Source organism: Gallinula chloropus (assembly GCF_964237585.1).
Source record: "Gallinula chloropus genome assembly, chromosome: 1".
NCBI lineage: Eukaryota > Metazoa > Chordata > Aves > Gruiformes > Rallidae > Gallinula > Gallinula chloropus.
In genome coordinates this window covers 154,471,926-154,532,873 of record NC_140085.1, presented here as the reverse complement: position 1 = coordinate 154,532,873, position 60,948 = coordinate 154,471,926, and the positions used below count along the sequence as shown (strand labels likewise).

Below are 60,948 nucleotides of genomic sequence, written 5' to 3'. Positions count from 1 at the left end.
CCACTGACGCTTTGCCGGGGTCCCCGCGCAATTCCCAGAGCCTCAACTCAGCGGGAGCTCTTCCCTGCCCGCGGCCAGGCCTGGGAGGCGCGCAGCCGGCAACAGCGGCAGGCAGGGAAGCCGCCCCGGTCCGGCCCCGAGGCCTCACGGACGGGGGCTGCTGCCGCCGCCCCGCGCCGCCAACCCCGAGCGGCTCCCCCGCCACCCGCGGAACAGCGGCGGACGAGACCACGAGGGCGGAGACAGGGGGGAGCACGGCCAAAGAAGTGCCTCTCCCAGCGCCGGAGTGCACTGGTGGCCCAGCCCGGAGACGCAGCACAGCCGGTTCCTCAGAGACAACGCAAGGGCCCGCAGAGGTGGCGGAGCCGCCGCAGCTGCGCAGCCCTGCGCCACCCCGATCGGCGGCGGGAGTTGGTGCCGCCCGGCGGCGGCGCTGAGGAGGCGGGGGGTGCTGGGGGCGCAGGTGAGCCCGCGCCGCGGCACCCTTCCCCCCGCGCGCCGTGTCTGCTTCCGGCGCGCTCGCGTCCCCGCTCCGCCGCGGCCCGGGGAGGCGACGCAGGCGGGCGCCGCGCAGGTAACAGGCCGGGAGCGTGGGCCGCCGCGCGGGCCGCCCTTCCCCTCTTTCCCCCCCTACACCGCCCGGTGCCCCCGCACCGCCGGCCCTCGCAGAGGCTGGGGAAGGGAGCGGGCCCACCCTCCCGGCGGGTCCCTAGTCCTGCCACCGCTGAACCGCGGCCCCTGCCCCCGAGCCGGGGCTGTTCACTCTGGAACCGACTGGCGGCAGCGCGAGGGGCGGAGCCGCGGCGCCGCGCCGAGGCCCCGATTGGCGGCGCCCCAGCCTTGCCGCCCCTCCCCGGCGCTGAGGCCGGGTGCCCCCCTCGCCCCGTGGGGGAGCTGTGCTGGCGTGTCCGCGGGGTGAGCCCCGCCGAGTCCTGCCGGGGCCGCTGGGCAGGACCGGGGCTGGGCGCCGCTCGGCCGCGGTCCCTGCCGGCGCGGCTGGGTACGTGCGTGCGTTTTGCTGTGTCCTCGTCGCCTCCCGAGTGCCAGAAGCCCCGCTGCCTTCGCTTGCGGGGCACGGTCCCGGTTAGGGGAAGGCTGCGAGTTCAGTTCGGTGTCCAGGAGCCGGTGTAGCAGGAGGAGGCTGCTCTCCTTCAGGCAAGCTCCGGCCTGACGGGTTTCCCACCTGCGGCACGGGTCTTTGCTTCTCAAATGTGTGGACTGCTGACGTGATGGGCAACACGTACTATCAGTCTGTGGGGTTTTTGTTTTTTTGGGGGGGGGGGGTGTTAATCATTAAAAGCAAGCCAGCCTTCTAAATTTGGTTTTGGTAATTCTTTGCTACCATGAATAAAACCTGATGCTTTGCTTTTGCACGTCTTGGAAGAATTGGAGGTGTATGAAAAGAAAAGGGAACCCTTAGCAGCCATACGAGGAAAGCAGTGAAACAGATTGAGGCTAGCGTTGTCAATTTGCAATCAGCAGAGGTAATAGTTACTGTAAGTAACTTTCTGTAAGCTTAAACTTCACTTGCAGCAAATGTATTCAGGATTCTCCAGCGTCAAGTGACCTTAAGTTGCTGTATCTGTGATGTATGAATTTATACAAACAATTTAGTACTCTATCTGTGCAAGATATTGTGACTGTGAGAAACAGAATTGATCAACCACAACTACATAAATGTAGGAAGCTTTTTTTTTAAAACATGGGTTTTATTCATGTGCTTGTTTACAAGTGTAACTGCAGGTGATGTCTTCATCCTGGCATCGTTATGGTGTATGCTGGAGGCACCTCGTAATTACTTAAAAGTACTGGAATTCTAGAGGTGCTTAGGACAGGACGTGGTGAATGTTGTGTTGTATTTGGAAGGGTATTTTGGCTTTTGTTGGATGTGAGTTCAAAGGCAGGCTTTTTGTGTGTGTTTGATGTTGACTGAGACGCCTGCACTTCTCATTTTATTTCAGGTACGTCGTCGACACCGTGCAGAAGCAATGGAGGCGATGATGCCATTGTAATTAAAACATAAAGGAAAAAAACCCTGTTCTTAGCTGTGCGATACTCTTCCCGTATCATTCAATGCCTACCATTTCAGAAGATGAAAAGGAGAATGGTTCTGGAAATAATGGAAGCACTGAAAACAAACCTGGGAAAGAATCCCCAGAAGCTTCTCTTCGTGATCCGGTGAAGCTATGCTGTATGCCCGACGCCTCCGCCGCGCCCTTGGTGTCTAGGGGAGACGGTCATTACCCGTGGGGATGCCCTGTGACTCACACACGGGAGAAATTTTATACCATCTGCTCAGACTATGCTTTTTTAAACAGAGTAACATCTATTTGTAAAAGCCCAAGTGCTTCAGTTAGTGCCTGCCTGTCAGGCGGTGCTGCCTTAAACGTTGGGAGTAACACACCTAGCTTGCTCGGCGTCCCAACTGGTGCTTCAGAGATAATCTACAGCGAAGATGCTGACTTGGAGGGCTTGTCTGGCAGTCTTGGAAAGCTTCCTCTGGCATGGGAAATTGACAAGTCGGAGTTCAATGGCGTGACCACAAACCTGAAAAATAAAGCAGGTGAGGCAGTGAAGGTTTGACACTGTGATAGGAAAAGCCTTCGTGTTTGCAAGCTGGTTCGTGGAGAAGGTTGAGCAATTTTTGAAGTGCTACAGAAGAGCCAGTACGTCATTTCAAACAATTTGCTCATCCTGAAATTCAAGGACAAGTGTAGAGTCCTTCACCCAGGCAGGAATAGCCCCATGCAGCAGTACAGGTTAAGGGTTGATCTGATAGAAAGCAGCTCCACGGAAAAGGACCTTGGAGTCCTGGTGGACAGTAAGTTGACCATGAGCCAGTGGTGTGCCCTCATGGCCAATAAGGCCAGTGTTATTCTGGGGTGCATTAAGAAGAGTGTGACCAGCCGGTCAAGGAAGGTTCTCCTGCCCCTCCACTCTGCCCTAGTGAGGCCTCATCTGGAGTATTGTGTCCAACTCTGGGCTCCCCAGTTCAAGAGAGACAGGGAAATACTGGAAACAGTCCAGTGAAGGGCTGTGACCATGATTGAGGGAATGAAACATCTCTCTTAGGAAGAAAGGGTGAGGGACCTGGGTCTGCTCAGTCTGGAGAAGAGAAGGCTCAGTGGAGATCTTGTCACTGTGTATAAACACCTGAAGGGTGGGTGTCAAGAAGATGGGGCCAGTCCTTTTTTGCTGATGCAGAGTGATAGGACAAAGGGCAACAGACCTAAACTGGAACACAGGAAGTTCCACCTCAACATGAAGACAAATTTCTGTAGTGTGAGGTTTACGGAACACTGGAACTTGTTGCCCAGAGAGGTTGTGGAGTCTCCTCTGGGGACTTGATAACAGCCTGGATGTGTTCCTGTGGGTCTTGCCCTAGGTGAACCTGCTTGGCAGGGGGTTGGACTAGGTGATATCTAGAGGTTCCTTCCAACCCCTAACAATTTGTGATGGTGATTTAGGAGGAGTGCAAGTCACATAGCTGCCTGGGGAGGTGACTGTAATACAAAGCTGGCTTCTACTTAATTGCATGTGGATTTTGGGGGGTACTGTTTGTGTAGACTTTTGCTTAATTTTTTGGCGTTTTTTCCCCTTTGTGTTTTTTGGGTGTTTCCTCTTGGTAGGAGTTAGTGTACTGTGCAGTGGTTAGTTTTACCTGTTAAGTATGGGTTTGTCACTTGCAGAAATGTTTCAAAGTATGTAGAGATGTATTTTGAAATTGAAGGCATGATTTATGTGCCATAAGAAGTAAATTAGATCATTACAGTTATTTAGGAAAGCAGTTGGTTTCTGTAAGTGTATATATTGATTTGTTGTATCTATACAGTGTTAGGGAGCCCGTTCCTTTAAAACTGGCTTCTTTGCTTCCTCCTATGTTCTTTCTTTCCTAGTCACAGATTGCGACTGTGAATCAGGCACTTGCATACAGGCTTGGTTTTCTTTTTCCTGTAATCCCTCTGCTTATCTGGAGCTGGCTGTAGATCACAGAATCACAAGGTTGGAAAAGACCTTTAAGATCATCAAGTCCAACCATTCCCATCTGGTGCTAAACCATATCCCTAAGTACCTCATCTACCCATCTTTTAAACACATCCAGGGAAGGTGACTTAACCCCCTCCCTGGGCAGCCTGTTCCAGGTCCTGACACCTCTTTCAGTGAAGAACTTTTTCCTAACATCTAATCTGACCCTGCCCTGGCACAGCTTTGTGCCATTTCCCCTTGTTCTGTCTCCTGTCTCCTGGCTGAAGAGACCATCGCCCACCTCTCTACAACCTCCCTTCAGGTAGTTGTAGTTGGTGATAAGGTCTCCCCTCAGCCTCCTCATTAAGATGTTTTTCCTTAATGGGTTGGCTAGCTGGGCAAGGGCCTGTTTTGTCCCTTAGTGTGACAACAGTTTAGCAAAACTGAAATACAGCTAGCAAATTGCCGTTGCCTTTCCATATGTACATGTAGTGTCTTTAAAAATAAGAAACAAATGATAATATCTTAGAGTACGGTGAGTCTTGCTAAAATACATGTCATGGCTTCAAAATGGGACAGCACTATTCCTGCTCTAGCACGTGGCCCAACTCTTCATTTTCCACTGTCTCAGGGGCTTACAAAAAGGAGAAGATCCGGAGGGTTGATTGTTCTCACTGCACTTGCATGTAGGTGGCCATCAGAAAGCACAGCAGGTTGGGGAGGGTGCCTGTGAAAGGCAAGTGTTTTGTTATGTTTCCCTGAGCATTTAATGTCAGGGGCTGAAGTCGGGGTTGGCCCCAGAGTCCTGTTTCTGGGATGGCTGACTTAACGCATTAGAATAATCGGATTGAGCGCTTTCTCTAAACAGTTGGGCAGGTCATCCTTAATTCTGCTCAGGAAAACACCAGGGTGTTTACAGAGCTAATGGCAGCTTTACAAACCCGTTGATGATCTTGATTATGCATTTGAGCTTTTTCCTTCAGTTAATGTGTAGTCCCGGTTTGTGCTGACTGAGATGCCCAGCGGCTCTGTTTGAGCTGCATGCTGTTACTAAAAATATTTTAAGAAGGAGGATACAAAAGGTCAACTAAGCATTCATTTGTTTCTGAAATCTGTTTTGCAGGCAACATGAAGAAACAAGCGACAAAGAAAAAATCCCTAGAGAAAAAAAGCAAACAGCACAGGGAATGTCCTCAGCGTTCTGCTCTTGAAGACGTGAAGGAGAGGAAAGTGTTGGACCTCCGGAGATGGTATTATTGGTTAATTTTATTTAAGATCATCCCCATAGAGTTTGTCAGTAAACACTGTTGCAGGTTAGCTGATTTCAGACTTGTTCATAATGCCTTCATAATTTTTTTTTTATATTAGAAGTGGAGATAGGCTTATATATAAATTAAATCTCGTGCTTTCCAGAAGAAGAATGAGAGCTTCCTTCACATCTGTTGAAATTCCAAAATGATTTTTATTTCTAAACAGTTTTTTTCTTTCAGCAAGGTAAAAAATAATCTATGTGGGGATTCTCTGCTCAATCAAAAACCAAGAAAAAAAAAAAGTTCACTAGCATGGTCAGGCCAAAAATGACTGTTCTCAGGGAGCTGTGAGGGAAAGAATCCAGGACAGGTGACCCAAACTGGCTAAAGGGATGTTCCATACCATGACATCATGCTCAGTAAGTGGGGGGAGTGGCTGCTCCAGGGGCAGGTGAGGCTTGGGAGGCTTGTGCTCCAGTGCACATCTCCTGCTTTCTATATTATTTTATTAGTATTGTCGATGGCTTTTTTCTTCTTCCTTTGCTGTCCCAGTAAACTGTCCTTATCTCAGCCCCACGAGTTTTACCCTTTTCTTCTGACTCTCCTACTTGTGACATGAGAGGGGTGAGCAAGTAAACCATGACAGTAACTTTAAACATAATACTGATGTCTTCCTGATGATTTTTCTTTTGACTGGGATATACTTGATCAGAATCTGGCAGTTCTATTTAACATATATCATATGAATATAGGTCACTAAATGTAATTAATGAATCAAACTGTTTCTTACTGTATGTCCATGACATGAGAAAGTTAAAAGCTGGGGGAATCTGTGACCTGGAATGACATTCATTAGTAAATTGGTAGAGATGGAGCTGCTTGCTACAAGTTCATACGTTAGAAGAGGCTGGATTGAATTGTACGTTATAGTAGTACATTATGAGCCAATTTTTTTCCTGCAGGATAATTTGTGCAGAACTATCAAGGATCTGGTAGAAATCAGTCAGATTTGTATGAAATGAAGTACTAGTATCTGACAAGCTTAAAGAAGATGGTTAACATATTTAACCTCTTTTTTTTTTTCTTTTAAATACAGTGAAAATAAATCCATTTGATATGACATGTCACTGAAGTGCCATGGCACATAGAGGGTAGTTCAGGTTGCTCCTGTAGCTAAGTCAAGAACACTTACTAATGTGTTTGGGGTTTTGTTTGTTTCAGGTATTGTATTAGTCGACCTCAATATAAGACCTCCTGTGGAATTTCATCCCTGGTCTCTTGCTGGAATTTTTTATATAGTACACTGGGAGCTGGAAGGTAAGTCACATATAGACTGTTTTGACTCCAGAGAATCTAAAATATACTGCTAATTACTTTATTAAACAATATTTTTTCTCCCTCAGTTTACCACCTATTACTCAAGAAGAAGCTTTGCATATACTGGGCTTTCAGCCCCCATTTGAGGAGATTAGGTTTGGTCCCTTCACTGGAAATACAACTTTAATGAGGTATGCCTTGTTCTTTTTGATGTAGCTAAATTTTAATGTGTGCAAAAATAACATAAAGCTAAGAGACAGAACATTTAAAAATACAACAGAAGTTCATTATAAAAAAAAAAGTTTTTTAAAAAAGTGGCTGACATGTTAGTCCTGTTAAATTTTAGAATAATGAAGCATACCTGGGTACTCTGACAGTGCCCAAAAAAAGCCTTTTACTGAGTTTTTTGCAGTAGCCATTTTGTGCAGTGTGATGTTGCTACACAGATCAGGTGAACCTGAAATTCTATTTGATGTTTGGTTCAGCTTGTTTAATGATGATATAATACTCTAATGAATCCAGTCTCCTTGATTTGAAAAGGAATGTTAAATGCTTGTTAATGTCACTGAAACATCCTGAAAAAGCAATTGATATACTAGTAGCTTTATGTAAAAAATAATTAAAAATTGAAAATGAGGTAGTGAGTGCTGTACCTTTGCTGCAGTGGAGCTATTCAGGAGGAGGAGGGGAAAGACTGGAGGCAGGAAAGACTTGAACTTTCAAGTTCTGTTTCACTCCCTCACTGCTGTTCTTGATGAGTTGGGTTTAAAATCCTTGTCCTTTTTTTTATGTTTTGTTTTACTAAAGTCATAAGGCATTGTGGGATTAAACAGGGCCAGGAGCATATTGTACTTGAGTGTTGAACATCTCAGTGACGCTTTGTTGTGATACCCTTCTGTGAGATTTAAAAATTTTGCAGTGTTCTTGCCTGTTTCATAAGTTGTATTTGATCTAATTAGCATTTTTTGAATTTGTATATAAGGTTTGGCACAGAATGTGGGTGCTGGATTTGAAAACGTGGCAGCAGTCTGTTCTTTAATGATAGCGTGATGGAAGAGTGTCATGAAAACTTCCTTCTCTGCCTTAGGAGAGGCTTGGATCCAGATTTTGTATCTCTTTAGCAGTATGTCAGGATATAGCAACCCTTACAGACCAAGCTGATAAAAAGTTCTGTCTCTTCATGTCAACAGTCTATACAGCCAAAAGTTAAACTTGGAATTCTTTATCCTTTTCCCCTATGAGTGCCCTAAGCACTGTGGAAGAGTTACCCCTCTAAGGGCTTTTGTCTGCCTGGTCAAATAATTTTAAAGTACTTTGCAGACTGGAAAACAGGGGGGCTGAGAGAAACTAGGTCATCTTTGAGGTCCCACCCAAGCCATTCTATGGTTCTGTGGATGTGGGAAAGTAAATATGTGAGGCAAAATCTTCTTGGCAGACCTGTCCTTGCCTGCTGCTGTGAGGAGCTGTGGTTTGGGACCTTTGTAGCACTGGGACAGGGTGAAGTGTATGTGATAGAAGCTCAACATGATACACAAAAAGTCTCACTTGAAGGGTCTGTCCTTCTGATGTCTTCATGAAGCTTACAGAGTATGGTTGAAGCTTGGCTCTTTAGAATTTGAGTGTCTTTCTGAAGGCTGAGTAACTGAAAACAAGAGGTGATTGGACTGAAGGCAGTAAGACCAACTTGTCAGATCCATCCCTTTGGTTATTATGGATCTGTGTCTGGTCTGAAAAAGAAAGGTGGTGGGAAAGGCTTTGAATATTTACTTACCTCTCTAGGATATGTTAAGTTTTGTTTGTGTTAGGGTACCACGGCCATCTGCAATCTAAATACTACTGTGGTAGGTACTTAGTAGCACGCTGAGACCTTTTTTCTAAACTGTTAAGCAGAGGGAAAAATATGAGGAAAGACAATTGCATTTAATAACTCCTGAGTTACTACAATCTTTAAGCTTATTGTTTCAGATGGTTTAGGCAAATAAATGATCACTTCCATATCAAGGGATGCTCATATGTTCTGTATAAACCTCATGGGAAGAACAAGACAGCTGGAGAGACTGGTACGTACCTAATCCTCAAGCATTCATCTTACGGTATATAAACTGAAAAATCCTGTCTAGCATTTGACATTCTGTAAGTAGTACTTCCAGTTTGAGATAAGCTATCAAATAGCACCAGGTTGCCTGTTTTTTCTGGATTTACTTTTTCTTCTATTTTGCTAAAACTTTGATTTGTACTTTTATTTGTATAAAATATATTCTGTGCTATACATTCTGCTGTCACATAGCTGGAGTGTTAAGGTATCCAGGAGGACACTGCACTTCCAGTTCTGTGTCCTGTAAGATGTCATTGCTGCAATACCCTGGGGGAGCAGCAGGTTTTTATTTTGGTGCTTTAGAAATCTGTGTTGTGTAACAACTTAGAACATACAGCACAAAAGTATTAATGCCTTTAACAAATGATTTGTACTTTAAAAAATGTAGTTTTTAAGTTAGTGAACTCATCTGCTCTGCCTGAGTTACACTAACATCTGTCTCCAACAGTTAGGGGATTATTCTTAATTAACTTATGATGCTGCATTTTTTATGTGGTACCTAAAGAACTTTCTGTGCTTTCATGTGCAGTTCATTAGCCTTTGGCCCAGTCTGGATAATTGTCTTTTAACTGGGAGGTTCTTTAAAAGGATAAAACCATGCTGAAAATTTTGGGGGACGATCTTTAAAGTGAGGATCCCCTTTTTTGTTCATGGTGTCCTATCTGAGAGTTCTTTGATGCTTCGATGCCTTCTCTAGTCTTTTCCCAAAACTGAGTTCTGCAGTCACATTACAGAATACTGTACGCCCAAGTGAGGGAGGTGTTCCTGAGACTGGGAAGCTCCAAGAAGCTCAAAATACCAAAATGTTTGAAAGCTTTCCTACATCTGACTCAGGGCAGTGGGGCTGCACTGGGTTGCAGCGTGTGTTTCCTAGGTTAAAAAATACTGTGGGGTTTTTGTTTTGTTTTGTTTTTCCCAGAACAAGTAATTGTTAATATGACTTTGATCTAAATGCCGTGCAGACTTTATATGGCATTCCCCTGGTGCAGACTGTCTGGCAGATGTTTGGGGTGGGTTTTTCGTTATGCAGCAGGCAGGAAATAAGATCCTCAGAAGTTTGAAATCTAAACTGTATTTTGTGCATGCCTGTCAGGTTGTGTCCTCTGATTTAAAAAGCAGCACAACTATGTGGTGTTGCCCAGTGGGTCTTTCTTGCTGAGCGTGTTATGGAGGATCCAAAGTGCTCCAGACTGCAACCTGCTGTTTCCTTGTAGCTGCAGGGGCCCTCGCGAAGCTGACGCGTGGACTGAAAGATGAATCGATGGCCTACATCTACCATTGTCAGAACCATTACTTTTGCCCCATTGGATTTGAAGCAACCCCAGTAAAAGCTAGTAAAGCATACAGGTAAGAGACTGTGTTTATGATTATTTTAGTGGAGGAAGCGTGCAGGAAAACTTACTGCAAGTTGATACCGTTTTTCTCTGTAAAAAAGCATGAGCCTAAGAAGACCCCTGAGGAAATGAGCAGATGCTCGTAACAGGGAGTGCTAAGCAGTGACAGGGGTAGGTCACTGGTGTGAGGTGAGCCTCAGTCTTTGCTTACCAAGCAGTCTGCCTTTGGCTCTGCTGAAGATACAGTCACCTCGAGGAACGGAGAACGCTGGCTCTGCCTTTAGACTTCAGAACAGTAATTGTGTGGAGGTAATAAAGCATAATCATCTGAATCTAATTTGATCCCAGTGCGAGTCTGACCATAGAGTAATGAAAGCTCTTAGTATGTGAACAAAAGAACACAGAAATTTTCTATTAAGACTTCATTCCCTGGCATGCCATGTGAGTGAAAAGAATGCCCCAAATAGAAGTCCAACATGTCAGTCTCCTTAAGTTTATCAAAAGGTTAGTGACTTCCTTGGTCTGTTACTGAGAGTCTGCCCTAGAAAAGCAAACTAAAAAAAAAAAGTTTGCTAGGTTAAAAATGCATTTTGAAAAATAATATGGTCCAGTGTGTGGAGGCTTAACACACCTTGTACCTAGTTTGAATTTATATCATTTAGTAATGAGCAAGAACAACAATTTCAGTACTTTACCTGTGGTTTAAATGGATTCCTGGTCACTAGTGATGTTATTTTTAAGTCAACATTAGATTTTCTTCCTCACAATAGGTTTCTTCTAACAACATAACATGAAGTAATGACTTCAAGGTGTTTTTGTAACTTTATTTTAGGCTGGAGGTCAGACCAGAAGAGCATCCTGTTCTCCTTATGCCTTCTAATATCTTACTGGGGAAAAAACGTGTTTAGGTTCCAAAAGCACTGTCAATAGATTCTGCAGTTCTTGTTTAGTTGTTTTTGCACTCTGGTTACAAAGGAAAGCTTTTCTTTAAAAATCAAGCTAAGAAACTTTTGAGTTTCAAAAGAAATGGGCAGATAGGTTGCTAGGCTGAGCTTAGGAGACAGTTATTAGGTCACCCACAGACTTCCTGTATGATCTTAGGTTGCTGGATTTGGACTCGGGAGACCTGGGTTCAGTTCCCAGTTCAACCACAGACTTCCAGTGTGACCTTAGGTAAGTCAATCAATCTATCCTGTGTCTTGGCTTCCCATCTGTACAATGATGGCATACATTTTTATTTCACAGGGAACTTTTTAGAAGTAAAGAAATCACTGCAAGCATAAGGCTGTGTGCTGTCGATACCCTAGGCAGAGAAACCTCTGGTTTTGTGACAGTTGAAACCGAGGTGGTTATTAATGAGATATTTATATACAGGAAGTCACAGAAAGGTCTTCCCAGGTGTCTTACAATTTTTCCCTGACAAGGTTACTGCAGGCTTTGAGTTTCTTAGTTGTTCACAAACTTGAACGAGTATCAGCTGAAGGTTTTGGTTTTTAATACGTGGTATTGGATGCCTAGGAGGAAGCAAAGTTGCCAGTTGTGTCCATAGAGCTGTTAGTAACAGCAGTCGGCTGGGGTGTAATTTAAAAATTGTGGAAGGGGCTCTTTTATGACTCTCTTCAACATCACAGGTAGGGAGGAAGATGTTTGTTCTGCCTTCATGGGGCTTTACACAACTCTTACTTACGTTGTTATGTATGTATTTATATCTGTACCTTACACTAGACTGCCTTTCATCCAAGTAATGCGATTTTTTATGAAGAGCAATAGCTTCTATCTCACTTCCAGGTCTTGCAAAACAGAAAGTTCCCCTGTATGCAATTGCAAGCACTGTTTATGGCACGGGAGCTGGCTTTTAGTTTGGCTGAGGAAACAGTTTTAAATGTTAGAAAATCCTAGAAAGAACAACAGAGTGTTAATATCTCTCTTTTTGTATGCACAATTAATCTTACTAGGATTTTATCTTCTGTTGAACAGGGCACATGTCTTGCAGCAAGAAGTAGAATACTGGATCTTAATTGGAGAGCCAAGCAGAAAGCATCCGACAATACACTGTAAAAGGTATGTTAGGTGGTAAGAATTTTAAACAATGTATTTCCTTTCAAAACAAATTGTATTTCTCTACTAAGGGTCACCATGTTATTAGTTTTTTTTTTAATGAAACAGAAGCAAGTGCTTTAGTGAGAAATGTAATGTTTTGACACCAAGGCTGAGTCTGCAGTTTTATGTCACGTGGCAGGACATGAGTGGGACTGCTGAAGGCCAATGCCTGTTTCTCTTTGAGTGTGACACAACTCACATTAGTCAGGAACAGACACCTCAGCTGCCTGTGATTGTGCCAGTTGCTGCTTATGGGCTGTAGGAAACCTGGAGGAGTTTATGCTGCAGTGGAGCACGTAGGCAGGCTGTGTTTGGGGTATGCACAGGATATTATGCTGCTAGCAGGATCTCTCAGCTCAGGGACAGGGACAGCCTGTACTCTGCTGTGTTACTAGCTTATCTGTGCATTAAAACACTGTGATGAGCTCTAGCTCATAGGTGTCTAAATTAGGCATACAAACTAGGAGAGCTGGAGAGCTGCACAGATATTTCATTGCTGAGTTGTATTTGTTGTTATAAATTAATAGAACAGCTTTCTCAGCTTTACTTGACATGCTGGTTCATAATGCCTGATATTAAATTCTGAAATGAGATGACAATGGAAAGGAATGGTATTTCTCAAGAAACCAGTTCTGTGACCAAAACATAAGTTCTAGCAGTTAGCTTCTCTGCTACCCCTTGAGTTAACTGTGGAGTGATTTTTATTGAGATATTAACAATAGGGCTGTGGAAAACCAACAAACTCCACCAAAACCCTATACAACCTCTACTTTTTTTCCTATTATTTATTCTCTATTAATTTTGAAAAATTGTTTGGAAGTGCTTATCTAACGGTTTCATAGCCAGTCAGATCTACCCCAGTGCCTAAAACGCAGGTAGCTCTTTTGTTTGTTTGTTTTGTTTTGTTAGTGATATGACAGTCAGTGATATATCAGCTGTAACTAACTGGATATTTTGGACTAATGAGATTAAGCACAACACAATAAAAATCAGGTTATGCCTGTGGTTGCGCTGAGAAATGGTATACTGTACATCCCACTGACAGAGTTTTGCTCTGTGCTACGTGAGCTACAGGTGGCACAGGAAAAGGTTTCTGAGGTAGGAGAGAAACCTTTGTAATACTGTTTTTGATTGCTGAGACATTGTTCCTCCTGCTACAGTCCCAGTGAGAGCTAGCAGAAAGTTATGTGCCTGATGTAAGAGGGCAAAAGGTTGGTATAGAAATGGATTTTCTGAACTTGGAAGGTGGTGTTAGAGAGAAGCAGGCAATTAGACACTGAAAGAAGTGAAAAGGTGACTTGTAGGCTTAAAGAGCTCTCCCTCTCCATGTGGGCATATTTGTTGTGTCATGGCTGGAAGGAGCTGTGAAACTCTGCTGAGCTGAGTGAATGGGGAATGAGTAATTGATAGTTTGTTACAGACGGGAGTGAAATAGACCGGGGGAGTGAGTTATGGTGAGAGCTGTCTGGCAAAACCAGATTTAGTGGGTGAGCAAGACAAGGGTGCAAACTAAATGATGAAAAAGGGTAAGAGAGGTTTAAACAAAGTAAAAGCTTCGTTTCTCCTTGATTAAACCGTACTTTGCTTCTTCCTTTAACTTTGGAAGCTGTTTCCCAAGACAGGAATAATCACTATGAATCCTTGGATTAAAAGTGACACTTTCATACCTACTTTGATGTCTCTAAAACTGAGGCTTTTCAGTTTTTACACATTCATTTATCTTTGTATCACTGGTAAAACTGTTTAAAGCGTACCTGAGTTTTAGTGGTGCTGAGGTTTAATAAATGTTGGCTGAGTAGTAATAACCTCATTCTGTAGGTGGACAGATATTGTCACTGACTTAAACACCCAAAATCCAGAATACCTCGATATTCGACACCTGGAGAGAGGATTGCAGCATCGAAAAACAAAGAAGGTAAGGTCAATTTAAGATGGGAGGACATACCTGGTAGATTTTTGGCAACCTTATTTGTATTTCAGCAGTGCAAGATAACTTTATGAAATTTGTTACAAAGTATTGCTGAAGGCAAAAGTCAAATGTGGGTACCTACATCCCAGAGTCGTTTATATTTACTTGCAGGACAAGATACAAGCCTGGCATATGCTAGGATGAACCAGGGTGTCAGTGTATGCAGTGTATTTGGTCACAGTATTTAAACTTGTTGGCTTAAAATGTAGCTGCAGCAAGTATAGAACTACTCTACAGACAAATTGTGGACAGATCCTTTTGGTGCATGACCTAGCTACTACGTGTAAGCAGAAAAGAAAGCACAGTTGAGCAGGATCAAATATAAAAGAATGCATGCCTCCCTTGAGTGAACTTACTGTCCATGCATATAGCTTTCCTTCCTATACATAGGACTGTATATTGGGAGTGGGGATGTATTTGTGATTTGCAGACTGAAAGTCTGTGTAATAATAGGCTGAAGAGATGACTTTAGATGTGGAGACACTATGGAAAACTGTTTCACAAGGTGAGAAGGTACCAGAAGAGAGAATTTGGGTGAAGGTGGCTGGAGAGTAAAAAGACTAGCAGAGGGGAAGTCATATCAGCCTGTGAAAGTCAGAAAGGATGACTTGAAAAGATGAGAAAGGAGGCTGTATTTGAATCAGGGAAACAACCAAAATTGATTGAACATAGTTGTTTGTGGAGTAGTTTTGTTGTTGTTTGCTTTTGTGTGTTGGTTTTGTTTGGGTTTTTTTAAAAATCTGTTACCTGCCAAGATGTCAATTTCAAATATCTCTGAATGTTACAAAGGTAGCTGTGTGCATTTACCAAAGCACCTTTTCACTTTGATTAGGTTGGAGGAAATCTTCATTGCATCATTGCCTTCCAGAGACTTCACTGGCAAAGATTTGGTCCTTGGAATTTTCCATTTGGAAATGTTAGGCAGGATAAACAATCCCAGACACAAGGACAGGGAATTTCCAAATCAGAGAGTGAAGACAATATCTCTAAGAAACAACATGGACGACTGGGTCGGTCTTTCAGTGCTGGCTTTCATCAAGAATCTACATGGAAGAAATCTAGTCTTCGTGAGAGGAGGAACAGTGGGTATCAGAGTTACAATGATTATGATGGAAACGATTAAAATTAACTTCAGGTAATAGAGCTGATATATTAAAGTTAGTTTTAATCAAGTCATATTAGGGATTATTAGTCCTAGAATACATATGAATAGAAATTATAAGATACAGCTTCATAATTATTAAATAAATCTGATGATACAGTTGCAGTGGATGAGATCTGATGTATCAACTGACAGATAAGCACAGATTATTGTACTTTTTCAATCAAATTAAATATGACAGCAAAATCAATCATTTCTTTTGAAATAATTGTACTATGTCCTGATCCGTGGAAACAAAAGAGCAGATTGAAATTAGTCAATGTATTAAAGAGACTTCATTGAAAATACTTAGTATTGAAAAGCATGACAATTAATTATATGACATATGACTTTATACAAAGGGTTATTCTGCAAATGGTGTAAAGATAAAAGTAAACATTGCCTTCCTTTTTAACACTACATTTTATCAAGGCTGCCCATATCCAGTGAAAAGGAAAAAAATAATCACATAGGGTAGAAAATCTTGTCAGATCTACAAAGTGAATGTACATTCTCTAGCTCCCAGTAGACTTCTATCAGTCAGATGATCATTCTTGTCAAGTAGCTATCGGTTTCTTTTCCCTTAGCTGGATGCTGGTTTAGACTGAGAGGAATCGCCTGTGGTAGGGAAAGTTCAAGGATGGACTTTCCTTACTGCTTTTGCTCTGCATATACATACAGCAGCTGAATACTTATCCTGGAGCCTCTTGAGAGCACGGACTCACTTAAATCAAGCTTGTGAAATTCAGTATTAAAAAGCTGCATTTACAATTAGCCAAATGAGCCAGATGAACGCTGCTGCGTTCGGTTGGCAGTTCTTTTTTCAGTCTTAAAACCTCTGTCATTTCTTTCTGCTGCTCTTTTAATTTTGTATGAGGGAGATGTAAGTGCCGAAATCTGCTGGCAGCCCTGATGATAATAAATACCTCTTGGCCAGCAAACAATTCAAGCTTTTTGTAAGGTGTCCATGTGCCGTTACTTTTTTTCTTTTCTCTGATTTGAAATGTATCCAGTTGTTTGCCCAAACACATCTCAACAGTTGTAATTTCTGCGTACAAATGTTCTTACTTGCTCAAGGATTCATTTTTTGACATAAACAGATTTGTCATGGAATGCAGGGGTTTTGTAGGTAGCTGCTTTTGTTAACCAAAAATCGGGAGACTTTTAGACTTTTGTTCATTCAATAAAGTTCGTTTTCTATTTTGTTGTTTGCTTTTCATTTGTCTTGGGAACAGTGACCCTGTGTTTAGTTAAGATTTTCAGGAATGTAGGGTCAGCAAAGCATTCCTGGAGGTAGGATCTTGCTCAGAAGCCTGTGCAGCCCCTGTGACTTGACCTCTAATATTTAACATCCCAAATGCTGCAGGCTGATGACTGAGCAAAACCCATAGGTTTTGAAAATGGAGGTATTTTCTAGATAACTATTTTCAGGCTTTATTTTTTGCAAGCTGGGTTTGGACTGAGGACCCAAATCTCTTCAGAATACCTGAGGTGTGTTCTTTAGGGGTACTACAGGCTAACGTGATTCCCAGAAATGTCTTTTAAGTTTTGCCTGGTAATAGTTGCCTGCTGTTATTGCTGAACAGATGTGTTGTGCTGGCCTTTCTTTTACACTTTGTTTCATTCTTGCTTTGGAAACTGCAAAAGTTACAAAATAGGCATCTTCAATTGGCCCAGTTAGCAAGAGAGGGAAGATGCGTGGAGGCCAGGGGCCTGCTGCAGGGCCTGAGCAAAGGCTGCCTGCAGCTTTCCCTGTGGGGTGTAGTGAGGGTGTCCTGGGCTCGGCGAGGATAGAGTTAATTTTTTCTAGCAGCGGCTGGAATGCCTATTCGGGAGTTGGGATGGGAGCAGTGCTGATAGCACCCTGATGGTTTTAGTTATTGCCAAGCAGTCAAGGACTGTTTATATTGCCCTGCTAACGAGAAGCGGGGGGGAGCGTGGGGGGTGTGGTGCACCCAGTTAGCTGTGAGGGGACACAGCCACGACAGAGGACTCGGACTGGCCAAAAGAGATATTCCATGCCAGTTACGTTCCCCCGGCTGGTGAGGGGAGGAGCACTCGGCTCCAGGACATGGTTTTGGGGACAGTCCGGTTTCGAGGCGGCTCTGAGCTGTGCGGCTTAGGGTCCCCTGTCACCGGTGCCGTTGGGCGTCCTTCTGGCTCATTTTCCGGGAAGGCAGGTGCCTACGCGCCTGAATGCAACTAAACGAACAAGCAAAAGACAAAAAAAGGGGCTTTTTGTTTGTTTGCTTTTGCGACGCTGAGTTCGATACCTCCCCTCCCGCCCCGGGTAGGCGGGGAGCCGGCGGGCAGCAACCCGCCTCCTGCCTCAGGCGACAGTGCGGGGGTCCCTCAGCCTGGGATGACCCACACGCGGCTACGGCCGCCGGCGTCCCGCGGAGAGGGTCCGGGCGACCCCCACGCCCGTGGCAGCTGGTGCCGGAGGGGGGGGGATGACGCCGCGCCGGGGGCGGGGGGGGCAGGCGGGCGAGCCGGGCCACAGCCCTCGGCTCCGCCCCGCGAACTGCACTTCCCGGCGGGCCCCGCGAGGGAGGCGCATGCGCACCGTGCGCGGAGAAGCCGCGGAGTGGGAACCGGGCTGCGGAGGGGCTTCCCCGCCTGAGGCGGCTCGTCCCGGGTCCCCGCCCCGGGTTCACAGCCCCCACCCGCTCCGCGCTCGCCGCCGCAGGTGAGCCCCGCGCTGACGGGCACCCCGCTCTTCCCCTGCCCTGCCGCGGCCTTCCTCTCCCTCGGACGGGGCCCTCCCGTGCCTCCCCGGCTCGGCTCGGCCCCGCGGAGAGCCTCAGGGCATCCCCGGGCGGGGGGCGGTTGCCGGGGCTGTGGCTCTGGCTCTGGCTCTCTGCAGAGAGGAAAGCCGAGGCTCCTGGGCTGTCTGTTGGCCGGCCGGCGGTCGGTTGCAGCGCTGCGCTTGACCGGCTTTTGACAAGGTTTTTCACGTACTGGAAGCCGGAGGAACGGTCTGGAACGGGCAGCTGGCTGGGCGGCGGGGCTCCCTCCCCAGCCCAGCCCCCGCCGCCGTATTGGTGGCTGCCGTGGTGCATTGATAGAGCACGCGTGGGTCCTGTAACGATCGCTCGAGCGAGTCCAGAGAAGGGCAACCAGGCTGGTGAAGGGGCTGGAGGGAACATCGTGTGAGGAGCGGCAGAGGGAGCTGGGGGTGTTTAGCCTGGAGAAGAGGAGGCTGAGGGGAGACCTTATCACTGCCTGCAACTACCTGAAGGGAGGTTGTAGAGAGGTGGGTGATGGTCTCTTCAGCCAGGTGACAGGAGACAGGACCAGGGGAAATGGCACAAAGCTGTGCCAGGGCAGGGTCAGATTGGATATTAGGAAAAAATTCTTCACTGAAAGAGTTGTGAGGGCCTGGAACAGGCTGCCCAGGGATGTGGTTGAGTCACCATCCCTGGATGTGTTTAAAAGATGGGTAGATGAGGTACTTAGCGATACGGTTTAGCATAGGACAGGAATGGTTGGACTTGATCTTAAGGGTCTTTTCCAACCTAGTGATTCTGTGATTGTTGGGTTTTGTTTTGTTATTTCTTCCAGGTTTTTCTCTCTCTCAAAGCAGCTGAGAAAGGACAATGGGAGTTCAAGGGCTTTGGAAGCTGCTTGAATGCACTGGGAGACCTATAAACCCAGAAACGCTAGAGGGAAAAATTCTTGCTGTTGGTATCCTTTAAAAGTACAGCCAAGGAATCAAGTTTGTGGAGGAGATTATTATAACTGTTTCACTTATTTCTACATGATTATTGTATTTAGTTTCTGGGTTTTTTTTTTTTCCTCCATTTTAAATCCTGAAGATATCTTTATACATAGTTTCTTTATGTTTACAGTGTGTGGAATGCCAAGACTCTTAATAGGATCCTTATGCAAATGTTGAGTCATGGGATTTTGCGCTTTATTAATAAATGTGCTGCTGTCACAGCAGATTAAAAAGTTGTAAATACATTTGCTTCAACTTTCCTATCATACATGCTTGGTTAAACACTTGAAAGATGTGGAAAGGAGTTATCTTTCTCAAGTATTTATAAAAATAACTGGGGAGGTACTACATGCTGCATGGTTGGTTCAACTCTGCTTTTTGTCCAGGGTGTTGGGGTACAAAAATTTATTTTTTTCCTGAAGTTCATAAGTATTTGGAATACCCTTAGCTTTGATAAGCCAAGCCTGGAGCAGTGGGCAAAAGCCACATAGTCCAATATGTGTATTAATACGGTGTATGTGTAAGATAGCACACTGTTTTTCCTCTTAACGGTTCTTTAAGATATCAGCATTTGGCTGAACCAAGCAATAAAGGGAGCCAGGGATCGGGGTGGCAATTCTGTACAGAACGCTCACCTCCTCACTCTGTTTCATCGACTCTGCAAGCTGCTGTTTTTCCGGATTCGGCCTGTCTTTGTTTTTGATGGAGAGGCACCTCTTCTGAAGAGACAGACCTTGGTAAGTACCTTTGCTGAGTCATTTTTACTGAAAGAGTTGTGGGGGCCTGGAACAGGCTGCCCAGGGAGGGGGGGGTTGAATCACCTTCCCTGGATGTGTTTAAAAGATGGGTAGATGAGGTACTTTAGGGATATGGTTTAGCATAGGACGGGTCTTGATGATCTTAAAGGTCTTTTCCAACCTTGTGATTCTGTGATTATGGTGCAAAATGGGATGTATACCTGCCAACAGCAGGTAGCTGTCTTCAGTTTCCTTCTCATTCCGCTTGTGATTCTGAGCTATGAGGATGGAGAGCTTGAAGTACAGGTGTTCTTTGCAGTCAGTCCCAGCCTTGGTTAGCTGTCAGGGCATGCAACTCCCTTTCGATATCTTCATGGTTGAGTTGCATAGAAATCAGATTGCAGAGAGGTAGGTAATAGCAAGAGCCTGAGTCTTGCTTTGGAATTGACCTGAACACAACTCTTGCAAGCATTTGTACCCAGAGGCTGAAAGCTGCTCCTGAGACCCACAGAGGAAACTGGCAGAGATTTAGAGGATGTAAAGGCTGTCCCCCCATTGGTGTAGGATGAGTTAGGAGTTGCTCATAGACTCAGCATACAGAGTTATAACAGTAATTCACTGGATACGTATCTTCAGCATCCAGCAAAATCTCACTGGTTTTAATCTTATTTTCACAGGCTAAGCGAAGGCAAAGGAAGGAAATAGCTGTCACTGATTCCAGGAAGACTACAGAGAAGCTCCTGAAAACGTTTTTGAAGAGACAAGTCATCAAAACTGCGCTTAAGGGCAAAAGGCAAGAATAAAGATTACTTTCCCCTTATTTGTAAGTGGCAGGTTAAGTTTTTATGTGGCTAATAATTAATCACTGATGTATGGGTTTTTTTCTCTCCATAAGCAATGAAGCTTTCCCCAGTATTACACAAGTTCGAAGAGAAGAAATTGATATGTATGTGTTGCCTTCTTTAGAGGAAGAAGAGAAGAACAGGTAAGTAGAATTCAGAAAAATAGCTGACATGGCTATAATGAACTCAGATAAAAGTCAGACCACATTTTTCTTTTATGCTGCTGAAAGGCCTTTGACCCATGAGCCTCCATAATATATAAAGTATATTTCTTTATATTTAATTTTAATTCAGCTTCTTTTTGTAGAGTTTGGTTTATAGCTCTAGATGCAGAAGCATTCTAGTTATTTATGGGAAAGTAACAGAAGCTTTCAGCCCACAGTTAGATTTCTATATTGGATTCATGTTTAAGGATCACAGTGCCGCTTCAGTCTCCGTGGCCATGTGTACATGACTAAATGGAACTGATTTTTCAAGCTTGGGTAGCTGGTGTGTGGCAGCTCCATTACAGTTTGCATCCCCGTCATCCAGCAGCATAGATGTGTTCAGCAGGAGCAGACTTTCTATGTACTTGTCAAACTTGTGACATCTTCCTATATAACACTAAATAGGAATATAGAGCTGTCTGTTAGGTTACTTTTTGCACATCTTTATATATACTTTTATATATTGTAAATGATGACCAGATAAGAATCAGGTAATGGTTTAAACAGCAACAGTTGTCTCAGTTTAGTTTTAACTGAGATAAGGCTGACTTCTTGCACTCTGTTCAGATCTTTGGGACTTGTGAATGTATTTGTATGTGTATTTGTGTGTGTACTTTGATGCTTGTTAGTGAATGTTTGTGCTTACTGATGAAGGGATGACTAATGTCTTTTTGCTTAAAATAGGAACTTTATTTTCTTAGGTAAACACTTCTTTCTCTTTATGATTTTTTTTTTAAGCTCAGAAGAGGAAGATGAAAAAGAATGGGAAGTGAGAATGACCCAAAAACAGATATTGCAGGTAAGTGCATCCTAATTCCCCTGTTACTGTGAACAGTCCTCTCAGGTGCTATGCTAAAAAGACAAACAAAAGGGTTAAAAGAAAGTGAAAGTATAGGTCTTACTATAGCATTACTTATCAGGCAAACAAGTTACCTTTAAGTAGTCTATGATTTCCTACTAATGAGGAAATACAAATGTAACTTTCTCCACTAGCACACAGCTGAATAGGAATGTCTTATGGTATATGTATTTTTTTTTTCATTTTGACTACTTTCTCTGGACATGTGAAGAATAAATCGTTATTTTGTAACAATATAAGTGAAATGTGTGCACTGTGCACATGTTTATGAACATGTAAGACAGTTTATTTAACAAAATTCTGATGTTTCTCCGAATATGAATTCATGTTGAAGCCCTTCAGTCCTTGAGTGTTCTCTTCTGATATGATGGTCTCATGGAAAGAAAAGAAGTATAGAACCTAAGAAAGTGGCACAGTGAATCACCAAATTATCTCTAGTTCCATCAAAGGAAAAAAAAACCCACCCAAAACAACTTCAACAACTCTTGGGAATACTGTTTATTTTTGAAGTAGCTTGCATTTATAAGGAGAACACCTTTGGAAGGATAAAACCAGACTAGCTGAGGCTATAGGACCTGCTTCTGTGATTTATACTAATTTTGCTGTTGGTTTGTTAGGGGTTTTTTTAAAGAATAACCCCAAGATTCTTTGTATTGTGTAGTTACCTTTTTTCATAACTGTTTTCTTCACAGTATAAGGAGTAACAACAAGGATTTCCTGTGGGGGTGTTTTGTTGTTTGGAATGATACCCTAAGTGTTTTATGGTTCTTGCAGTGCTGTAACATCAAATACATGTTTATGCTGTTTTCTATCTTTATAGGAAGAGTTATGTGAAAACCCTCATTCTGTAGATATTGAATCAGAAGATTTCAACAAGCTGCCTCCAGAAATAAAACACGAGATCTTGACTGATATGAAAGAATTTACCAAGCGAAAAAGAACATTATTTGAAGCGATGCCAGAGGTAATATTCGAGTTAATTTTCAGAATGGAGCTATGCCATTAATGCAGACAGTTCTACATAATGGTATCACGTCTGGAAAGCTTTACCCCCAGGTCTATTTAAGAAGAGATTTTAGGTTGGGGTGGAGGGAAAGCCTAATGAGATAACAACTCTTAACAGGACCTTCCCATGTGTCTGTCCAGAGTCCCGTCTCTTGATTTCTACTGAAATTTGCAGAGATACTTCAGTTTGGCAAGAATGCAAAAAAAAAAAAACATGCTGTGTCTTAGGCTTCATCAGCATTAGACCCAAGATCTAGATTGCAGAACATACTGCTGGTGTGGGTACACCAGGCAGAACAAACGCCCCTTGGATTTTATATCTCACATCATTGAGTTTTTGCGTTTAGCCAGCGTTGAGAGCTGCATAATGGTACCTTTTAGAACCCTTGTGGATTACCAGGCTGGTGTTGCTGCTGCTTGGGAGTGTAGCAGTCCGTAAAACATGTTAAATGCTTAAAGGAAACTCCTAAAAGGCTCTTCAGAGAGTGGTAAATGAACCCGCTTAAAAGGTGCTGCTGGTGGCATTTTATTTAAATTGACTTGTTTGTGGGTGTTTTGTTTTGTTTGTTTGTTTTTTTTAAGGAGTCCAACGACTTTTCCCAGTACCAGCTTAGGGGTTTGCTTAAGAAAAGCAACCTCAACCGGTGCATAGAAAACGTGCAAAAAGAACTGAACCAACAGCAGTCGGGTGAAATCCAAACGCAGTATGAAAATGAAGGTGGTTTTGTGAAAGAAGTGGAATCCAGGAAGGTAGTCTCTGAAGATACTTCTCACTATATCCTAATAAAGGGTACGTTGGGTCTTACTTTTGTCAAATCCCTTGTTTGGTGTGTGCAGTCTGCAGCTGTCAGTTTTAAGAAAAGCCAGAGTATTGCTCACAGGTGCGTGTAGGCAGCACTTTGTGTGAGATGTGCATTGCTGTTGAATGTAATTAACTGTGATCTGGACATGCATCAAACAGGTTTATTAATCCTTCACATGATTTTGTTCGTTATGTAAAATGGAATGTTAATGTAAAGACTTCTTTTCTTTTTTAATAACAGAAAAACTTTCTTTCAGGTATTCAAGCAAAAGAAGTGACAGGTAGAGACCTGGAAACTACTGCAGGACCCTCATCAAAAATGCCTGAATTCGCTAAATTGGATAAAAGCAATGAACCTTCCAGTAATGCAAAGCCAGTTGGGTCTGACAAGTTGCAGACAGAGAAAGATGATCATGTGGTGACAGCACCACCCTCTCCTCGGACTTTGCTTGCTATCCAGGCAGCTATGGTGGGAAGCAGCTCGGAAGAGGAGCTGGGTGATGAATATACAGGACGACTGAACGTGGACCGGTCTGTAACAGTGGAAGGCGGGGTGTCTCCAAGAACACTGCGCGCAATAGAGCAAGTTCTGAGTGACGATGATAAAAGGGAGGGTGTTGTTACTGTTAGAGCTGATAGAGTGCTACCAGAAAGATCTGAAGTGAAGGATTTACTGCTTAGTAGCTCAGATGAGGAAGATCAGATTCTTGAAGTTAAGGAGGCCAAAAAGTTACCTGTATCTACAATTCATTCATCAAACCAGGTGATTGTGCACAGTGCTGAATTTAAGCCAAAGAGTCAGGCATTGGAAAAAAATCACATTACATCCAAGGACATTAGTTTATCCAGAGCTGAAAATTATTCTTGTGTTGACAATACTGGAAAAGGCAAAGACGATGTAAGGAAAGAAGAAGATTATTCCAAAATAGAGTTAAATTCTTTGGGAGACAAGGATACGAATTTGTGCGTGCAGAAGCCAAGCTGTTCTCCTGTACAAACTAATATAGGGGCTTTGATTCATGCTGAAAAAACAGACCTTTCTAAAAATGAGGAAAACTTGAACATTGAAAATACAGATGAAATAAATTTGCAAACGGAAGAGAATGAAAATGCAGATGAAATAATTTTGCAAACGGAAGAGAATGTATCTGAGGTACAAAAAGATAATGGATTTTTTCCAGAAACAGAAGGTCCTGAGGAGGAAAGAGAACAGATAGTGCAGTCTGAAGACAGTGATTCTGACGGTATGTGCTTTATGATTGTGTGAAAATATAAGAAAATTTGACCTTAATGTATTTGTCATCACTTAGCATTAACCTTCTGTCTTAGTAAGAAGCTTTTCAAAATGCCTCTGTTCCTGCATGTGTAGGAGATGGGAAGAAAATCTGAGCTATGTTTTCCCCTTAGTGTTGTGTTTTATCATTGAAACCTGAATATAAAACACAGAGTCAGGAAAGTGTGCTGGTTTGTATGTTGAACTTAACTGGAGTATTAATGGTCAACCACTTGGTTTCTGTAGTTACATGATGCTTTATATCTATTTGCTGCATACAGGAAAAAAAAATAAAATTACTGCCCAAGTTAAAAATGTGTAAAAATACTTTTTAAAGAAACAGCATGAAGTTGAAATCTTTATTTTCCTTTAACAGGAAGCTTTGTTGAAGTGGATACTGAAATCAGTAATGAGGCTGAGCTTCCTACTAAAGATGATGAAAAGCTGGGTGGTGAAGCAACGCTTCCAGAAGTGGAGACAGGCAGACGTGATACTGTCACACAGGACTCGCTGAAGGAGTCTGATGAAGAGCAGTTGGAGTCTGATGAAGAGCAGTTGACAAACGATCAGAATGTTGAAAGAGAAGAGGATGGTAAAGAGACTGTGGATGAGTGGCAAGACATCAGTTTGGTAACTCCTTATTACTTGCTTCGGACTGATAATGAGGTGCTCTGTCCCCAGGAAGTTTTTTAAGGAAAACTTTTGGAGGACTTCTCAGAGTTTCATTGCTTTCTCATCTATGTAACTAATTCTATTGTAACTGATTTTTCTTTAAGCATGGTGGTGGACCATAGTCTCTCTGAAATCAGAAGGCAGCTTCAAAGTTTTAGCACTCAGAATAGACCTATCTCTGGTCTTAAAAACTTACTGCATTTAGAAGCTATGACAATTTCCACATGTGAATTAATGGAGCACATACTACTAGAATAATTATAGCTGGAGACTTAGTGCTTTACTTAACTAAGTATACCTGAATTGTTGAAATAATGAAAGCCTTGTTTTATTTCTTAGGAAGAACTAGAAGAATTGGAGAATGACCTTTCTGCTGAGCAGAATATGCTTCAGGCTCAAAAACAGCAACAGGAACGTGTTGCTGCTTCTGTAACAGGACAGATGTTCTTGGAAAGCCAGGTAGGATTTGTTGAATCATTCTGATTTGGTGTAGCCTGATGTGGTCCCCCCATCACCCAGTCAAACATTTTCCCCAAAACTCTTAATTTTCCTTAATTATAAGCCACTTTTTTTCTTAGGAGGTTGTTTTCTTCAGTCTGCTTGATTTACACTATTGAAAGTGTTGATATACTCTTGAATTCCAGCTTTAAAAGTAACTGTTATAACTTCATAAAAGAAAAAAATATTTATACATCAACTTTTTTTAAAGCACCAAATCTTTAAGGTTGGGACAGTTTGATCTTTGCTTGTTGTTGTGAAAACTGCAAATTGGTTGAAAGAAATAATAGGAAGTTACGTTCAGAAGCATGGAATTAATGCAATCTGGGTGTTAGGTAAATTGGGATCTTTTTCTGAGGGATTAAAACTTGAAAGTTTACAAGACGTCCACATGGTAACCCAGGTCTATGCCCCAGGTAACTGATTGTGTAGAATCTCACCAGTAATACCTGCTGAACCGTCTAAGTGCTCCTTCAATTGCTCCTGCATTAACCATTTAAAGGTTAATGCAGCCTGATGCAGGGACTGTTTGCATTACAATGTGTTGGAGTTAAGGTATGCGTAATATAGTAGACAAGTGATAGTGATAGTGTTTACGATGTGATAAACTTACTCTAACAACTTAATTGTGAAAAATATAAATATTTTTTTTCATAAAAGGGATAATTTAGTCTTAAATGCTTGAAATGGTTTCCTTTGTTAAATATTTGCTCATGGTTATTTCTTTAGAGGATTTTTTTCTTTTAAAGGCCAGTTGATACTGCGTGCCATATAATGGCACGTACTCTATTATGGTTGTAAGTCATTTGACCTTGTGCTTTTGCTCTTTACGACAGTAAAAGCTTTAAGTCTTGAGACTGACTTTGTCAGGGTACAAAAGCCAAATGCAGTGAGAAAAAAAACCCCGTGTGTATGTGGGGATACGTGTGTGCACATCAAACCTATATATAATGAATTTTACACCTCAGCTTTTGCAGTGGCTGTTACATCCAACTTGGGACCAGGACAGTAAATGGAAAGCATAGTTTCTGGAGACGATAGAATACAGAACTGTGTAACTAACACAAGCCTGTAAACCTAGTGTGTGTGGGATATTTAACTGAGAGTAAATGCATCAAAACACACACACACATATATATTTTTAACCTCCATTTTTCTTCCATGGAGGCCACATACCTAATTGTAGTGCACAGACTTCTCTCCATGTTATGGAAAGCACAATACTTAGTATACTTGAGTAATTAAGGCACCTTAGTTATGTAACCTGCATAGTAATAGTGTGATCAAGTAGTGCTTGACTTATGGTGGCACTACCTGCCTGAGATGATTAGGTGGGGTTTCCCCCATGACTTGACTGTGCTTGGCGCTGCTCAGCAGAAATTAAGATTTGTTGCCAGTATTAAACACCTTCCCCAGCGTGACTCAAGCCCTTCCGAGCCAAGCAGAAGTATCCGATGGAAGCCCATTCTTTGGGAGGGATATTAACTGTTTCCTCTCCGTCCCACAGGAGCTGCTCCGCCTGTTCGGCGTGCCGTACGTGGAGGCGCCGATGGAGGCGGAGGCGCAGTGTGCTATACTGGACCTTATGGATCAGACCTCCGGGACCATCACTGACGACAGCGACGTTTGGCTGTTTGGCGCTCGACACGTTTACAAAAACTTCTTCAGCCAAAACAAATACGTGGAATATTATCAGTATGTTGATTTTCAGAACCAGCTAGGTAAGCCTCAGGTGCTGGTTTGTTAAAATACGGTCTTTAGTAAGACTTGACTGCCACGTGTCTGTTTTTAAAGCTGTATTTTCTGCAGAATTCTGTGTGCCTGTCATTACAACACCTGATCTTTGGTGAGTCTCTAAAGACGTTCAGTTGGGTTGCTGGTTTTACTGCCAGATGACCCCCCCTGAATTTGCAGGCACCTGCATTTGATGCACTGAGGTAGTGTGACGATCATCAAGGCTAGATCTATGAACTATGGTACCAGTTTCTGGGTAAAGGTCAGCATAACTTTTCTGATATGGTGGGGAAGTTATATACTGATGTTATCAGATTTGTAGTCTTCTGGAAACTAGAGTTAATTTTGGCCATACTGATACATAATGTATTAGAAGAGGATCTGGTATATGTGTATGCTCTGTAAAAGGGTTTTTGTTTAGTTAATACTGACAGCTTTTTTCGCTTTCAGATTGCTCTTGTACCAGCCTGATGAAATTGTTGCTAATTATGTTGAACTCAAACTGGTGCATTAGGGAAAACAGGAGCCAATTCTAACTTTTTCTTATGACTGGTTTTAGGCAAAACTCTTTAAAAATCAATTTTGATGTTTTCAAAGTTGAGAGAGGCTATAGACATTGAAATAATATTTTAATGTCTTCAGCATGTAAAATTTCACAACATTTTTATGTGTGAAAAACACATCTTTGGTTTCTTTTCCCAGCAAATTGTATGAAATATCTGCTTCCACTATGTACCCCTATTCAGGTGCTACTGTAGCTCACTTGGGAAGGATTGCTGTGGAAGCATGTATGTGATTTTTAGCTGGTTTAATAAAAAAGAACTTTGATTTCTTGGGGAAAAATAATCACCATTGGTCTTCATGTCACATTCCTCTGCAGTCTTGTACTCTCACACCTTCTCCATGCATTGCACAATGCTTGTTTCTTAACAGTTGATGGATATCATGACCAGCATGCTGATAGTCTTGCCTTGTGTGCTTAGACACACATCCTTCCTTTTCTCCACTGGGTTTTTTTTGGGTTTCTTGTTTTAATTTTATTTTTTAAAATCTAAACTCCTGAAGCTAGTCAATGAAAATAGGTATGTTTGTCTCAGATCTTATAGTGTACCAGGTAGGAGTGGTCAGCTGAGTTTTTCCTTCTTTCTGGTTGTTTTGTGGATTATTTTTTTTTTTCTCCTTCTTGACTCCAGTAGCACAGAGCAAAAGGCTTCCAGTTTGGGAAGACTTCTAAGAAGCAGAGGAGTTGATATTAGGGTCTAGAATTCAAATTGAATGTTTTTATTCCTGATGTGGGGTTTATTAAACTTGGGTCAACATTAGATGACAACAAGGCAGTATCTGAAGAAATAGGTGTAAAATAATACCTCTTACCTCTTGGAAACCCAGAATTTAGTCTTTACATTGGAACTTTTTTAATTTTGACAAGATGTGTTTTCCAGAGTAGCACAAGTACTGGTGCTTGAGCTAGTGGTAACATATTGGCACTGCTTCAGAATATAATTTAGCGAAGTCTGATGTTGAATTCAATGTAATCTTACAGAGTTAATGCCTTTCTGTTCCCTTTATCACCTGAAAGGGTGAAAAGAACCGTGTGATTGTTTAAATTGTAAGAGAACAGATGCTGAACCCGCTGGGTTTATTTGGTCTGTGCACTTCCTTTCACAGGGCTGGATCGAAACAAGTTAATCAATTTGGCGTACTTGCTGGGAAGTGACTACACGGACGGCATCCCAAACGTGGGCTGTGTGACAGCCATGGAGATTTTAAATGAATTTCCTGGGCATGGCTTGGAACCTCTCTTAAAATTCACGTATGCTTCATCATGTTTTGGGGTGGTTTTTTTTTCTCCATGTTTCTCCATATTATGATTATTAGTGAATATACTTTTCTGTTGCTTAAGCGTACAGTGTGACATCTGGCCATCATCAAAGTTAACTGTAAAATACGTGGCTCTGTTATCTCACTGTTTGAAATGGCAGGTAAATAAGGTGGCACGTGGATACAGCAATTGCAGTGAGGCTAAAGAAGACAGTAGAACAGCTGTAGAACTGTGTGACTGCTGCTGAGTTCATTGCAGAGCTGGAGAGAGGAGGTTGTTTCCCCCTGAGCTTGTGAGAAGGTGCTGTAGCTTGCTCGTAGAGAAAGAGAGACTTGATGAGTTGAGAAATGGATGACCTGGAGAGAGACAGACAGGTAGGCTGTGGGGAAGAGCAAGGCTTGAAGAGGGCTGAGCCAGTTGTATTAGCAATGGCAAGAATGGTTAGTTTTGTTTTGGTGTGTGGGTTAGTTTTGGGTTTGGATTTTTTTGACCAAAAGTTGATCATTATGCGTGGAACATCTTTCCCATGTCAGGCTGGATTTAGGGCTTTCCAGATTCAGGAACTTCTGGCAGCTTACGGGGAATCCAGGTGATGTTTGCTACTGTGGCTTAGAATGGCTGTGTTTACTTGTACACGTTTTGTCTTTTCTGCTTTCAGATTGTTTGTCCCTTGGGCCATTTTTATTTGGTGATTCCCTACCTCATCTCATGTAGCAACTGAAATAGGGATGCTAATTAAGGCTATTGAAATAAGCATGGTGGCTTTTTAATACTCCAAACTTTATTTTATGGGGGGAAATTAATACTATCCTCTTTTTCAGTGAGTGGTGGAATGAGGCTCAGAAGAATAAGAAATTGAGACCTAATCCACATGATACCAAAGTCAAGAAGAAGCTGCGTGAGCTGCAGCTTTCTGCAGGTTTCCCAAATCCAGCAGTGGCAGAAGCATACCTGAAGCCTGTTGTGGATGAGACAAGGAGTTCGTTCATTTGGGGGAAGCCTGATACAGAGAAGATCAGAGAATATCCTTTTGCTATATGGCAGGACTTGTTAGATAAAATACTTGGAATAAAGTTCATAAAGTTTGTTGATGAGTCAGTAATGGAGTGTCAAATTCTTAACATCTCATCGATGTGAGGTGCCCCCCTGCCCATCTGCATGCACTGCTGCTCTGGAACGGAAGGGAATGCAGCCATTCATGTGTGGCATTCAGGGCTCCTCTGTCCTCCTTGGACAGTAGGTGGCTTCACTTTGCATGCAGAGAGTCTTGTACCTGGACTGGCTAGTTCCTTCTGATGTTACTTTTCTCTAGTTGCTGTGCCTGTGTCTAGACTTAGAGCGGGATTGTTTGCACACTTCTGATGCATGCTGCCCAAATAAGTTCCAGAACCTAGTCAGAAGTAGTGATGCAGACCACGCTTCATCCGTAGTTACTCACTGTGTTTCTTGCAATAATGCCTGTTTCTTTCACAGATCACAGCTTGAGTTGCAGTGAATTGTTGAAAAGTAGGTGGCAACATATGCAGAGCGATGCTTAAACAATGATTTAAACAGCAAATGAAACTTCCAGTGTGTGCAAATGTGAAAATAAAGGTTACTTACAGGTGTAGTGTTTTGTGGCAGTACTGTGTAGCCAAAATGAGCTCTGTCCTCACTGAGACATGCTTTTGGGCACGCTGATACTACAGCAGCATGATTAAGATACGTAACGTAATGCTGGTGCCAACCACGTAAGGCAACCATAACAACTTGGAATATTTTCTCAGGCTTTGTAGAAGCAGCTTTGAGGTAGAATGACTTTCCTGCAGATGTTGTTTATTTGTGGAATTTTCATTTTAGGTGTTTACAAAATACTAACCATAACCAGTTTGTAAAGTTCCTTAACTCTCTGCACGTTCTGTCAGGATCACTTTGGCTGGACTCGGACGAAGATAGATGAAATCCTTCTGCCTGTGATGAAACAGCTGAACTTGCAGCAGGTAAAGTATAAAACTCTGTACAGTTTAAGGGTGCCTGGGAAATTGTAGGACAAGTATTTTAGAATGAACAGCAAGGCTTTAAAATAAATTTCTCAGAAACTGGCACTTGGCCGTATTTTTTTTTAATCTTAACTCATATATTTTTAAAAAGTTACTGAATTTCTCTGGACTTCATTTCTGTATGATTTGGGTGTGCTGTGAGGCACACATGTAATTTCAGTTGTTGGTTTTAAATTTTGTTATCTATCCAGCAGCTATCTCGAGCCCAGGTTGCGTATTGTTCTGGATGTAGCTAAAACTACAGGTACCTCAAGCACCTTTAGTAGATTTAATGAAGGGTGTGCTGTCCCTAAAAATTATTCATAAACGTGCCCACCCCTGAGATTTTGATGAAGTGAGTCTGACTGATACTCTGCATATCCTTCGAAGAGGAGTGCAGGCTGAACTGCTGGGAAAATGCCCAGCAAGAATAGGACTCTAATTTCCAAATAAACATCCCGTCAACTTTAGTAAAACTTAAAAGTGAACCGTGGTGCTTGCTGTGATACTGTGAAAGTCACTGGTAAAACTGATCCCCTGAGGTCAGACTCTTTTCTCCTGTTGCCATAAGCAATATACGTATGTGGCCTCAACCTGGGTTCTAGGTTCTCTCTATCACTCAGAGGAGTGAAATGTATGAAAACCCATAGTTAGATCCATGGACTTTCAGGCTGAACTGGAGATGTCCGTTTCCTTAACGCTTTAGGGACAAGCCTAGGTTAGTCTGGACAGCAAGCCTAGCTGTGGTTGAGTAGCACAAGTATGCTGCGTGAGGCTGCTTCTAGCTCTGCTTTCGAATCTCTGTGCTGTAGCAGCATGTGTTACATTGAGCTTGAGTCCAATGACCGCGTTGTGTTGCAGTAGCATATGCAGATACAGAGTGCACTTAACAGCATTTGCTTAGTAAACAGTCTGTTGTTTTAACAGCTTGAAGCTAAGGATGTGTTGGTGAGGGTGTACTTAAGAGCGCTACAGAGATTCTCTGTGTAAGGGTTGAAAATAGCAACGTATGTCTCAGCAGCAGCAGGATGTTTATAAACTTTCACTGGGGTTTGCTTATTTAATTTCTGCAAAGGTGGTTGTTGCATAACTGCAACTATAATAATCCACCTTATTGTTTGCATCTGTTTGCCATGTGTGTTAATTTCATTGTTCCTTGATCTTGTCTTAATTTGGGACACTTTGTAACATAGCTACAATAACTGAATTCCCACCCCAAAAAAGAAATCCAAAGGTGTTTCTCTTGTCTCGTTTTTGGTAGACTCAGCTCCGGATCGATTCGTTCTTCAGACTAGCACAGCATGAAAAACTGGCCATTAAAAGCCAGCGGCTGCGCAGAGCCGTGACTTGTCTGAAGAGAAAGGAGAAAGAAGAAGCTGATGAGATTGCTGAGGCTACTGCTGTTATGGAGATTGAACTGAAACAGCACGAGGAAAGGAAAGGAGGAGGTCCTGCAGGCTGTGCAAATCATCAAGCCCTGGTAAAAGAAGTCCAAAGTGGAAAGAGAAGAAAAGACTCAGATTCCAAGAAAGAACAAGGTGGTTTTATTGGGAATCTGCATCTTTCAGAAACTTCTAGTGACTCCTCAGTAGAGGAATCGGAAAGCAGAGATTTAGGCAAGAGCAAAAGGAGGAAAAAAGTCTCTGCAATGGAGACAGCAGGCCATAAAGAGATAACGGGGTGTAGTAGCTCGAGTGATGAAGAGGAAGAACTGGGAAATGTAGTCATGGTGACAGCCAAACCTGTGTTTGAGGGCAGAAAGAAGAAATCACAGAGTAAGAGAAGAATAAAGAAGAAAAAGTCTTAACAAAGTCTTAATGAGAGACTGTGTGTGCAGTTTTTATGACCTAAGCTTTGTAAGTATTCAAATGAATTTTTGATAAAAAGAAATAAATTATTCCTATTTGTCATGTATTTTGTGTCCAGGACTTAGAAGGGTTTTTAAACAATGTAAAATAGTTGTTGAACACTTATCAAGTCCAATCAAGGTCCGAGTATCTCTTTGAGATTTTACGTTTTGCGATGTTAAAATCAAGACAAAACGTGGTGTCCTTTGGTTTACATTCTAACTGAGGTGAGAGCGCTGTTATATCATGTGCACACTGTTACATCCTTAATTTCAAGCTTAAATGCTGTCCAGGTTGCAGCAGGGATGGAGCTAATTTTCTTCCCAGCAGTGGGTGGAATGCTGTGTCTGGGAGTTGGGATGAGAGCAGTGCTGATAGCACACTGATGTTTTCAGTTGTTGCCAGTCAAGGACTTTTCAGCTTCTCATAGTGCCCTGCCAACAAGAAGGTGGGGGGCACCCAAGTAGCTGGAAGGGGACACAGCCAGGGCAGCTGCCCCAAACTGGCTAAAGGCATAATCCATACCATGTGACATCATCTTCTGCATAGAAAACTGGGGCTGGCTACGAGGCGGTACAGCTCAGGAACTAGCTGACATTGGCTTCGGGTGAAACTGTACTGTTCATCGTTGTGTATTCTTTTTATCATTGTTTATTCTCTTCCATTTCTGTCCTATTAAACTGCCTTTACCACAGCCCCCAAGTTTTAGCTTTTTTCTTTTTGATTCTCTCTCATCCCACTGGGTAGGGTCAGTGAGCAAAGGACTGTGGGCTTGTATTAGCTGCCAGCTGGCTTAAACCACAACAGCCCTTTTGGTGCTGACCAGGTCCAGCCAGAGCACGTTAAAACACATCAGTTGTAAGAATTCATTTTATTAGTTCTGTAATTGCTGGTCATATTTTGTTTGTGTGGTTGTGTCATGCAAGTCCTTACATGCACTCTGTATTCCCTGCGGTGCTGTTCATCCCCTCTGGGAGCTGGATGCTACTTCTGCTGCACTGTGTACTATTTGCTTATGATAAGATGGCATTACTGGCCATGTGAAGGATTTGGTCTGGGTCTTCAGCTGTATGGAAACTGCTGTTTCCATACCTTGAGCACTATCTCCTGGGAACAATTAATAATCATACTCTCTACCTCTTTTCTGTGGAGAAGTGATCTCTGGGGGAAGGGAACACCCTCACCTTTGTGTTCTCCTTCAGGCTGGTTACAGCAGTGCTTGAGGATGCTGCACACCCCTGAGCTTTCGGACCAGCAGGCTCCTAGTGCTGGGTCTCCTCGGTGTGTTTCAGATCATGGTTAGGGTACAACAGCGATCTAATTATCCATCTCCAAGTGGTATTTTTGAGTGGCAGGGTGTGTGGGGGATAGTTTGGGTAAAGGCCTAGAGTGGTGACACCTCAGTTTTTTGGAACATTTACCCTGAACTAGTGCAGAACCCTTAGTAGAGTATTTGGGAAAAGGAACTGCAGAGGTGACAGCATCCAGAGAAGCAAAGCACTGCCATGTGTTGGAACCTGGCCTGTGGTTGCCCAGCTCTGTTCAACATTCTTCAGTACCCTCAAGAGGAAGAGAAGGGCTCTGGATCTGATGACAGAGCAGGCCCCCAGTGATGGGCCCTGCAACTGAGCCAAAAAAGCCAGCATGTACTGGTAGCAGTCTCGCCTATACAGAAGAAATACATTCAGTGAAGGATGATGGGAACCAGGACCATCACTAACAGGAGGAAGAGGCAGAACCCGAGGTTATCACCCAAACCCTCTCCTGAAGTGAGCTGTGAGATACATGAAAGTATTTCAGTTACCTTCCAGGTGAGCACGTTGTTACCTGTCTGCTTCAGTGCTGGGGGAACTGGGCCTGGTGTTAGAAGGCAGGGAGGCTGAGCAGCTGGGATCCCTGTCTAAGGTAACGGGCTTTGACAAGGTGATTGGGAAAAAGTCACGAGCCCTCAGCCTCTGAGGGTGACTTCTGTAAAGGGTATGGAGAGGTACCTGTTCAGTGAGGATGATGTATGTTGGGCAGACAAGTGGGCCACCATGGGGAGAGGAATACCTGAGGAATGAGCCTTGTGGGTGATGGCTGATTATGACCTAGCCATTGCACAGTTGCTACAGACCTGGTGAAGTCCAGTGCACACAATCCACATGCTGGAAGGTTGTATGGAGTGCACTGTTGTCATATGCTAACTCACTGGCAGCAGTGCACTAGGAAGCTGAAGAGGAGCCAACAGTCACTAAGCCTGGCTGAAAAGTTTTGTGCTCATAGTAATGTCTCGTGAATGCTCCAGGAAGCAACAATGTCAGCCCTTTGTGAAATCTCACATTAGTCACAGAATCACTTGGTTGGAAAAGATCTTTGAGATACAGTCCAACCATCCCCATCCTCTAATAAACCATATCCCTGAGCACCTCATCTACCCGTCTTTTAAATACATGCAGGGATGGTGACTCAACCCCCTCCCTGGGCAGCCTGTTCCAATGCCCAATAACCCTTTCAGTGAAAAATGTTTTCCTAGCATCTAATCTGAACCTGACCTGGCACAGCTTTGTGCCATTTCCCCTTGTCCTACCACCTGTTGCTTGGGCAAAGAGACCAACACCCACCTCTTTACAACCTCATTTCAGGTAACTACAGGTGGCCTCCTCTTCTCCAGGCTAAACAACCCCAGTTCCTGCAGCAGCTTCTCACAAGGCTTGCTCTCTAGACCCTTCACCAGCCTGGTTGCCCTCTCTGGACATGCTCCAGGACCTTGATGTCTTTCTTGTAGTGTGGGTCCCAAAACAAAGTCCTGAACCAATTACTGCACATCAGATTATAAATGTCCTGAACATGAATCTCATGCTTCTAGATTTGGAGTTATATGGCCATGTCTGAAGACAGAACTTTTTTGCAGAAATGATGTTCAAAGCAGCCCACTGGTTGCAGCACTCGTGTCAAATTTATTTGTGAGAGGAACAATGTGCTAGGCTCAGATTTCCTGCCCCCCCCACCTCTCTGACTGATTGTACAATTTATTTATAGCTCCTGTGGATTAAGATGGAAAAACTCTGAATGCTGCCATTCGTACTCTGGTCCTTACATTACGTTTCACTCCTTTTGTCTTCTCATTTAATATTGCTACTCAGTTTCTCACCACTTCATTGGAAGTCAAAGTCCATACAGTTAAGGTTCACACCAGGCATTAGCCTATCCCAGAAAGATGAAGGACTGAGGTGGACTAAGCAGGATTTGGCCCTTACAGTTCCAGAGTTCTAATACTTTTTGTGCCATGTTCACTGTGCCTAAACTACCCCCTTGATGTAACTTGTATAAAAGATGATCAATTGTGTTTTAAGCAAATTCTGAGCCTGGGCAGCCAGTTCACAGCAAGCGCTCATTAGTGTTACTGAGTTTTGCTTTAAAAGTATAAATCGGGCCTTGGTGATTTGTTTGATAGTTTCCAAATGCAAAGGAGCTCTTCTTAATTTCTTTTACCAAGTATGGTGAAATATAGAGACCTTCAGATCTCTGCAGGGCTTGTCTAGTATTCCCAGAATCACAGAATCATAGGGGTTGGAAGGGACCTCAAGAGATCATCGGGTCCAACCACCCTGCCAAAGCAGGTTCCCTAGGACAGGTCGCTCAGGGAGGCGTCCAGACTGGTCTTGAATATCTCCAGAGAAGGAGATTCCACAACCCCCCTGGGCAGCCTGTCCCAGGGCTCTGTCACCCTCACTGTGAAAAAGTTCTTCCTCATGTTGGTGCAGAACTTCCTGTGCTCCAGCTTGAGGCCATTGCCCCTTGTCCCACACTTCAGATATTTATAAACATTAATCACATCCCTTCTCAGTCTTCTTTTCTCAAGGCTGAACAGCCCCAGTTCTTTCAGCCTTTCCTCATAGAGGAGAGATTGTATTCTTGTAAAATAATTTGTTATTTTTTCAGTGGTGTCTAAAAACTCTGGTTGAGGTGGAAGTCTAATTCTGCTAAAAATAGGGGAAAGGAAGAGACAGTTCCTGTAGTGGTATGATTTACAAGCTAAATAAGAGAAGCCTTAATGATACCTGTATTCATTCCATGGCAGTAAGTGACTGCTGTCTGTTGAGCCAGCGTACATCTGGTGTATACAAAAAAGGAATGGTATGTGTATGTTTATGCACGTTGACAGGTGCTGACAAACGCACCCCTGCCCCTCTGTAAATTGCCCCTCTGTGCCTGGCAGACCCCTTTGACTCTGCAGAGCAACCTTTTTCTCTCAGGTTACTTTTTGTGACAGCGGGTGGTTACTGACCCTGCGCCACTGTCTTATTTTTGGAGCGACTGCTCCAAAGTTGGTGACTTTATCAGTTGGAGCTGCCTTGACTGGCTGCCTAGAGCTGTTATGGAATCTGCCCCCTTACGTAAGAGACACGGTGTGTGTGTGTGTGTGTGTGTGTGATGCCCACTTTGTGTTCGTGTTGCAGCTGTCGGGATTTATTACCGCTGCCGGTGTGGGGATGTTGGCAACATCGGAGGCGCACTTCGGAGCACACCCTTCTGCCCAGAGCGGCTTGGCAGGGGAAAGGTCCAGGCAGATAAGGACTGTTCTGTTTGAGTACCGTCTTTGGAAAGCTGCAAGAGATTCAGGTAATGCGGACTGAAAGGCGGTGGCGGCCCGTGGGATTTGCCCTCCTGGTGCCTTGTGCTCTGAATTGCTCTGCATGGTTTGCGTTAGGCAGCGTAGCTCGGCACCGGAGCTGTGCTGCACCCTTCAGTTGCCTGCAGGACTCCTGAATTCGCAGGGTGAAGTCAGAAAGGTTGCTGTGTAGCTGTGTGCCTCAAAGGATAGTTTCAGAAGGGAAAAAAACCCAACAAAACAATCCCAAACAGTAGAGGATCACAAACTACAAAGGTTTTCCCATTTCAGGGTAAACTTACAGTGCAGCATTGATTGTTCTCATTCTTCAGAATGCAAAGGGGCTGATTATTAACCTGTTATTTTTATAGTCTAATAGGAATAGAATTTTTGGGTTTTTTATACTTCTGAGGTAGATGACAAGCTGATGAGTGTGGCTAACACTTACTTCTTAATGCTTAGCATCCCAGTAGTTTCTAATGCTACTTGCTGCTCTTTGAATCCCATAGAATCTCTTTTCTGTTCCCCAAGAAAAGCTGTTACTATTGCTAAGCTCACGGATAGACATAAATATAACAGCAATACATTTTTATGTCTGTTAAGGTAATGTGTCAAAACCCCCCAAGTTGTTTTTCACCTTCGAATAGGTTAATGGCTGCTGGCACTGTGGTAGTGGAGTTAAAAATTAAACCTGTGTGTCTTGTGGGGTCAGGGCAGGACAGCGTGGTCCTGCTGCTTTAACAAGACCTGGCTGTTCTATACTGTCCTCTTTAATCTGAAGTTTTGAGAAGAAAACCCACCTAAGGCTTTGCACTGTGAGGAAGTTTTATTGATACTCAGCGTATGTTTGTAATTTGATTGCTTTTTATTTTTTTACTAGATAGAGATACTCCTTCACGCATTGCCTCACTTAATTGCATCCCCATTGTGTAGGCATCTGCAGGTTATTAACTGTGTGCTGCCTGCTGTAACCATTCCTGCAAAGATCAAACTTCCATGCAACAGCCCAAGAGCTGATGTATTTCTTTTTTTAATCTTCTGTGAACTCAGTGTTTTTCTGATTGTAAAATATCAAGAATTGGAGGCTACTGGTCATCTGTCTGCTTTTCTGCAGACAGCTGAAAATTGTATTGTCCTCTGTTACACTTCTATTATTTTTTCTCCTGAGCCTGCATGTTCTGTGTGTCTGTTTATATAGGTACATTCTGTTCTCCATGTTGTCTATAGATCCTTCTTCCAACTTATTCTCACGTGCAAGTTTTGCTAATGGGCTGTTCCCTCTCAAGGGAATCAATTCAAACAAGATTGGATCCCTCCTGGTGCAACTTCTCTCCACTTTCAGACATTTGTTGCTACCTTTCCTTTCAATCGTTTGTAATCCTATCAACCTGATCTGAATTGATTCTAATTAAAAAAATTACACAAACCAGTTTTAAACATTCACCAAAGTTTCTTTTCTTTAAACAAAACAAAACAACCCCCCTACTTGCTCTTTTCCCTCTTTGAGAGCAGAACAGCTGAAATAGCTTGCTGCTTCTTGTTCTTTTATGCTTTGAATATTGATATTTATGTGGCTACATGTCTTTACTATCAATAAAAGTAAATTATAGCATAATACATGCAAAAATAATTTTAAATTCTATGTCAAGTGTTATGTGGGGAAAAAGAAGTAAAGTTGGTTTTTTTTTCCCAAGCAAGCTTCTTTTCGTCCCAGATTTTGTGGCACAGTATGGATTTGACATCATCAAAACATAATCATCTACAAAATGAACTGATAAGAGACTTGGAAAGACAAGAAGGTAAAATGTTTCTTATTTCACTGTATTTTCTTGTTGCACTTTGGAATATTGCTAAGTATAAGGAGCCAGGTGTCTTGCTGACAATAAGCCATCTTCTCATTCATGTTTCTGGAGGATTGTGTTTATGGCACTTGTACAGAAAATACAACAGATAGCGCTGTTGTAGTATTCTAGCTATGCAGTGAGTATCTGCTACGCTGGCATACTCTGGCCCCGGCAGGTTCCTACCAGCGCCTGGCGTCTTGCCTGCAACTGGTTCCAGGGAATGAAGTCGTGACTGCGAGTTAGATATTCAGGAGAGGTTTGTTTGCAGGATGTCAATTAGGGAGAATTGGTTATTACAAGCTTGGTTTCTGTCTAGACAGCCTCAAACCTAATCTTCAAATACCTTCGGGGACTGTTGGCAGCTTTTTCTCTTAAGTAACTTCGTGGCTGCACATCTTAAAGATCGTAAAGCATCATGAATAATCTGCCTTTTAGGGGTCACCAGGAGTGTACAAAGTTTCAGGCCAGGTGCCTGTGTTGTTTCAGGATGGAGTCTAGATATGTTCTGCAGCTGAATGCAAAAGAAGGAGGTTTTTTTTTTTAAAAAAAATTGTTTGTTTAAAATCTCAGCTGAGTTTTGGTCCACGTAGATCCAGGCTTTTTGGGTTCCTGCTTTTTCAAGAGACCTGAGCGTTCGGGTTCGCTTTGCTACCTGTTTGGCAAGGCAAGGTGGAGCTTTGGGCATGACTTCAATACTTAAAAATCATTAGTTGCTCACTAAAAAATGATATCTGTTGTTTTGCTTTTGAATACTTATTTCAAAGTACACCAGATTGGTAACGATCTCTGGAGAGACATGTAATTACACACGACGACAGCTTATGGAGATTGGTATAGATCACTGCTGCTCAAAGCACTGTTCAAGTGCCCTAATCTGGAGGTTTTCTTTCACACAGTTCCCTTTGTAATTCTAACTTGAACATAGACCTCAAGTTGATCCAGTGCAATGATGTATGATTGTTGGGGGAAAAATATCTAGAAGTATTATTATTAAAGATGGAACTACTAAAGACTGAAATACTGATGACTGTCATGTATTCTATTAGTACGTGGAGGCTGAGGTAAATTTGCAGAGGTATTTCTATGCTTCTGCAAGCTTGGCACTCTAATATTGATACCTTCTTCATGCAGGGTTCAGGGTGGGTGCATGTAACTTTTTTAGCTTATACATTATGGAAATAAACTGAGTTGTTAGACATTAGGTCAACATATGCAAAATTACTCTGTAGGTCAGAATCTTTATATCAAATGCAGAAAAATGCACTTAGCTAGCAGAGTAACTGTGTTGATGGCAATAGCAGGTGGTTCTCTTTACTGTCTAGAAACATTAATTTAAGAGACGTGAGGAGAGATGAATGGAAAATGGGATATTTTCATAGTTTCATCTGACATCAGGCTTTGGCATATTGAATTCCATGCCTGGTTCTGGAGGTTAGGGGTGCTGAACCTGCTGCATGGAGGCTTACCTGCCTGGTTACCCCAAGTCTGTGCCTACCTGGTTCTTATTCCTTTTCCTCTTCCCCATTCCAATATCATTAACTTGACCAACTCAGTCTCAGTCCCTGTTTCTTGGGGTCTTTATGCCAGTACAGTTTCTATGCAAGTTTCACTCTGATCTCTTTGTATTTGGTGCTTTCCTCTTCTTAATTGGTTTGCCACAAGTTCTCCAAGTTAAAACTCCTTATTCTTCTTTATGATTCCCATTACTACTGGTCTTAGCTTACAGGCAGGTCTCCACCCAGTCTGATGTTTCCTCTCATGTCTTTATCCAATCTTTTCTCCATCACACCTGCATCATTAGATGTCTCTCTTATCTGTGCTGGTTTTGGCTGGGATAGTTTCCTTCACAGTAGCTAGTACAGAGCTTGTCATTTAGATCTGTGCTAAAAATAGCGCTGATAACATGGGGGTATTTTAATTATTGCTGAGGAGTCCTTACATAAATCCAAGTCCTTTGCTGCTCCTCACCCCACCAGTGAGGGGGTGCACAGGGAGTTGAGAGAAGATGCAGCCAGAACAGCTGACACCAGCTGACCAAAGGGATATTCCATACCATATGACGTTGTACTCAGCACATAAAGCTGGGGGAAGAAGAAGGAAAGAGGGGGGGACACACATTTGGAGTGTTGATGTTTGTCTTCCCAAGTAACTGCTAGGCATGATAGAGCCCTGTTTTCCTGGAGATGGCTGAACACCTGCCTTCCCATGGGAAGCGGGGAATGAATTCCTTGTCTTGCTTTGCTTGCCCATCTTTTGCTTTACCCATTGAACTGTCTTTATCTCACCCATGAGTTTTCTTACTTTTACTCTTCCATTTCTCCTCCCCATCCCAACTGAGAAGTGAATTAGCAGCTATGTATAGCCTGACTGCTGACTGGGGTTAAATCTCAACCCTTGTGATTTCTCTTGAATCTTAGCTTTAACTCTCCTTGGGTAAACTTTTGTGATACCAGATTCTGCCACTCCTACCTTAATTTCCTGGGATAGTAAAGTACTTTACTACAGTTGCATTATTCAAATTCAGTGCAGAATAATTTTATATATCCGAGACAGAAGGAGGAGAGCAAATTTGCAAGGCGTACTTGTCCTTGACTCTCCATCGTCTCATTTCACTTGGCCAGCGCTCAGTTTTTAATCCATAAATATCTGAGAAAATGCCGACCTGGTAACCTTCACACATCTCCCAGCATTTTAGAAGGGACACTCTCCTTCTACTCACCCTGTTTGACAGATGTCCTAATTGATGGCAATTCATGCCATCATTTCAAGCCTCTGGGTGGAGTCCAGAAAAGTGCCTTAAATGGGACACAGCTGGAATGGAGGCAAGTGAGAAGCAGTCTAATGCTGTAACATAGAAGTTAAGGTATTCAGCTGGGCAGAGGGAGCAACTTAGTGCCTCATTCCTATTTCCTGGGTTACCTCTTCCCTTTCTCACTCCCTTTCCCACTGACACTTTTCTATTGACTTGAAAGACTTTGGCATATAATATGAAAAACATCCTGGGGCCAGAGTGCGGAGCCCAACTCTGTCTCTTTGCAACTGGGGCCCAATTCCTTTCTGAGCTTTTCCTTGCTTGTCCTTCTAACATGACTCTTGCAATCCCCATTTCTTGGTGGCCCACATCCGGTGGTGATGGAGGACAGGGGTACTGCCTGGTTCTGTAGAGCAGCTCAAATACATTCCTAGGATAAGTTTTGAATTTGAATCTCTCTGAGGAAGGTCCAACACCTAGCTCCTCCATTTTCTCAGTGCTTAAATTGCTCAAACATTCTTTAGATTATGGGTTTTGCAATTAACAGTGCTGATTAAAAAATGAGCGTATTTATACTATATACATAAATGACAGTTGTGCTATATCTTCTCACCACTTGTCTCCACTTCTTTCATCTTATTCTTTTTTTTTTTTTGTACTTTAGCTTTGAATTATGCTTCTATCTTAAAAAAACCCAAACAATCAAACAAACAAGTGAACAACAAAACGTCCAAATAACCTCTTCCATTAACACTTATCTCAAAAGCTTTAAAAAATCCTGCAAACTCATGGAAGTGACACCATTAGTTACCAGTTGTTTTTTTTTTCTTCACTGCAGGATTGGCCTGAAATATCACAACTCAGATTCTAGTCCTCTTACACAATGAGCTGTCTCCAAACAAAAACAGAGTAAAAGAGGTAGTGTGGAATATGACTCGAATGCAACCAAGTTAAGGAGAGATCTAAGCTGCACCTTCACAGCAAATCAGATAGTCTAAAAATATCTCATATCTGAATTTACTTATTGACCAATCTGCGAGCTCTATGTTTGAAAGTGACAGCATTCAGAAATGATATCAACCATCAAGTGTACTAATTTGAATTCACACTCTCCTGTTCCTTTTCCCACAACAAGTAGAGCCATTTTTGCTGAATACATTACTAAATTCAGATGGAAACTTCCTGTGTGTGGATAGAGCAGAAGTTGGGGGCAACACTCAAATAATCAAAGCACGTGTTAACTATGTAGAGATGTCCTTTCCTCAAAGAAATATTTAAGAAATCCAGAATTATTGGTAGGAGGAAATTGGCAGGCATTTTGTTGAGTCCCTTCTGTTCTGCCACCTGTGGTACCTGGCATGCTGTTACAAGGAGGTAAGAGTTTTCAAAGGCACAAAGCCCTCTTGACCCAGGCAAGGTAAGAGGTATGAAAGATCAGACTATACAATGTCTTACAGAGTCTAAATTACTCATCCAGAGTCTTCCTGTGCATCAGGAAATTGGCTGTCTGCCTTTTATGATGTACATTAGAGCATCTAATTTAAGAATACAGTCTGCTTTTGTAGTCAAAGTGAAATAATTTAGTTATCTTTAGAGATTAAATAGCTGCTGAGCCTAGACCTGAAGATGTTTTCAATGACAGACAAAGCTGATGAAGTAGAAGGGAAGTACTTGGTAGATTTGCATTCATAAAGTGTTCATGAGATAATATGACTAGGTACTTCTATTTTCAGCCTTCTAATGGTTTCAGATGACCTGTGACTTGGATGAGGCTGGGATATCAGTGGTGTGAATTTCAAATTGAAAATGTGCCTCTCAAGCCTGGGTAAATACAGAGGCTGGATACTGTGAGCATACTCCTCCCTTGTTCTTGTCTCCCCATGTGCTAAGTGCATCTTGTCTCTTGGCTGAGAGGGGGCTGCTCGTGGGTGGCAGTTTTGTATTTCTGCATTTCAAAGTGTAGAGTTTCGAGCATTATATTACCCTGACTTGGTATCTCAGATTAATCAATATAATATACCTTGTCATTGCCATCCCTTCAGCAGGTTGAGCTTGCAATGAAAGTACTGGAGATGCCTACACTCAGTTATGTGATTATTTTCCTTTTCATAGGTAGGAGTGAAGTAAGGAAGAATTAACTGTGTAGTTTTGGTAAGTACTGGAGCAGTACTTTGCTTTATATTCTTAGAAAGGTATAGGTTACATCTGACTTCTGGAAAGTCAAGGGCACGATTAGATTTCCCTCCTTACCCCTTCCTTTAAGGGTCCTTAGACTGTAATGGAATGGAACGAAATAGAAATAAGTGTAATTAAATAAGCATACTGAAGTGATACCACCTGGAATTTGAGGACAAATCTGTGATTCAGGATTGTTTATGTTTCCATGGAGCCATCTGTAACTCTTTCAAGACCAGGGCTCTTATCCTGAGATGTCAGTAAAAACTGAGAGTCCAGAGTCCCTTAGAATTGTCACCTAATGTAAATTTGGGGTAAACTTCTGAGCCATTGGAAATGCACAGATGGATTCACAGGGCTACCTTCTGATGAGTCCTATCAACATAGTGATGTAAGTCCAGTACTGTCATCTCCTACAGTTACAGAACTGGTTGCAGATCTGTTCTGTTACTGACTTTACTCCAGGTATCTTCTTGACATTGGGATACAGAGCTGGTTTTTTATATATATGTAACAATATGTATAATGTAGATTATATATATATATAATTGATATATTACATGTATATGAAATTCACCTCAAATTTTTACTTTGGATGGCTCCAGTTCTATGTGCCCAGAGTTGGGAGATCTGAAGAATCCTGGCTATCAAGAATACTTGGAACTTTCTCTCATGTGTTTGTCAGTAATGTGAGCATAGGTAGTCCTCCTGTGTTTATCAAGCTCAGAGGTAATTGGTGAGAAGGCTCAGATGAACCATGTATACCTACACAGATGCTGATAACGTGGTTCTTAAAATATTTGTAAGCACAAAGCTATATGGCAAATTTTAAATCTAAACTCACAGGTGAGACTACACTGCTTCCGAAGAAGGTAGGATATGTTGCTGTAGGGCTGAACTTTGTCAGGTCAAGCTCATGCTTAAGGCTTGGATTTCTTTCCTTTTGCCAGTTGGAAAAGATCCATCAAAGTGGAGAGAAGCAGAAGATGGCTGTGTCTTATTTCCTTATCACCTTGGGTTGTGACACCATTTGACCTCAAGAGATTAAGTAGGGTCAGGCCAGCACTTGAAGGGACTAATCTGTTATTTTTTTCCCCTCTAGATTTTTCTGCTTAATTATTGTCTGTTGTTTCTGAATTAATGCTGTTCTGCTCCATTAGAAAAGTATTTGCAGGGTGCTTTGCTGTCTGCTAGTTGTGAATGAGTTTGAAAATAGAGATACTGACTGCTAGTGTATTCTTCACAGCATCTATGTGGAAGGGTTATTTTACATCCTTTGTTAGCACATTTTAATTCAAGTATCTGGACAGTGGCTATCAGTATTTTTTAAAAATAATTTTAATTCAGCTTCCTGGTCTTTGCTACTTTTCCTGTGTTGTAACTGCTGTTTAACAGTGCCTGTTGCTGTTCCCTTTTTATCCAGGGGACGATGCATTAGTGTAGGCAGTATCATTAGTTAATGCGGTGAGAGATTTAATGTAAGCTATTAATTGATGGAAGATACCCAACTGAAGTTCAAGGTTGCTGTTTCCTGATAGAACTGCATACTCCCAAGCATGATTTTATGTGACAATTGGTGTAAATGGGACAGCTGATCATGCAGCATTTTTCTAAACAGGTACTATTTCTACCCATTCCAAGGAAAAAGTGTGCAGATAAAGATAGCCTAAGGCCTGTCTGTGTGATTTGCTTCCTTGTTAAAGAAAAAGATGCTCAGTTAGCAGCTTGTTTTCATTCTGACCTGGTCTATCTCTGGTTATTTTCCTTCTCTTTTCCCCACTTGAAGGATATCTCCAATTCTGTCTCAGCAGAATTCAGGTTCTTTTCTTTAGGCTTTTGTTCTAATATAAAACATTTTCATTTGACATTTGAATGTGTCATCAAAATCCTCTGGTTCCCTACACAAGGTTTTCCAGCTTGATGCACGTTTAACCTGTCACTAACTTCACAGCTCCAGCCTTCCACGTGATTTAGTGTGTCTCTCTGGTACACTGTGCTTGCATTTTGTAATAATGATGATTGCTTTGCCTTTGAGAACGGTGTTTATGCTTTTTTCTTAATGATGTGTTTGATGTAGTGCAAGACGTGTCAGCAGTATAGGACCTTCTCCCTCAGTCTTGATACTAACTTAAAATCAAGGGAGTTCAAACAATGTGCTCCAAAGACATTATACTTTTATGATAAACAATACTTTACCTGAAATATTTCAAAGAGTGCTATATCCTACTAAACAGAAAGTCTTAAGAAACTTAAAGATAGTCAAATTCTATTTCAAGGAGAATTTAGGACATCTATAGATGAGAACTTCTTTGTGAACGTAAGTTCAAGACCAAAGGAGCACTGGGTGTTTCACTAACAAAATTTATCTCAATTTCTATATGTTACCTGAATGGGATCAAACTGTCTTATCTTAATGTAAATAAGGCTCCAGCACCTGAAACTCCAGTGGCTTCTGTGTATACACAGTTATGCAAAGAGATGAATAGGCCGGAGAAAGTCTTTCTGTGGTTATACCACTTCCATGCTTCTCCAGAAGAGGAGTAAGAGCAGACCTCCTCGATCAAGCTTAGGCAAATGAAGAAGGGAAGAACCAGTTTCAGCAGGCCTTTGAGTTCTGACAGTTTGATTTGGGTGTTTGAGTAGTATTGCTGGAAATGCCCATTATGCACTTCCATTCTCACAAGAATTGGCAGCTTCCTTTTCCCTTGTCTGACCCTACTCTACTGATGAGGCAGACCTTGTTATCTTGGAATGTCATTAAAAAAAATAAGGTCATTTCAGGCATAATTCTGAAAAATTACTTTCCTGAACAGGAGAATGAAGACTAACACAGAAATAAACACTTCCACTTCCAGCAGAATAACTTCCTATCAACTTTTTACATCTGTTATCAGGAAACTAGTGTTTGATCAAAGAAGCAGCAGAACTTTCTCAATGTTTGCAGGTATTAAAAGTCTTAATCTCACTTGGGTTTTGCTTACTGTGATAACAGTTTTCTTGTTGCTTACAAGATTTCCTGCTAGTTTGTTACTTTTCTGACTGCTCTAAAGGCAGTAACAGAAAAAAGTAACCTCTTTTTTGTGCAGCTGCACAAGAAGTTTAGTTATTGTGAAAGCTATAAAGCAGCAAAGAGAAGAGGGCCTTTTGCAGTATGAAGGGAGACTTGTATGCAAGTAAGAAAATCTGACTTAAAACTTACAGTGCTTACTCTTTGTCAGAGTCATTAGCTTCCTGGTCCTTCATCATTAGGGTTTTAAAGCATGTCTAACTTTTTGATTCTCTACAAAAAATACAGAAATTACGTAAACTTCTCTGGTTAATCAACCTATGGGATTACCAGAGGCTTTACATGGCCAAAGATTTAAATGGTGTTACTGATCAGCAGTTTTGGGATGCTTCTTTTAGGGGTGTGGACAATTTAGGTAGAGAGGGCTACAGAATCTATTAAAGTAGATGCCATGCAAGCCTTGAATAGAAAGATTGCAGGTAACGTAACAAATAGGTGGGAAATATTTATTGAGCGGTAGAGGAGTAAGATGTAATACTGCTAAATTTTATAAGTCTTCTGGCAGAAGCTTTATAAGTTAAGACTTAATAAGTTAAGACTTCTCAACGAAATTGAACCCAAAATAGATGTCAAGGGAGGAAGAATCAAGAAAAATGGTTGTAACTGGGAGATAATTGAAGGAATAGCTTTTTACTTCCACAGCTAGTACTGATCGCAGGACAAGATCAGACTGTTCTAAGCAATCAGAGAAGATTAAAAGCAGGCTATAACTGGTATGCCTGGAAACGGGATGATTTATTAAACATACTTACGATATTTGAAATAAGACAGCTTTGTATTAATTCTTTCATAAGAAAAGATTAATTTTGCCCTGGAGCAGCATTTCTCTGGCGCTTAACTCATGTTTGTGCAGAGTTCCCTGCTTGCAGGCACAATGACTCATGTGTTTTCTCTCAATTTAACATTAGAGGTTTACAGAAGATGCAATGGGCTGCCACATACTATTTTTTTCCCTAACATCATAAAACATCCTAGTTTCAATGTTAAGACTATTTAATTTGTTACTTTTATAAAATTATACTATTTACATTTATTTTTAATTTTGCTGTGCCCCCAGATTATTATTTCCCTCCCCCCCAATCAATTCTTGGAGTGCCATGGGTGAGTTGGTTGTTTGGTTTGGTGATTAGATTTTTGTTTGTTTGCTTTTGTAATTTTTTTTTAACTTCCAGATTATGTCTAAGTGTCAACATACTAAGATTGAGCATGAACATTTTTTCTTACCTGTATTTGTTGCTATTTTCTAGTTTCTAGATGCTTAAAATAAATTAAGTTACAAGTTTAAAGCACTGGATAATGAGCCTGAGCATCCTCCTGAGGTGTTTTTCTTTGGTATCATCTCTATCACAAGAATGGGAGAAAGATTTTGTCAATATGTTATGGTAATAAAAATACTAAGGCATATGGCAGAGCAAATAGCAACTCTTGAGGCCACCATGTCCTGTGACTGCAGTGATTTGAGGGGGTAGAAAACATGAATAATCTTTGGTAGACCAATGTTTTCTATGCTGATGAAAAAACAAATGTTTTAATTTTTAATAGCCAGTAAGGCTGCAGTTTCTATGCTATGCAGTGCCAGTCTTCATATGTATGATTTTGATGGCAACTGCAGGCTAGATACAGAAACTCTGCTTTGGACAGGATGGTAAACCAGTTACCTAAATCCCTAGCGTGCTTTCTAGGAGTTGTAGCTTGTAAACATGTTTTGCTTTAGCTAATTTCCCAAGAGATCATAGTTGGCTGTGAAAGCAAATTTCCTCTGAAAACCTGGAACGATTCTAGACCGTGCGAAGAGCACTCTCAGGGCAGCTTCACTTGTGGGGGGTTTTTTGGGTTGGTTTTTTTCTGTAACATCATGGTGCAGCTTTATGTGATAATGGCAAAACTGAAACTGGCTTGGTATTCAGTGCAAAAAGAATGAATCCTCTCCTGCTAGTAGAGTTATCCGGGATTATGTTAGCAATCATAAATGTGCTTTGCTTAGCAACAGGGATGGCATTCAGGATGCCAAGCCAACTGGAAAGAATCCCTCTGACAGGGCTCTGTTGGGGTGGGTGGATAAGCTTTCCTGACAACACTTGTGCTTTCGTTCCTGTCTGTCATAATTTGTGTTGCTAGGATCTTTTTCACAAGTTTTGTGACAGATTTATAAATGATACTATGGCTCCTTTTGTTTACTGTCGAAAAGAACTATAACGTGGGGAAAGTGAACAGTAAAAAGATGTGGAAAATAATAAAAAATCTGGGCATGTGTGTCTATATTAGGGCAGCTGTTCTTGAAGTGAGAAAGAAGTGAAAAAATTTCATTTGAATTGCTGAAGTGGAAAGCAATATGTGGTAACATTCCAATTCCTTACTTTTTATGAACTTGGCTTCTTCAGCAAAACAGGAAAGAAATTACTTAGTCATAAACCGAAAACTTCAATTAGAATTCAGGAAGCTTCCCATGTGTCATGCTAACCATTAATGGTGAAATGTATTTTTATTCACAGATGCAATTCACATTCTTGCTTCCAAATCAGCTTTTCAATATGAATTGGTAGCTTTATTATCAGTCCTCTCTGTTTGACCTTTTATACTTCTGCTTCCAGGGGAAGAAGAAGATGAACAGATAGTTGCAGAAATCATGAGAAGGCGTTTTTTCCCTGCTCTTATAACTCATAAAGCCTGGGAAGGCTTTCGCTTTGCTGGCCACGAGATAAGAATAACAGAAGCCACTGATTGTTACGGGGCAGTCGTCTGGCCATCGGTACAATATTTGTGCAGCACTGTTAATTTTTTTGTTTCAGAGTCTTCTAGCACTATTAATTTGTTTTGCATGCTAAATATGCTTTGTTGTGTGCTCTAAGCCCAAAGAAAACATTCTGCGCTTCTCTGTCTTCGTTCTGCAAATCCCAAACCGGGATTGAGCCTGGTTTGCTATGGGTTCCTGGTTCTCATAGTTTAAATGGTACCTCCTGTTTGTGCCCCTATCACACAAGATTTTGTGTACACTCCTCACCTTCTGTTAACTTTTGATCCTATTGGCCAATTATAAGTAAATTTTGAAGGAAATGTGACAGTCTCATGATGATTACATTTCTGTACATTTTATAAATATGGAGGGCTGTATGGCAAGCAGATCCAGGTTGTGGAAACAGCTATGATTGGGGCTTGGAAGGTATTAGCACTCATAGAAGTTGCTCAATGTATTTGCATGAGAAACAAATTTACCTTGGAAATACGCAGATGTGGAAGGAGGGAGGTTCAGTTGGACCTTTTGGTTTCTTAAACAGCCAGAAACCTGGTGGGGGAGAAAACCATTGTCCTTGTCTCTTGATATAAGAACCATCAACATGTGCTCTATACAAAGAGCCTTCTTCAAGGTATTGAAGCTGTTCAATGCAGCTAACTGATTGTTTTGGAATAATTCAGAGTGAAAGGAACTCAGGGATTTGCCACGATGCACCATTGACACTCGCAGCAATCAGAGAGCACCCCTGAAACAGAAGCACCTCCAGAAGCCCTTACAGGAAGGAAAGGACTATAACCTAAGAGGCTCCATTTCTGTCCCAGTGGTATCAGCCTCCTAGGACTGTACTATTTTAAAGAAATACAGACATGGTTGAGCTGAGGATAGGTAGTGTACTCTGTTGTTTTCCTCTCCAAACAATTTTCCTTATCTTAGCAGACTTGGACAAGTCATTTACACAATATCTCTTGGCAGCCTTGGTGCACGTCTTAGAAGAAAGGTTGGCTGACTGCCAATCAGTCTCACAAAGTCATGGGTTGTACTGAAAAGCATATATTTTTTTTGGAAGGGTTTAGCCAGTTTTGGTGTGGAAGTCAGGCAACCCTTCTGTATGCCTTCAAGTCCTCCCTTCCTGTTTCATCAAGCAGTACTTGTACTTTTCTGAAAAACATCAGCCAAATATGTCAAGATGGCAGAAATTTTAAGGAAAATAAAGTTTCTGCATATTTTGTGGAAAGGAAGACAGATTTCAAAATTTCCCTAATTCAACCCACAGAAATATTGATCCTGCCAGCCAGTTTCTATAACAGAATATAGCAATACTCTGAGGGAAGAAATTATAGGAATATATAGAACTAACATGAAACTTAATGGAATGCGTTTTTAAATGTCCATCAAACATGAGACAGAGTCTTTAGGTATCTGGCTTTAACTAGTCAAAGCTTTGTTGATTGACATACATGTAAGTTTTGTGTAAAAAACCCTCATCTTTGTGCATGGAATTAAGAGGTAGAAAGTGAAAATCTTTCTTTACATTTCTAGCATGTCAGCATTGGGTCAATGGTCCTCCTGTTCCTTTCTGCTTAATTGGTTAAAAGCAAAACTAAGAGTGTAGTTTAGCTGTGCCAGGCAAAGACTCTAGTAATTGCTTTTTCAAATGGTCATACATATTGTAATATGTGACAACCATCATACATATTTGTCAATGGAGAGTATATAATTATCAAAGTCTGGAAAAAGATATGGAAGACAAGTTGGGAACTATCTTTCCCAGAGAGATAAAATTAGCCAATTCTATTTTAACAGTGAACTCAAACTCACTGGTCAGTATGACACAGAGCAGAAGAGCTGAAGAAGCTTCTTAATCACAGTTTATAAATGTAGATACAAGGAGTCTGTTGTAGAGGGTTCTTTGTAGCTTTGTTTGCTATAAAATTTGCTAAGCTTAACAAGATAAACACATAGAAACTGAAAACGCACTGGAAGACAAGGGGTAAATCTATTGTTCCCTTTTGAATCATTACAGTAATTAATTATTGTAAGAAATAATAAAATATTGCAAGAGCTTAACAAGGGTTGTTGTGGATTTTCTCTCACAAGCAGTCCTCACATCCAGATGTCTTTGTGAAGGACACGCTTTAACTCAACCAGAAGTAAGTGCAGTTATAAGCAGGACTTGCTGACTGGAATTTTATAGCTCATGTTATGCAGCGTGACAGATTAGATAATTGCAGTTGTTCCTTCTGGCTGTAATGCGGCATGTGGCATTTATTTTGTCAGCCTATAGAGCTCAGAGATCATCGAGAGCTGTGATCCTTTAGGGACAGTGCTTGAATGAATATTGCTCATTTGAAGAGACACGAATTTTTGAACAGCCAAGAATCTTTTGCATGCATTTAAATGACAATGCATATTAAGTGAAGGGATTTGTTTCATTTATTTGTTCAGTGTGTTCATGGGTTCCCTCCCTTACAGGCTCTTGTTCTGTGTTATTTTTTGGAAACTAATTCTAAGCAATACAATTTGGTTGACAAAAATGTGATTGAAATTGGAGCTGGAACTGGGTTGGTCTCCGTAGTAGCAAGTTTACTGGGTGAGTACTTGCCATTGCTCTTATGCTCTTGGAAACACCTCTCAGATGAATACGGTGGGACAAAGGAAGTGTCTCAGTACTTCTAAAAGACTGTTGTTTGAAAGCTTCCAAGAGCAAGGAAAAGTAAATTCCAAAAGGCTTGTTTGAAAACCCAGCCTATTCTTTTTTTTTTTTTTCTGTAGAGCTGTGAGGGTATCGCTGCAATAAAGGAGGTCCCAGTAGATGATGATATCATTAACAGTGTTAGGCAGTGGAACCAAAATAAGAAACTAGTGGCCTCACAGGATGCCAGTGGCAGCCAGGTGAAGCTGGGTGTAGATATGACCAAGGCATCACCTCCCATTTGACCAAACAGCTCTTCAATGTCAGGTTCCACTTGTCCTCAGCATTTTCTTCCAGCAACTGATCAGCAACTTGATTTTTCTGCTATGGACACTGTTGTGTTTTTTCTCACTGTAGCCTGTTCTTCCTCAAGAGTAATCTGTATCAGTGACTTCTGCATCTTCACAGGATGTTAGCTTTCTGAGGTCTGAGAAAGCTTCTTCCTATGCGAAAAGGAAAGAACCCGAGGCACCGCTGACTTCTTGGAGTCAGTAACTGGTATTCTTCAGTCTCTAGTTGCTCACTGTACTTTTAACCAATATGATATCAAGATGCAGTAGTAAGCATCTGATTTCTCCCTACCCATCCCCAGTTGCATCAAAATGGCAATCTGTAGAGTAGAGCTGAATGTTTAAGCACAATGGCCAAGAACTGGGGAGAATTTATGTTGTTTTCTTTCCTTCAGTGAGAACTAACTGATAAAGTAAATTCCTTGTGCATTGGGTTTTGTGAATGGGCTTTTATTCAAATCTTGAAGTAGAGTCAAAAGTTATGTTTGTTTTCTCCCTGTCACAGGTGCACTTGTGACTGCCACTGATTTGCCAGAACTGCTGGGAAACCTTCGGCACAACATTCTCCAAAATACAAAGCTGAAATGCAAGCACCAGCCTTGTGTTAAGGAATTGTCTTGGGGGATTGATCTGGAGAAGAACTTTCCTAGATCTTCCTTTCACTTTGACTACATTATGGCTGCTGACGTAGTTTATCACCACCCCTTCCTGGATGAACTCCTCCTAACTTTTGATCATTTATGCAAGAACGACACTGTTATTCTATGGGCTATGAAATTTAGGTTGGACAAAGAGAACCAATTTGTGGGCAAATTTCAGACACTGTTTGACTTAGAGGTGATTTCTAATTTCCCCAGTTTGAACATAACCTTGTATAAGGCAATGAGGAAAGGCAGGATGAAAGTCAGTCCTTCCAAACTGACAGTCTGAAGGAGATACAGAGAGGTGACAGTTTCAGCTGTTCTGGAGCTTGCTCTCTTTTTAATAATATCCATGTTGGTAGTTGCTAACACCTGCACAAATGACATCTTTAGAGATAGCTAAAACAAAACATCAGACTCTTGGTGCATCCCTAACAAATTCCTAAATTCAATTTGCCAGTAGTTTTAGGCATAGAAGAAATGTATCTTTGACTTTTTCTTGACTTTTATATGCTAAGCTGACAGCACTAATAACTTTTCACAAGTCTCACCACTATTGTTATGGGTCAGGTAATGAATATTTCCAGTAGCCTTCAATTGAAGCTTTGAACAGTGTCTCATAAGATTAATGAATCATTTAAAACTTAAGAATATGATTGATCTTTGATCTATGATAGATTCTCACTATTGTGTAAATCATCATAGACTCACAGAATAGTTTGGGTATGAAGGGACCTTAAGATCATCTAGTTCCAAAAAACCCCGCTGTGAGCAGGAACACCCTCCACTAGCCCATGTTGCCCAAAGCCCCATCCAACCTGGCCTTCAACACTTCTGGGGGGAGGGGGGGAGGGTAGCCACAGCTTCTCTGGGCAATCTGTTCCTGTCCCTTACCACCCTCACAGAGAATGACTTTTTCCTAATGTCTAATCCAAACCTACCCTCTTTTAGTTTAAATCCATTATCCCTTGTCTGATCACTACACTCCCCGATAAACAGTCCCTCTCCAGCTTTTCTGTAGGCCTCTTCAAGTACTGGAAGACTGCTGTAAGGTCTCCAGGGAGCCTTCTCTTCTCCAGGTTGAACAACCCCACCTCTCTCAGCCTGTCTTCATAGGAGAGGTGTTGCAGCCCTCCGATCATCTTTGTCGCCCTACTCTAGACCCGCTCATAGAGGTCCATGTCCTCATGCTAAGGGCTCCAGAGCTGCATGCAGTACTCCAGGTGGGGTCTCACAAGAGCAGAACAGAGGGGCAGAATCACCTCTCTTGACCTGCTGCTCATGGTCTTTTTGATGCAGCCCAGGATACAGTTGGCTTTCTGGGCATGTTGCCGGCTCATGTTGAACTTTACATCAATCAACACTCCCAAATCCTTCTCCTCAGAGCTGCTCTCAATCCATTCTCCTCCCAGCCTGTAGTTGTTCTTGGGATTGTGCCAACCCATGTGCAGGACCTTGCACTTGACCTTGTTAACTTCATGCAGTTTGTATGGGCCCATCTCTCCAGCTTATCAAGATCCCTCTGGATGGCATTCCTTTCCTCCAGCCTCTTGACCACATCACAAAGCCTAGTGTTGTCCACAACCTTACTGGAAGTGCACTCGATCCCACTGTCCCTGACTCTGACAAAGATGTTTAACAGTGCTGGTCCCAGTACTGGCTCTATTTGGACACTGAGAGGTTGACTGCAATGCTGAGTGTGCCCATCCAGCCAATTCCTTATCCGCGGAGTGGGCCATCTGTCAAATCCACGTGTCTCCATTTTAGAGAGAAGGATGTCATGTGGAATAGTGACAAATGCTTTGCACAAGATCAGGCAGAGGATGTCTGTTAGCATTGCTGAAACTCCGTGGTAGAATGCCACCACATTTGTTAGGTATGATTTACCTTTAGTGAAGCCTTGTTGACTGCCACCAATTACCTCCTTACTTTCCATGTACCTGAGCATAGTTTCCAGAGGGATCTGCTCCATGATCTCACCAGGCACAGAAGTGAGACTGACCAGCCTGTAGTTCCCCATGTCCTCCTTTTTTTCACTTTTAAAAATGAGGGGCTATGTTACCCTTTTCCACTCAGTGGGAACTTCACTGGACTGCCATGGTTTCTCAAATATGATGGAGAGTGATTTAGCCACTTCATCCACCAGTTCCCTCAGGATCAATGCATACATCTCATCAGGTCCTATGGACTTGTGCACCTTCAGGTTCCTTAGATGGTCTCAAACCTGATATTCTCCCAGTGTGGGGTTTTTCATTCTCCCAGGCCCTGTCTCTGCCTTCTGTGACTTGAGTGATAGCCTTTATAGGACTGACCCGCCTCCCCACCCCAAACAACCCACCTGGGAATTATACTGTCATAATAAAGGCACCAAATACATTAGTTACTCTTTGATTTAATGATTATGCTTTTTTCATCTTCCCCCACCCCCCAACCCCCTTTTTTTTAATAGTTTAGATTCAGGAGTTCTTCAACAGATGCACTTGAGGCAAAAGGGAGTTAAATGTGCTGTTGCTTGAACAAAGGTCTTGAGTAAGAAGAGTACAGCATATCACCAACTGCCCTTTGCAAAGACCTTAAATACTTGGAGATCTGCCCTTCCAAAAATAGACGGATATCTGGACCCCTGGGAACAATGATGGAAAAACCCTGTGGCCATCAAGAGAGGAGTTTTGCCTCTTTTGGTGGTGACTGTGTGTAGAAGAATAAATCAGCCTGACATGGTGTGGCTGAGGCATGGGCAGTTTTAGATATTTGGGATTTCTTTTCTACATGCAAACAAAATACACTTTTCCGAGCCACTCAGTGCTTCATGTTCCTGTTTTCAGGAGTCAGGTTAATGTGCTTGAAAGCCCACTGGACAACTGTCTTTTGAGAAGAGTAATAAAATGATTCTTTGGACACCCAAAATTTTCTGATGTTGTTTGTAATTGAGTGTGAGAGAATTTCAAGACCCTTGAGGACCAGAAAAGAAGCAAACCCAGCCCATGTGCTATTGACCATGCAGAGCTTTACTCCCTCTGCTGTAGCAGGCAATTGCTCTAGTAATATTGAGGACACAGGGAATTGTCAATCTTTATTTTTTTTTTTTAGCTTTTCTGGGTATTCCATCCAGGATTTTTTTTAATGTATTGTGAAATTTGACTATTTTTTTATGGTGACTTCCAGAATGTATTGTTTGTACCTTTTCTTGTGACCAAAGCTTGTAACTTATTTACTTTGCTGCCTGGCACAAGTTTGGGACAGAACTATGGTAAATGACTGGTGTGACTGGAATGTACTCTTACTCCCAGCCAAAGATTTGGTTTTCTGGGAGAAAGATTCCCAGCATGAGAGATGAAGTGTTGCAAGAAGCAGAGTGCAAGCTGCTGAACTTCTCCAGTGAGAGCTGGTGACCCATGTGGGAAAGGAGGTGGTGAAGAGACTTTTGAGGGGGACAGTAGATAAGGATGTGGCAGGAGGGATCTGGAGGTGGAGGGAGGACTACAGTAGGGTAGCTGTAGGGAGAAGGTGAGATGGAGAAAGAGAAGATGGCATGAAATAAGATATGGCAAGAGTGAAACTGGCTTAAAAACATTTTGAAACAATAGCACAAGGGTAGACCATCTTTCTTGCTACTCACTGTAAGGGGAGGGGGCATCCTTGATGAGCCACAGAGGATGACTCTGTGGTGATACTCGAATAATCAGTATATCTTAGGCTAGGACAGCAAAATGAGACAAAAGGAAGCCAAGTACATTGACTGTACTTGCTGGTTGTCCTGCTGGGAGACCATGTGTGAGATTTTGGCTTGGAGATTTTTAATAGAAATCATCCAGTCCTCATCAGTTAGCTTCCTGTGACACAGTTTGTGGGCAGAGGTAGCATATTTTTTTGCATTAACCAGTATATCTAGAAAATTAGACTCTCTACCAGCTGGTAAGATGGTGTTACCTCTACTTACAGATGCTACTATGCCTATTTCCTTAGATCACTACAGCTGTAGAAAAACACAACTGCAGAATGGAAAGACAGGTTGGTTTTTTTTTTTCCACACATAGTGTAGCAGAAATAGTTCTGTTTAAGTGAATAAACAAACATGTATCTCTTCTGTTTCTAGATTTCCTCTCCCCCTTCCTTCCTCCTAACTCACTTGCAACTGTCAAATCCACTGCAGTTGAAACTATAATCCCTGCATCCCATAGGGCATCTGTGTTTACAAATATGTCATGGATAAATAGATTGGCACTGTAATTAACAGAAAAAATATCTTGTGAACTCTGAAGTGATGAAGGCTAAAGAGGAAAAGGAAGACTACAGCAAAATAGTTAAGTGCAATCACTTTTAAATAGCTGTTCTGCTGATTAGCCCTGCTATTTGGGCCACAGACTGTCCCCTGCTGAGCTCCCACTGAAATCAACAGGAGACCTGTTTGTTGAATGGATTCAGGATTGGGCCCTTTAGGCCCAGCAACTTGTTAATATTTGCTGCAATATAACATTAGTCCTCTTTCTCACAAGCCTGTCTAGCATGACTGTGCGAAGCTTCCTGGGAAAGCTCTGGTGACTGGCTGCTCCTTTTGTCCACTGGCATGATAGGCAGGTTATTAGCCATGACCAGTGGAGGGGGGAGGTTGTGCGTGGCATTTGCCTATGCAGATTATGTCTGCTTTTTGAGAACAAATCTCACATGAATGTCAAGTATTACTGACTCCCCAAGTCAGTCATAATTTTAATAATCCCTTATTCTTTGTTCCAACACTTCAAATAAAGAATCAAGTTGTCATTCAGTGTCATTATGTTGCTAACACACATGGCATTTGTATCTGTATTTTTTGAAATGTGGAGCAAAAGGAAAGTTGGTTAAATTTGTGAGTGAAAGAGGTCCACCTATGAGGAATGCTGGAGAGGCTGCCTAAGCTGGTAGACCTTTGCAGTGTCTCGTAGGGTGTTATGGTAATAATAATTGAAGAGAGAAATTGTGATGTATGAAACAGGTTCAATTCCTTGGATTTTCTGTATTTCAACCCAAGAACATTTTATTGAGCAACAATATATTTAAGCAACTTGACAGTATACGTTAGAATTTCCACAAACAATACGCTTTTCAAATGCTAATGTTTTCAGGAAGGGTTCTTTTTGCATGTAGTATATGGAAAATCATTACAGTGATTTGCTTTGCTGCTTATTATATAACATTTCCATCAAGGTCTTTTACAAGTCGTTGCCTTTTCTTTGTCACCATCAAAGTAAAAAACACTTTCCCCATTGTGTGGCTTCTGTGTGGTCACACTTGTGATGTTGCAGCTCCCAGTGACTGCGTTCCATTTGCAATATTAAACCCACTGATTTGGGCTTCTGCCTTCCATAACAGCTGTAAGAAAAAGCTGTGGCTGCTGCAGATTTAGGAAAAAACATTCAAATGACAGCATGGATCTACTGTAGAAACCCTGTTCTCATTGGAAGCAGTAATGGAAGCTCAGCCTAAGAAATGCAACTGCCAAGAAATACTCAAGTAACTACTCATGACACAATTGGCAGATGAGCAATGTATATTGGTTATGACACAAGCACTAGTCAGTGTTAGGTGAACAAAGAAGATGCCACACGTGTCCTCCTTAATGGTGATTGGTATTGAGGATCTGTTGAATATGTGAGCACATACAACACAGCCCATAAAACAGGGAGGGGTGGCTGACACACCAGAGGGTTGTGCTGCCATTCAGCAAGATTTAGACAGGCTGGAGAGCTGGGCTGGGAGAAGTTTCATGAGATTTAACTGGGGCAAGTGTAGGATCTTGCACCTGGGGAAGAACAAACCCAGGCACCAGTATAGGTTGGGGACTGGCCTGTTGGAGAGCAGCGTAGGTGAGAGGGACTAGGGGGTCTGGGTGGAGAGCAGGATGACCATAAGCCAGCAATGTGCCCTCATGGCTAACGGCATCCTGGTGTTTATTGGAAGGAGAGGGGTTAGTAGGGCAAGAGAGGTCCTTCTCCCCCTCTACTCTGCCCTGATGAGACCACACCTGTAATATTGTGTCCAGTTCTGGGCCCCTCAGTTCAAGAACGATATAGAACTCCTTGAAAGAGTCCAGCACAGGGCCACCAAGATTATTAAGGGAGTGGAACATTTTCCTTATGAGGAGAGACTGAGGGAGCTTGGAGAAGAGGAGACTGAGGGGTGACCTTATCAGTGTTTATAAATATGTAAAGGGTAAAAGTCGGGAGGACGGAGCCAGGATCTGCTCAGTGATGGCCAGTGATAGGACAAGGGGCAACAGGTGCAAGCTGGAGCATAGGAAGTTCCATGTGAATGTAAGGAGGAACTTATTAACTGTGAGGGTGATGGAGCACTGGCACAGGCTGCCCAGAAAAGTTGTGGAGTCTCCTTCTCTGGAGACATTCAGAACCCACCTGGATGTGCCCCTGTGTGATTTAAACTAGGTGATCCTGTTCTGGCAGGGGGTTGGACTAGATGATCTTCCAAGGTCCCTTCTAACTCCTAATGGTCTGTGATTCTGTGATGCTGTAGTAATCTGAAGAAATACTACATTTACCAAACAACAGAGGATCCTGAAATCCGAGTGGGTTTAGAAGACCCAGATTTGGACCCTTTGAAATCTGGAGATCTGAAAGTTATGAGATTCTTGCCCACTGATACTACACTGCTAACCATGAGGTGATCTCAAAGAAAGAGGAAGAGAGGGAGGAAGGATGAGAAGAAGGGAGGAATTGCTCCATGAATGTACTTCAGAAAATCTGTTCATTCTTATAATAAATATTCAGGGAAATAATTTTAGACAGGTGTAAAAAGGGAAATGAGCTAAATGTCAAGTAATTTAACCCCAGTCACCTTGGAGAGTCCAGTACAAAAGTTCATTGTGAATATAACATTTCCTGTGCTCTATCTTCTTCAAAGTTGCTCTCATTAAGGGAAAAAAAAAGTTAATATTATTTAATTAAAAACATTTTTCTA

At 42.1% G+C, this 60,948-nt stretch overlaps 3 protein-coding genes across 3 annotated transcripts; all 3 read left to right on the top strand.

The window, feature by feature from the left end:
- The first annotated feature begins 545 nt into the window (after window positions 1–545).
- On the top strand, window positions 546–16,372 carry BIVM (basic, immunoglobulin-like variable motif containing). The gene is made up of 10 exons (XM_084266170.1): window positions 546–574; window positions 1,962–2,563; window positions 5,090–5,216; window positions 6,438–6,533; window positions 6,620–6,724; window positions 8,499–8,593; window positions 9,843–9,975; window positions 11,940–12,023; window positions 13,881–13,977; window positions 14,864–16,372. Exons 2-10 carry the CDS (start codon window positions 2,074–2,076, stop codon window positions 15,152–15,154), a joined length of 1,518 nt encoding a protein of 505 aa, XP_084122296.1. The 5' UTR covers window positions 546–574; window positions 1,962–2,073; the 3' UTR covers window positions 15,155–16,372.
- A 2,399-nt stretch (window positions 16,373–18,771) lies between these two features.
- LOC311193361 (DNA excision repair protein ERCC-5-like) lies at window positions 18,772–33,866 on the top strand (the record flags this gene model as incomplete). The annotated part of the gene is made up of 15 exons (XM_084266154.1): window positions 18,772–18,859; window positions 19,455–19,630; window positions 20,308–20,423; window positions 20,526–20,615; window positions 21,417–21,477; window positions 22,358–22,501; window positions 23,125–23,332; window positions 23,602–24,588; window positions 24,994–25,247; window positions 25,629–25,748; window positions 27,295–27,508; window positions 29,190–29,334; window positions 30,165–30,365; window positions 31,238–31,322; window positions 32,623–33,866. 15 exons carry the CDS (start codon window positions 18,772–18,774, stop codon window positions 33,166–33,168), a joined length of 3,435 nt encoding a protein of 1,144 aa, XP_084122280.1. The 3' UTR covers window positions 33,169–33,866.
- Window positions 33,867–37,680: 3,814 nt separating this feature from the next.
- Window positions 37,681–54,413, top strand: LOC311192925 (protein-lysine methyltransferase METTL21E-like). Its single transcript, XM_084265613.1, has 5 exons — window positions 37,681–37,813; window positions 39,517–39,601; window positions 50,232–50,389; window positions 52,847–52,964; window positions 53,862–54,413. The coding sequence occupies exons 2-5, from the start codon at window positions 39,532–39,534 to the stop codon at window positions 54,284–54,286; spliced, it is 771 nt and encodes a 256-aa protein (XP_084121739.1). The 5' UTR covers window positions 37,681–37,813; window positions 39,517–39,531; the 3' UTR covers window positions 54,287–54,413.
- Window positions 54,414–60,948: the final 6,535 nt, after the last annotated feature.

Bases quoted from the DNA above. Each gene is read 5' to 3' on its own strand.
- BIVM (XM_084266170.1), top strand. From the start codon at position 2,074: ATGCCTACCATTTCAGAAGATGAAAAGGAGAATGGTTCTGGAAATAAT. The intron at 8,594-9,842 runs GTACGTACCTAA...GTTTCCTTGTAG, and splicing joins CAAGACAGCTGGAGAGACTG to CTGCAGGGGCCCTCGCGAAG. The intron at 12,024-13,880 runs GTATGTTAGGTG...CTCATTCTGTAG, and splicing joins CCGACAATACACTGTAAAAG to GTGGACAGATATTGTCACTG.
- LOC311192925 (XM_084265613.1), top strand. From the start codon at position 39,532: ATGGATTTGACATCATCAAAACATAATCATCTACAAAATGAACTGATA. The intron at 50,390-52,846 runs GTACAATATTTG...CCTCCCTTACAG, and splicing joins GGGCAGTCGTCTGGCCATCG to GCTCTTGTTCTGTGTTATTT. The intron at 52,965-53,861 runs GTGAGTACTTGC...TCCCTGTCACAG, and splicing joins CGTAGTAGCAAGTTTACTGG to GTGCACTTGTGACTGCCACT.